Source organism: Aegilops tauschii, chromosome 1 (genome assembly GCF_002575655.3).
Source record: "Aegilops tauschii subsp. strangulata cultivar AL8/78 chromosome 1, Aet v6.0, whole genome shotgun sequence".
NCBI classification, from domain to species: domain Eukaryota; kingdom Viridiplantae; phylum Streptophyta; class Magnoliopsida; order Poales; family Poaceae; genus Aegilops; species Aegilops tauschii.
Window position 1 is genome coordinate 14,202,141 of NC_053035.3, and position 67,040 is coordinate 14,269,180.

Here is a 67,040-nt window from a genome sequence, read left to right on the forward strand (position 1 = left end):
TCCAGACATTGGTTTCTCAACACTGGTGATCAGCTCAATACCAATTTTCTTCTTCCAAGATTCACATAAAAAATTGTCTTCTTGGGTAGTGTAGTTTCCATTTCTTCCCTTTGGAGTTGCTTCAAGAAAACCCTCCTCTTCCATGTCAAGATGGGCTTCATCTTGCGTTTCATATTCTTAACAGACAAACTCTTGAGACGCAACATTTGTGTATTCCCAAAATGTTTGATCACTACATTATATACACGGGCATCACATCTCAATTGCATACATATACAATCTCATGACAAGGAATGAAAAAAATTGGAGTCCATTTTTATCTTTTTACGTTTCAGTCATTCCGTCAAAGATGTTGGGGGATGGCAGAGGCTATGGCAACCGGTGACAACCGCTCCACCACATGCGGTGGTGGGAAGTCAGGGGAAGAGGCCCTTGGCTATTCGGGAGTTGCTACTATCGTCATGGAAGGTTTCGATGGCGGCAGGGGGGGGGCAACCTTCTTCTTCTTGTTCCAGCTAGAAAGTCACTGCTGACGGATCCCGCACCAGCCTCTTCCTAGAAGTGGCGGTGGACGTGTGTGGCTTTGGGGAGCCTTGGTGGCAACTGTGTGATCGTAGCATCCCCACCAACCATGACGGGTGGACTGGCTTTAGCTTGTTGCCACCGTGGGTGGGAACCACGACAAGGACCACTGTGGGTCCAGCATTGAGTCCGGCGGGGATATCGGGGTGGCGTTCCATGGCGAATTGGTGGCCTACAGTTGGATCGGCTGGGGGCGGTGGGGCAATGGGAAACTTCCACGAGGCGGTTGGGAGTGCGCCGAACAATTTGGGTTTTTGCAGCTCCCGCACGGGTGTTGCAATATGCAACACTTTGGGCTACCCAATTTTTTTACATCACTATTTTGCATGTAGGGCATATGTTGGAGCATCATTTTTTACCCAAAGTGATGTAAATTGCAATCTTTTTTTTTTATCACGGTGACGTTTTTCATCGTTTATTGGAGATGCTCTTACGGCTTTTCGCTTCGTCTGGGTGATGTGGTCGGGATGCGTCTTGATGTGCTTTTCATGCAAGTACACCTTGCGAGAGGGGCGGTTGAGTCGATGGTGTCTACTGTCTGAGCTCATAGTCCCATTGCTTGTCGTTGTATATTCATACACAAGATTGGAAGCATTAGGGTGGACTCATTTGGCGACGACAGATTTGACACAACCATTGTTCTCAGGGGTGATGGTGTTGATGAAGACAACATCTGATGCTACCCCATGGACCCTGCTTGGTAGTATGTTGCCTCTGACGAGCATATGTACCTAGGGTAGGGTAATAGGCCTGACCTAGACAACCTATCCAAGGACATCACCTTAAGGACAAGGGTATTCAAAGGACAGCGGCATCCACTCGACTAGAAACATTCCACTCGGATAAGCTGGTGTCATTCGACCAATATGTATTCACTCGACCAGACGAGAAACCACTCGGAGAACAGAAGATCTAGAGTAACCTAGGATGGCAACGGTCGGACGTTCACTCTGTAGTCTTAATGATCATTTATGTATCTTTACTATTGGCGTTACCAGTAACGCCCTATCTTTATGTACATTGAATCCCTTGTAACGTGGGCTGGCTGGGGTCCTGGCGCACTCTATATAAGCCACCCCCACCACTGGCACAAGGGTTCGCACCCCCTGTAACTTCACGCATAATCCAATCGACCAAGCCTCCGGGCACCGAGACGTAGGGCTGTTACTTCCTCCGAGAAGGGCCTGAACTCGTAAACCTTGCGTGCACAACCTCATCGTAGCTAGGATCTTGCCTCCTCATACCTACCCCCATTCTACTGTCAGACTTAGAACCACGACAGCTTCCATTGTGCTGATGTAGTCAGAATAGGTCACGGAGAATCAATAGTAGACTGTAGCGTAGTACACTAGATAGTTGGGGTTATACCGCATACCGTTGGTAGTGCCCCCGACCTAATCATCTTCTCCCATGAAGAAGACATCAACGTTGACGTCGATGTTGTTTCCTTGATCCAATCCGATATCGTGAAGGTCCCCATGACCGGCGCCAAATATCTATGGTGTTTCGTAAAGTACCAGAACATTAGTACAATGACAACATGGATTTATATGACAGTGGGATGTAGCTTCAAGTTATTGAATGGACACACTCACCGCACGGACAAAAAACTAGGAAAACACCGACAACAGGGATCAAACCTGCGCCTAGCAGGTAAGCAACCACGCACACTACATAACCTCCAATGAAGTAAATTGTACGTGCATTCACCTTTATGAAAATACTACATCGTCTCAAATTACTCGTCGCAGAAATGGATAAAGTAATTTTGGGACGGAGGGAGTATATATAATAGCAATGAGAAAAATGCATCCTTAACATTTTATTTCCTCATGCGAATCATAAAAGGAAAAAAGGATTACTGGAGGGGAACATTCGCAGGGATAAAAAATGATGTATCTAAAACAAAAATACATCTACATACATCAATTTTCGCGACAAGTAATTCCAAATGAAGGGAATATATAATAGCAATGCGAAAAATACATCCTTAACAATTTTATTTTACATAAGAGGAACACTGGCAAGGAAAAAAGAAGGAGAAAAAACGTCGACAGCAGGGATCGAACCTGCGCGGGCGTAGACCAACAGATTTCAAGTCTGTCTCCTTAACCACTCGGACATATCGACCACTGTGTGCTAATTTGCTTCCCTGCCTTGATAAAAGTAGCACCTGTCAGTGACCAGATTTGTATGGTTCAGTTTTCAAGCCTTCACAGAAGGAGGACGTGTCATTCGTCTAGAATCATCAGTCAGGCGCTGAGATTTATTAGTTTTCAAATATTGTAGAGCGTGATTAGTGACGGATACACGATATTTTAGCACGTGCATTTCGTTTTTAGCGATTTTGCTTAAATTACAATGTTTTTACTTTCTCCGCCTGACCAAATGATGTGCACGGTTTCCATGTATCAACTAATTTGGGTCTTTTAGCATACTGAATTTCAGAGCAATTTAGAACTTTGCTCGATTACTTACTTTCCTTAGCACACATTAAAGGGATTCGTATCTTTGTAGCTTTGTTCGAGATACATTAATCCATCAGATCACTTGTTCTATGTATTTTGACAGGATACACGATATTTTAGCACGTGCATTTCATTTTTCGCGATTTTGCATATATTACAATGTTTTTACTTTCTCCGCCTGACCAAATGATGTGCACGGTTTCCATGTATCAACTAATTTGGGGCTCTTAGCATACTGAATTTCAGAGCAATTTAGAACTTTGCTCGATCACTTACTTTCCTTAGCACACATTAAGGGGATTCGTATCTTTGTAGCTTTGTTCGAGATACATTAATCCATCAGATCACTTGTTCTATGTATTTTGACAGGATACACGATATTTTAGCACGTGCATTTCATTTTTCGCGATTTTGCTTATATTACAATGTTTTTACTTTCTCCGCCTGACCAAACGATGTGCACGGTTTCCATGTGTCATCTAATTTGGGGCTCTTAGCAAGTTAGCATACTGAATTTCAGAGCAATTTAGAACTTTGCTCGATCACTTACTTTCCTTGGCACACATTAAGGGGATTCGTATCTTTGTAGCTTTTGTTTGAGTACACATTAATCCAGTAGATCCCTTACTGTATGGATTTCAGAGCATTACCTTTGAATAATAACCTTTTCTTCAGAGCACTACCTTTGAATTATAACTTTTTCTTCTGAAGAACAAATAACCTTTTGCTTCGCATACCTGGATGTAAATGAACGCTCGTTGATAAGTGATAACTATAAGACTCGGAAAAGGAAAGAAGTGCTCGTTCTTTTCACAAAGCTGCATTGCTAAATGTAAATGAATGTTCATTGATAACTGTATAAGACTAGGAAAAGGAAAAGAAGTGCCCGTTCTTTTCACAAAGCTGCATTGCCAAATGCAAACGAGTGCTCGTTGTCTCACTGATGACTATAGAGTCTAAAAGCAAATGTAGTGCCCATTCTTTTCACAAAGCCGCCAAGATACAAAATGGCTATTGGTTCATCTTCACAAGAAAAGAAAAAACCTTAAAACCTGAAGATTTCATTTGGCTCTAGGTCTCAATATATTTTATGACTTGGAAGATAAAAGAATACCTTATCATGTGGATTTCTTGTTTCCTTTCCCAAATGCTAATTAGGTCATCAAGAGGTCACAAAAATGGAGGGGAAACCTATTCAGATAGGCAGACACATAGCAACAGCCAACCATTGTCACAATAATGTTTTTCTTAAATTTCTTTCTTTTAATTGTAGTTATTTTATCAGTTCAGTGCCTATGTTTAAGAGTATAGGATCTTACTTTCCGGTCATTGCTCCCTACGGGAGGATGTACTATGTGAAAAAAAATGAATGTTAGGATGACATGCTGGTAAGCAGTACCAAATGGCAACGAACTTGGTGCGTGTATGTCTTCGACACAAAAAATTTCATGCCTTGAGTTTTGGTGTATATCTGAATCTGACACTTTCATTGCTTGTAGTCGTCGCCAGGTCATCAACGCACGTTACTTGTATGTTCTTTGTACTGCTTTGACAGTTGGTGAGCAAATCACAAGTTTTGTCGAAAAAAAAGAAGAAGAGTAGACTCTATGCTCTCGTAATTTATCAACTATGTTGTTTTGGCGTATTGCGACACTTTTCTTTTTCAAACTTTCACTTAAGGTACCATGTTCATAGTTGACCGAATGCATCGTTCACACAACAATCAAAATGTTCCTTGCTCCCACGAGAACCTGGCCCTTGATTCAGAACACTCTCGGTTCCTGTGATTTTGCACGACTCTTCATCACTCATAAGAGCAGAGCAATATCACCAGTATGATTCTTGACCGGTTGAGTTGACGATTTTCTTTCACTATCGGTACCATATCAAAAGCACATAAATGAGCTGCTCAGCATTACAGAAAAGAAAGGTTTCTCGTATGAAGCTGTATGAAGCTGTTATGTCCTCTTAGTTGGGGTAGGTCCCTCCTTCTCCTTATCTCGGACCAAAACTTCGGGAAGCAGGGTGATATCTTCTGTTTTCTTCCGTCCAGGATTATTTTTTAGACTTTAAAGTACTGTATCACGTGCATTACGAGATGTCGCTGTTTGTTGTGAATTTGTGACCCCTCGTGGCGTATCGTTGTCGTGACTGCATACTCAAATTTTCGACTCGCGTTCATCTAGGATTAAACATTGTAATAAAATAATAACGCAGCTGTTGTCACTTAAGGTACCATGTTCATAGTTGACCGAATGCATCGTTCACACAACAATCAAAATGTTCCTTGCTCCCACGAGAACCTGGCCCTTGATTCAGAACACTCTCGGTTCCTGTGATTTTGCACGACTCTTCATCACTCATAAGAGCAGAGCAATATCACCAGTATGATTCTTGACCGGTTGAGTTGACGATTTTCTTTCACTATCGGTACCATATCAAAAGCACATAAATGAGCTGCTCAGCATTACAGAAAAGAAAGGTTTCTCGTATGAAGCTGTATGAAGCTGTTATGTCCTCTTAGTTGGGGTAGGTCCCTCCTTCTCCTTATCTCGGACCAAAACTTCGGGAAGCAGGGTGATATCTTCTGTTTTCTTCCGTCCAGGATTATTTTTTAGACTTTAAAGTACTGTATCACGTGCATTACGAGATGTCGCTGTTTGTTGTGAATTTGTGACCCCTCGTGGCGTATCGTTGTCGTGACTGCATACTCAAATTTTCGACTCGCGTTCATCTAGGATTAAACATTGTAATAAAATAATAACGCAGCTGTTGTCACTTAAGGTACCATGTTCATAGTTGACCGAATGCATCGTTCACACAACAATCAAAATGTTCCTTGCTCCCACGAGAACCTGGCCCTTGATTCAGAACACTCTCGGTTCCTGTGATTTTGCACGACTCTTCATCACTCATAAGAGCAGAGCAATATCACCAGTATGATTCTTGACCGGTTGAGTTGACGATTTTCTTTCACTATCGGTACCATATCAAAAGCACATAAATGAGCTGCTCAGCATTACAGAAAAGAAAGGTTTCTCGTATGAAGCTGTATGAAGCTGTTATGTCCTCTTAGTTGGGGTAGGTCCCTCCTTCTCCTTATCTCGGACCAAAACTTCGGGAAGCAGGGTGATATCTTCTGTTTTCTTCCGTCCAGGATTATTTTTTAGACTTTAAAGTACTGTATCACGTGCATTACGAGATGTCGCTGTTTGTTGTGAATTTGTGACCCCTCGTGGCGTATCGTTGTCGTGACTGCATACTCAAATTTTCGACTCGCGTTCATCTAGGATTAAACATTGTAATAAAATAATAACGCAGCTGTTGTCACTTAAGGTACCATGTTCATAGTTGACCGAATGCATCGTTCACACAACAATCAAAATGTTCCTTGCTCCCACGAGAACCTGGCCCTTGATTCAGAACACTCTCGGTTCCTGTGATTTTGCACGACTCTTCATCACTCATAAGAGCAGAGCAATATCACCAGTATGATTCTTGACCGGTTGAGTTGACGATTTTCTTTCACTATCGGTACCATATCAAAAGCACATAAATGAGCTGCTCAGCATTACAGAAAAGAAAGGTTTCTCGTATGAAGCTGTATGAAGCTGTTATGTCCTCTTAGTTGGGGTAGGTCCCTCCTTCTCCTTATCTCGGACCAAAACTTCGGGAAGCAGGGTGATATCTTCTGTTTTCTTCCGTCCAGGATTATTTTTTACACTTTAAAGTAATGTATCACGTGCATTACGAGATGTCGCTGTTTGTTGTGAATTTGTGACCCCTCGTGGCGTATCGTTGTCGTGACTGCAAACTCAAATTTTCGACTCGCGTTCATCTAGGATTAAACATTGTAATAAAATAATAACGCAGCTGTTGTCACTTAAGGTACCATGTTCATAGTTGACCGAATGCATCGTTCACACAACAATCAAAATGTTCCTTGCTCCCACGAGAACCTGGCCCTTGATTCAGAACACTCTCGGTTCCTGTGATTTTGCACGACTCTTCATCACTCATAAGAGCAGAGCAATATCACCAGTATGATTCTTGACCGGTTGAGTTGACGATTTTCTTTCACTATCGGTACCATATCAAAAGCACATAAATGAGCTGCTCAGCATTACAGAAAAGAAAGGTTTCTCGTATGAAGCTGTATGAAGCTGTTATGTCCTCTTAGTTGGGGTAGGTCCCTCCTTCTCCTTATCTCGGACCAAAACTTCGGGAAGCAGGGTGATATCTTCTGTTTTCTTCCGTCCAGGATTATTTTTTAGACTTTAAAGTACTGTATCACGTGCATTACGAGATGTCGCTGTTTGTTGTGAATTTGTGACCCCTCGTGGCGTATCGTTGTCGTGACTGCATACTCAAATTTTCGACTCGCGTTCATCTAGGATTAAACATTGTAATAAAATAATAACGCAGCTGTTGTCACTTAAGGTACCATGTTCATAGTTGACCGAATGCATCGTTCACACAACAATCAAAATGTTCCTTGCTCCCACGAGAACCTGGCCCTTGATTCAGAACACTCTCGGTTCCTGTGATTTTGCACGACTCTTCATCACTCATAAGAGCAGAGCAATATCACCAGTATGATTCTTGACCGGTTGAGTTGACGATTTTCTTTCACTATCGGTACCGTATCAAAAGCACATAAATGAGCTGCTCAGCATTACAGAAAAGAAAGGTTTCTCGTATGAAGCTGTATGAAGCTGTTATGTCCTCTTAGTTGGGGTAGGTCCCTCCTTCTCCTTATCTCGGACCAAAACTTCGGGAAGCAGGGTGATATCTTCTGTTTTCTTCCGTCCAGGATTATTTTTTAGACTTTAAAGTACTGTATCACGTGCATTACGAGATGTCGCTGTTTGTTGTGAATTTGTGACCCCTCGTGGCGTATCGTTGTCGTGACTGCATACTCAAATTTTCGACTCGCGTTCATCTAGGATTAAACATTGTAATAAAATAATAACGCAGCTGTTGTCACTTAAGGTACCATGTTCATAGTTGACCGAATGCATCGTTCACACAACAATCAAAATGTTCCTTGCTCCCACGAGAACCTGGCCCTTGATTCAGAACACTCTCGGTTCCTGTGATTTTGCACGACTCTTCATCACTCATAAGAGCAGAGCAATATCACCAGTATGATTCTTGACCGGTTGAGTGGACGATTTTCTTTCACTATCGGTACCATATCAAAAGCACATAAATGAGCTGCTCAGCATTACAGAAAAGAAAGGTTTCTCGTATGAAGCTGTATGAAGCTGTTATGTCCTCTTAGTTGGGGTAGGTCCCTCCTTCTCCTTATCTCGGACCAAAACTTCGGGAAGCAGGGTGATATCTTCTGTTTTCTTCCGTCCAGGATTATTTTTTAGACTTTAAAGTACTGTATCACGTGCATTAAGAGATGTCGCTGTTTGTTGTGAATTTGTGACCCCTCGTGGCGTATCGTTGTCGTGACTGCATACTCAAATTTTCGACTCGCGTTCATCTAGGATTAAACATTGTAATAAAATAATAACGCAGCTGTTGTCACTTAAGGTACCATGTTCATAGTTGACCGAATGCATCGTTCACACAACAATCAAAATGTTCCTTGCTCCCACGAGAACCTGGCCCTTGATTCAGAACACTCTCGGTTCCTGTGATTTTGCACGACTCTTCATCACTCATAAGAGCAGAGCAATATCACCATTATGATTCTTGACCGGTTGAGTTGACGATTTTCTTTCACTATCGGTACCATATCAAAAGCACATAAATGAGCTGCTCAGCATTACAGAAAAGAAAGGTTTCTCGTATGAAGCTGTATGAAGCTGTTATGTCCTCTTAGTTGGGGTAGGTCCCTCCTTCTCCTTATCTCGGACCAAAACTTCGGGAAGCAGGGTGATATCTTCTGTTTTCTTCCGTCCAGGATTATTTTTTAGACTTTAAAGTACTGTATCACGTGCATTACGAGATGTCGCTGTTTGTTGTGAATTTGTGACCCCTCGTGGCGTATCGTTGTCGTGACTGCATACTCAAATTTTCGACTCGCGTTCATCTAGGATTAAACATTGTAATAAAATAATAACGCAGCTGTTGTCACTTAAGGTACCATGTTCATAGTTGACCGAATGCATCGTTCACACAACAATCAAAATGTTCCTTGCTCCCACGAGAACCTGGCCCTTGATTCAGAACACTCTCGGTTCCTGTGATTTTGCACGACTCTTCATCACTCATAAGAGCAGAGCAATATCACCAGTATGATTCTTGACCGGTTGAGTTGACGATTTTCTTTCACTATCGGTACCATATCAAAAGCACATAAATGAGCTGCTCAGCATTACAGAAAAGAAAGGTTTCTCGTATGAAGCTGTATGAAGCTGTTATGTCCTCTTAGTTGGGGTAGGTCCCTCCTTCTCCTTATCTCGGACCAAAACTTCGGGAAGCAGGGTGATATCTTCTGTTTTCTTCCGTCCAGGATTATTTTTTAGACTTTAAAGTACTGTATCACGTGCATTACGAGATGTCGCTGTTTGTTGTGAATTTGTGACCCCTCGTGGCGTATCGTTGTCGTGACTGCATACTCAAATTTTCGACTCGCGTTCATCTAGGATTAAACATTGTAATAAAATAATAACGCAGCTGTTGTCACTTAAGGTACCATGTTCATAGTTGACCGAATGCATCGTTCACACAACAATCAAAATGTTCCTTGCTCCCACGAGAACCTGGCCCTTGATTCAGAACACTCTCGGTTCCTGTGATTTTGCACGACTCTTCATCACTCATAAGAGCAGAGCAATATCACCATTATGATTCTTGACCGGTTGAGTTGACGATTTTCTTTCACTATCGGTACCATATCAAAAGCACATAAATGAGCTGCTCAGCATTACAGAAAAGAAAGGTTTCTCGTATGAAGCTGTATGAAGCTGTTATGTCCTCTTAGTTGGGGTAGGTCCCTCCTTCTCCTTATCTCGGACCAAAACTTCGGGAAGCAGGGTGATATCTTCTGTTTTCTTCCGTCCAGGATTATTTTTTAGACTTTAAAGTACTGTATCACGTGCATTACGAGATGTCGCTGTTTGTTGTGAATTTGTGACCCCTCGTGGCGTATCTTTGTCGTGACTGCATACTCAAATTTTCGACTCGCGTTCATCTAGGATTAAACATTGTAATAAAATAATAACGCAGCTGTTGTCACTTAAGGTACCATGTTCATAGTTGACCGAATGCATCGTTCACACAACAATCAAAATGTTCCTTGCTCCCACGAGAACCTGGCCCTTGATTCAGAACACTCTCGGTTCCTGTGATTTTGCACGACTCTTCATCACTCATAAGAGCAGAGCAATATCACCAGTATGATTCTTGACCGGTTGAGTTGACGATTTTCTTTCACTATCGGTACCGTATCAAAAGCACATAAATGAGCTGCTCAGCATTACAGAAAAGAAAGGTTTCTCGTATGAAGCTGTATGAAGCTGTTATGTCCTCTTAGTTGGGGTAGGTCCCTCCTTCTCCTTATCTCGGACCAAAACTTCGGGAAGCAGGGTGATATCTTCTGTTTTCTTCCGTCCAGGATTATTTTTTAGACTTTAAAGTACTGTATCACGTGCATTACGAGATGTCGCTGTTTGTTGTGAATTTGTGACCCCTCGTGGCGTACCGTTGTCGTGACTGCATACTCAAATTTTCGACTCGCGTTCATCTAGGATTAAACATTGTAATAAAATAATAACGCAGCTGTTGTCACTTAAGGTACCATGTTCATAGTTGACCGAATGCATCGTTCACACAACAATCAAAATGTTCCTTGCTCCCACGAGAACCTGGCCCTTGATTCAGAACACTCTCGGTTCCTGTGATTTTGCACGACTCTTCATCACTCATAAGAGCAGAGCAATATCACCAGTATGATTCTTGACCGGTTGAGTGGACGATTTTCTTTCACTATCGGTACCATATCAAAAGCACATAAATGAGCTGCTCAGCATTACAGAAAAGAAAGGTTTCTCGTATGAAGCTGTATGAAGCTGTTAGTTCCTCTTAGTTGGGGTAGATCCCTCCTTCTCCTTATCTCGGACCAAAACTTCGGGAAGCAGGGTGATATCTTCTGTTTTCTTCCGTCCAGGATTATTTTTTAGACTTTAAAGTACTGTATCACGTGCATTACGAGATGTCGCTGTTTGTTGTGAATTTGTGACCCCTCGTGGCGTATCGTTGTCGTGACTGCATACTCAAATTTTCGACTCGCGTTCATCTAGGATTAAACATTGTAATAAAATAATAACGCAGCTGTTGTCACTCAAGGTACCATGTTCATAGTTGACCGAATGCATCGTTCACACAACAATCAAAATGTTCCTTGCTCCCACGAGAACCTGGCCCTTGATTCAGAACACTCTCGGTTCCTGTGATTTTGCACGACTCTTCATCACTCATAAGAGCAGAGCAATATCACCAGTATGATTCTTGACCGGTTGAGTTGACGATTTTCTTTCACTATCGGTACCATATCAAAAGCACATAAATGAGCTGCTCAGCATTACAGAAAAGAAAGGTTTCTCGTATGAAGCTGTATGAAGCTGTTATGTCCTCTTAGTTGGGGTAGATCCCTCCTTCTCCTTATCTCGGACCAAAACTTCGGGAAGCAGGGTGAAATCTTCTGTTTTCTTCCGTGCAGGATTATTTTTTAGACTTTAAAGTACTGTATCACGTGCATTACGAGATGTCGCTGTTTGTTGTGAATTTGTGACCCCTCGTGGCGTATCGTTGTCGTGACTGCATACTCAAATTTTCGACTCGCGTTCATCTAGGATTAAACATTGTAATAAAATAATAACGCAGCTGTTGTCACTCAAGGTACCATGTTCATAGTTGACCGAATGCATCGTTCACACAACAATCAAAATGTTCCTTGCTCCCACGAGAACCTGGCCCTTGATTCAGAACACTCTCGGTTCCTGTGATTTTGCACGACTCTTCATCACTCATAAGAGCAGAGCAATATCACCAGTATGATTCTTGACCGGTTGAGTTGACGATTTTCTTTCACTATCGGTACCATATCAAAAGCACATAAATGAGCTGCTCAGCATTACAGAAAAGAAAGGTTTCTCGTATGAAGCTGTTATGTCCTCTTAGTTGGGGTAGGTCCCTCCTTCTCCTTATCTCGGACCAAAACTTCGGGAAGCAGGGTGATATCTTCTGTTTTCTTCCGTCCAGGATTATTTTTTAGACTTTAAAGTACTGTATCACGTGCATTACGAGATGTCGCTGTTTGTTGTGAATTTGTGACCCCTCGTGGCGTATCGTTGTCGTGACTGCATACTCAAATTTTCGACTCGCGTTCATCTAGGATTAAACATTGTAATAAAATAATAACGCAGCTGTTGTCACTCAAGGTACCATGTTCATAGTTGACCGAATGCATCGTTCACACAACAATCAAAATGTTCCTTGCTCCCACGAGAACCTGGCCCTTGATTCAGAACACTCTCGGTTCCTGTGATTTTGCACGACTCTTCATCACTCATAAGAGCAGAGCAATATCACCAGTATGATTCTTGACCGGTTGAGTTGACGATTTTCTTTCACTATCGGTACCATATCAAAAGCACATAAATGAGCTGCTCAGCATTACAGAAAAGAAAGGTTTCTCGTATGAAGCTGTTATGTCCTCTTAGTTGGGGTAGGTCCCTCCTTCTCCTTATCTCGGACCAAAACTTCGGGAAGCAGGGTGATATCTTCTGTTTTCTTCCGTCCAGGATTATTTTTTAGACTTTAAAGTACTGTATCACGTGCATTACGAGATGTCGCTGTTTGTTGTGAATTTGTGACCCCTCGTGGCGTATCGTTGTCGTGACTGCATACTCAAATTTTCGACTCGCGTTCATCTAGGATTAAACATTGTAATAAAATAATAACGCAGCTGTTGTCACTTAAGGTACCATGTTCATAGTTGACCGAATGCATCGTTCACACAACAATCAAAATGTTCCTTGCTCCCACGAGAACCTGGCCCTTGATTCAGAACACTCTCGGTTCCTGTGATTTTGCACGACTCTTCATCACTCATAAGAGCAGAGCAATATCACCAGTATGATTCTTGACCGGTTGAGTGGACGATTTTCTTTCACTATCGGTACCATATCAAAAGCACATAAATGAGCTGCTCAGCATTACAGAAAAGAAAGGTTTCTCGTATGAAGCTGTTATGTCCTCTTAGTTGGGGTAGGTCCCTCCTTCTCCTTATCTCGGACCAAAACTTCGGGAAGCAGGGTGATATCTTCTGTTTTCTTCCGTCCAGGATTATTTTTTAGACTTTAAAGTACTGTATCACGTGCATTACGAGATGTCGCTGTTTGTTGTGAATTTGTGACCCCTCGTGGCGTATCGTTGTCGTGACTGCATACTCAAATTTTCGACTCGCGTTCATCTAGGATTAAACATTGTAATAAAATAATAACGCAGCTGTTGTCACTTAAGGTACCATGTTCATAGTTGACCGAATGCATCGTTCACACAACAATCAAAATGTTCCTTGCTCCCACGAGAACCTGGCCCTTGATTCAGAACACTCTCGGTTCCTGTGATTTTGCACGACTCTTCATCACTCATAAGAGCAGAGCAATATCACCAGTATGATTCTTGACCGGTTGAGTGGACGATTTTCTTTCACTATCGGTACCATATCAAAAGCACATAAATGAGCTGCTCAGCATTACAGAAAAGAAAGGTTTCTCGTATGAAGCTGTATGAAGCTGTTATGTCCTCTTAGTTGGGGTAGGTCCCTCCTTCTCCTTATCTCGGACCAAAACTTCGGGAAGCAGGGTGATATCTTCTGTTTTCTTCCGTCCAGGATTATTTTTTAGACTTTAAAGTACTGTATCACGTGCATTACGAGATGTCGCTGTTTGTTGTGAATTTCTGACCCCTCGTGGTGTATCGTTGTCGTGACTGCATACTCAAATTTTCGACTCGCGTTCATCTAGGATTAAACATTGTAATAAACTAATAACGCAGCTGTTGTCACTCAAGGTACCATGTTCATAGTTGACCGAATGCATCGTTCACACAACAATCAAAATGTTCCTTGCTCCCACGAGAACCTGGCCCTTGATTCAGAACACTCTCGGTTCCTGTGATTTTGCACGACTCTTCATCACTCATAAGAGCAGAGCAATATCACCAGTATGATTCTTGACCGGTTGAGTTGACGATTTTCTTTCACTATCGGTACCATATCAAAAGCACATAAATGAGCTGCTCAGCATTACAGAAAAGAAAGGTTTCTCGTATGAAGCTGTTATGTCCTCTTAGTTGGGGTAGGTCCCTCCTTCTCCTTATCTCGGACCAAAACTTCGGGAAGCAGGGTGATATCTTCTGTTTTCTTCCGTCCAGGATTATTTTTTAGACTTTAAAGTACTGTATCACGTGCATTACGAGATGTCGCTGTTTGTTGTGAATTTGTGACCCCTCGTGGCGTATCGTTGTCGTGACTGCATACTCAAATTTTCGACTCGCGTTCATCTAGGATTAAACATTGTAATAAAATAATAACGCAGCTGTTGTCACTTAAGGTACCATGTTCATAGTTGACCGAATGCATCGTTCACACAACAATCAAAATGTTCCTTGCTCCCACGAGAACCTGGCCCTTGATTCAGAACACTCTCGGTTCCTGTGATTTTGCACGACTCTTCATCACTCATAAGAGCAGAGCAATATCACCAGTATGATTCTTGACCGGTTGAGTGGACGATTTTCTTTCACTATCGGTACCATATCAAAAGCACATAAATGAGCTGCTCAGCATTACAGAAAAGAAAGGTTTCTCGTATGAAGCTGTATGAAGCTGTTATGTCCTCTTAGTTGGGGTAGGTCCCTCCTTCTCCTTATCTCGGACCAAAACTTCGGGAAGCAGGGTGATATCTTCTGTTTTCTTCCGTCCAGGATTATTTTTTAGACTTTAAAGTACTGTATCACGTGCATTACGAGATGTCGCTGTTTGTTGTGAATTTGTGACCCCTCGTGGCGTCTCGTTGTCGTGACTGCATACTCAAATTTTCGACTCGCGTTCATCTAGGATTAAACATTGTAATAAAATAATAACGCAGCTGTTGTCACTCAAGGTACCATGTTCATAGTTGACCGAATGCATCGTTCACACAACAATCAAAATGTTCCTTGCTCCCACGAGAACCTGGCCCTTGATTCAGAACACTCTCGGTTCCTGTGATTTTGCACGACTCTTCATCACTCATAAGAGCAGAGCAATATCACCAGTATGATTCTTGACCGGTTGAGTTGACGATTTTCTTTCACTATCGGTACCATATCAAAAGCACATAAATGAGCTGCTCAACATTACAGAAAAGAAAGGTTTCTCGTATGAAGCTGTTATGTCCTCTTAGTTGGGGTAGGTCCCTCCTTCTCCTTATCTCGGACCAAAACTTCGGGAAGCAGGGTGATATCTTCTGTTTTCTTCCGTCCAGGATTATTTTTTAGACTTTAAAGTACTGTATCACGTGCATTACGAGATGTCGCTGTTTGTTGTGAATTTGTGACCCCTCGTGGCGTATCGTTGTCGTGACTGCATACTCAAATTTTCGACTCGCGTTCATCTAGGATTAAACATTGTAATAAAATAATAACGCAGCTGTTGTCACTCAAGGTACCATGTTCATAGTTGACCGAATGCATCGTTCACACAACAATCAAAATGTTCCTTGCTCCCACGAGAACCTGGCCCTTGATTCAGAACACTCTCGGTTCCTGTGATTTTGCACGACTCTTCATCACTCATAAGAGCAGAGCAATATCACCAGTATGATTCTTGACCGGTTGAGTTGACGATTTTCTTTCACTATCGGTACCATATCAAAAGCACATAAATGAGCTGCTCAGCATTACAGAAAAGAAAGGTTTCTCGTATGAAGCTGTTATGTCCTCTTAGTTGGGGTAGGTCCCTCCTTCTCCTTATCTCGGACCAAAACTTCGGGAAGCAGGGTGATATCTTCTGTTTTCTTCCGTCCAGGATTATTTTTTAGACTTTAAAGTACTGTATCACGTGCATTACGAGATGTCGCTGTTTGTTGTGAATTTGTGACCCCTCGTGGCGTATCGTTGTCGTGACTGCATACTCAAATTTTCGACTCGCGTTCATCTAGGATTAAACATTGTAATAAAATAATAACGCAGCTGTTGTCACTTAAGGTACCATGTTCATAGTTGACCGAATGCATCGTTCACACAACAATCAAAATGTTCCTTGCTCCCACGAGAACCTGGCCCTTGATTCAGAACACTCTCGGTTCCTGTGATTTTGCACGACTCTTCATCACTCATAAGAGCAGAGCAATATCACCAGTATGATTCTTGACCGGTTGAGTGGACGATTTTCTTTCACTATCGGTACCATATCAAAAGCACATAAATGAGCTGCTCAGCATTACAGAAAAGAAAGGTTTCTCGTATGAAGCTGTATGAAGCTGTTATGTCCTCTTAGTTGGGGTAGGTCCCTCCTTCTCCTTATCTCGGACCAAAACTTCGGGAAGCAGGGTGATATCTTCTGTTTTCTTCCGTCCAGGATTATTTTTTAGACTTTAAAGTACTGTATCACGTGCATTACGAGATGTCGCTGTTTGTTGTGAATTTGTGACCCCTCGTGGCGTATCGTTGTCGTGACTGCATACTCAAATTTTCGACTCGCGTTCATCTAGGATTAAACATTGTAATAAAATAATAACGCAGCTGTTGTCACTTAAGGTACCATGTTCATAGTTGACCGAATGCATCGTTCACACAACAATCAAAATGTTCCTTGCTCCCACGAGAACCTGGCCCTTGATTCAGAACACTCTCGGTTCCTGTGATTTTGCACGACTCTTCATCACTCATAAGAGCAGAGCAATATCACCAGTATGATTCTTGACCGGTTGAGTTGACGATTTTCTTTCACTATCGGTACCATATCAAAAGCACATAAATGAGCTGCTCAGCATTACAGAAAAGAAAGGTTTCTCGTATGAAGCTGTATGAAGCTGTTATGTCCTCTTAGTTGGGGTAGGTCCCTCCTTCTCCTTATCTCGGACCAAAACTTCGGGAAGCAGGGTGATATCTTCTGTTTTCTTCCGTCCAGGATTATTTTTTAGACTTTAAAGTACTGTATCACGTGCATTACGAGATGTCGCTGTTTGTTGTGAATTTGTGACCCCTCGTGGCGTCTCGTTGTCGTGACTGCATACTCAAATTTTCGACTCGCGTTCATCTAGGATTAAACATTGTAATAAAATAATAACGCAGCTGTTGTCACTCAAGGTACCATGTTCATAGTTGACCGAATGCATCGTTCACACAACAATCAAAATGTTCCTTGCTCCCACGAGAACCTGGCCCTTGATTCAGAACACTCTCGGTTCCTGTGATTTTGCACGACTCTTCATCACTCATAAGAGCAGAGCAATATCACCAGTATGATTCTTGACCGGTTGAGTGGACGATTTTCTTTCACTATCGGTACCATATCAAAAGCACATAAATGAGCTGCTCAGCATTACAGAAAAGAAAGGTTTCTCGTATGAAGCTGTATGAAGCTGTTATGTCCTCTTAGTTGGGGTAGGTCCCTCCTTCTCCTTATCTCGGACCAAAACTTCGGGAAGCAGGGTGATATCTTCTGTTTTCTTCCGTCCAGGATTATTTTTTAGACTTTAAAGTACTGTATCACGTGCATTACGAGATGTCGCTGTTTGTTGTGAATTTGTGACCCCTCGTGGCGTATCGTTGTCGTGACTGCATACTCAAATTTTCGACTCGCGTTCATCTAGGATTAAACATTGTAATAAAATAATAACGCAGCTGTTGTCACTTAAGGTACCATGTTCATAGTTGACCGAATGCATCGTTCACACAACAATCAAAATGTTCCTTGCTCCCACGAGAACCTGGCCCTTGATTCAGAACACTCTCGGTTCCTGTGATTTTGCACGACTCTTCATCACTCATAAGAGCAGAGCAATATCACCAGTATGATTCTTGACCGGTTGAGTTGACGATTTTCTTTCACTATCGGTACCATATCAAAAGCACATAAATGAGCTGCTCAGCATTACAGAAAAGAAAGGTTTCTCGTATGAAGCTGTATGAAGCTGTTATGTCCTCTTAGTTGGGGTAGGTCCCTCCTTCTCCTTATCTCGGACCAAAACTTCGGGAAGCAGGGTGATATCTTCTGTTTTCTTCCGTCCAGGATTATTTTTTAGACTTTAAAGTACTGTATCACGTGCATTACGAGATGTCGCTGTTTGTTGTGAATTTGTGACCCCTCGTGGCGTATCGTTGTCGTGACTGCATACTCAAATTTTCGACTCGCGTTCATCTAGGATTAAACATTGTAATAAAATAATATCGCAGCTGTTGTCACTTAAGGTACCATGTTCATAGTTGACCGAATGCATCGTTCACACAACAATCAAAATGTTCCTTGCTCCCACGAGAACCTGGCCCTTGATTCAGAACACTCTCGGTTCCTGTGATTTTGCACGACTCTTCATCACTCATAAGAGCAGAGCAATATCACCAGTATGATTCTTGACCGGTTGAGTTGACGATTTTCTTTCACTATCGGTACCATATCAAAAGCACATAAATGAGCTGCTCAGCATTACAGGAAAGAAAGGTTTCTCGTATGAAGCTGTATGAAGCTGTTATGTCCTCTTAGTTGGGGTAGGTCCCTCCTTCTCCTTATCTCGGACCAGAACTTCGGGAAGCAGGGTGATATCTTCTGTTTTCTTCCGTCCAGGATTATTTTTTAGACTTTAAAGTACTGTATCACGTGCATTACGAGATGTCGCTGTTTGTTGTGAATTTGTGACCCCTCGTGGCGTATCGTTGTCGTGACTGCATACTCAAATTTTCGACTCGCGTTCATCTAGGATTAAACATTGTAATAAAATAATAACGCAGCTGTTGTCACTTAAGGTACCATGTTCATAGTTAGACCGAATGCATCGTTCACACAACAATCAAAATGTTCCTTGCTCCCACGAGAACCTGGCCCTTGATTCAGAACACTCTCGGTTCCTGTGATTTTGCACGACTCTTCATCACTCATAAGAGCAGAGCAATATCACCAGTATGATTCTTGACCGGTTGAGTTGACGATTTTCTTTCACTATCGGTACCATATCAAAAGCACATAAATGAGCTGCTCAGCATTACAGAAAAGAAAGGTTTCTCGTATGAAGCTGTATGAAGCTGTTATGTCCTCTTAGTTGGGGTAGGTCCCTCCTTCTCCTTATCTCGGACCAGAACTTCGGGAAGCAGGGTGATATCTTCTGTTTTCTTCCGTCCAGGATTATTTTTTAGACTTTAAAGTACTGTATCACGTGCATTACGAGATGTCGCTGTTTGTTGTGAATTTGTGACCCCTCGTGGCGTATCGTTGTCGTGACTGCATACTCAAATTTTCGACTCGCGTTCATCTAGGATTAAACATTGTAATAAAATAATATCGCAGCTGTTGTCACTTAAGGTACCATGTTCATAGTTGACCGAATGCATCGTTCACACAACAATCAAAATGTTCCTTGCTCCCACGAGAACCTGGCCCTTGATTCAGAACACTCTCGGTTCCTGTGATTTTGCACGACTCTTCATCACTCATAAGAGCAGAGCAATATCACCAGTATGATTCTTGACCGGTTGAGTTGACGATTTTCTTTCACTATCGGTACCATATCAAAAGCACATAAATGAGCTGCTCAGCATTACAGGAAAGAAAGGTTTCTCGTATGAAGCTGTATGAAGCTGTTATGTCCTCTTAGTTGGGGTAGGTCCCTCCTTCTCCTTATCTCGGACCAGAACTTCGGGAAGCAGGGTGATATCTTCTGTTTTCTTCCGTCCAGGATTATTTTTTAGACTTTAAAGTACTGTATCACGTGCATTACGAGATGTCGCTGTTTGTTGTGAATTTGTGACCCCTCGTGGCGTATCGTTGTCGTGACTGCATACTCAAATTTTCGACTCGCGTTCATCTAGGATTAAACATTGTAATAAAATAATATCGCAGCTGTTGTCACTTAAGGTACCATGTTCATAGTTGACCGAATGCATCGTTCACACAACAATCAAAATGTTCCTTGCTCCCACGAGAACCTGGCCCTTGATTCAGAACACTCTCGGTTCCTGTGATTTTGCACGACTCTTCATCACTCATAAGAGCAGAGCAATATCACCAGTATGATTCTTGACCGGTTGAGTTGACGATTTTCTTTCACTATCGGTACCATATCAAAAGCACATAAATGAGCTGCTCAGCATTACAGGAAAGAAAGGTTTCTCGTATGAAGCTGTATGAAGCTGTTATGTCCTCTTAGTTGGGGTAGGTCCCTCCTTCTCCTTATCTCGGACCAGAACTTCGGGAAGCAGGGTGATATCTTCTGTTTTCTTCCGTCCAGGATTATTTTTTAGACTTTAAAGTACTGTATCACGTGCATTACGAGATGTCGCTGTTTGTTGTGAATTTGTGACCCCTCGTGGCGTATCGTTGTCGTGACTGCATACTCAAATTTTCGACTCGCGTTCATCTAGGATTAAACATTGTAATAAAATAATAACGCAGCTGTTGTCACTTAAGGTACCATGTTCATAGTTAGACCGAATGCATCGTTCACACAACAATCAAAATGTTCCTTGCTCCCACGAGAACCTGGCCCTTGATTCAGAACACTCTCGGTTCCTGTGATTTTGCACGACTCTTCATCACTCATAAGAGCAGAGCAATATCACCAGTATGATTCTTGACCGGTTGAGTTGACGATTTTCTTTCACTATCGGTACCATATCAAAAGCACATAAATGAGCTGCTCAGCATTACAGGAAAGAAAGGTTTCTCGTATGAAGCTGTATGAAGCTGTTATGTCCTCTTAGTTGGGGTAGGTCCCTCCTTCTCCTTATCTCGGACCAAAACTTCGGGAAGCAGGGTGATATCTTCTGTTTTCTTCCGTCCAGGATTATTTTTTAGACTTTAAAGTACTGTATCACGTGCATTACGAGATGTCGCTGTTTGTTGTGAATTTGTGACCCCTCGTGGCGTATCGTTGTCGTGACTGCATACTCAAATTTTCGACTCGCGTTCATCTAGGATTAAACATTGTAATAAAATAATATCGCAGCTGTTGTCACTTAAGGTACCATGTTCATAGTTGACCGAATGCATCGTTCACACAACAATCAAAATGTTCCTTGCTCCCACGAGAACCTGGCCCTTGATTCAGAACACTCTCGGTTCCTGTGATTTTGCACGACTCTTCATCACTCATAAGAGCAGAGCAATATCACCAGTATGATTCTTGACCGGTTGAGTTGACGATTTTCTTTCACTATCGGTACCATATCAAAAGCACATAAATGAGCTGCTCAGCATTACAGGAAAGAAAGGTTTCTCGTATGAAGCTGTATGAAGCTGTTATGTCCTCTTAGTTGGGGTAGGTCCCTCCTTCTCCTTATCTCGGACCAGAACTTCGGGAAGCAGGGTGATATCTTCTGTTTTCTTCCGTCCAGGATTATTTTTTAGACTTTAAAGTACTGTATCACGTGCATTACGAGATGTCGCTGTTTGTTGTGAATTTGTGACCCCTCGTGGCGTATCGTTGTCGTGACTGCATACTCAAATTTTCGACTCGCGTTCATCTAGGATTAAACATTGTAATAAAATAATATCGCAGCTGTTGTCACTTAAGGTACCATGTTCATAGTTGACCGAATGCATCGTTCACACAACAATCAAAATGTTCCTTGCTCCCACGAGAACCTGGCCCTTGATTCAGAACACTCTCGGTTCCTGTGATTTTGCACGACTCTTCATCACTCATAAGAGCAGAGCAATATCACCAGTATGATTCTTGACCGGTTGAGTTGACGATTTTCTTTCACTATCGGTACCATATCAAAAGCACATAAATGAGCTGCTCAGCATTACAGGAAAGAAAGGTTTCTCGTATGAAGCTGTATGAAGCTGTTATGTCCTCTTAGTTGGGGTAGGTCCCTCCTTCTCCTTATCTCGGACCAGAACTTCGGGAAGCAGGGTGATATCTTCTGTTTTCTTCCGTCCAGGATTATTTTTTAGACTTTAAAGTACTGTATCACGTGCATTACGAGATGTCGCTGTTTGTTGTGAATTTGTGACCCCTCGTGGCGTATCGTTGTCGTGACTGCATACTCAAATTTTCGACTCGCGTTCATCTAGGATTAAACATTGTAATAAAATAATAACGCAGCTGTTGTCACTTAAGGTACCATGTTCATAGTTAGACCGAATGCATCGTTCACACAACAATCAAAATGTTCCTTGCTCCCACGAGAACCTGGCCCTTGATTCGGAACACTCTCGGTTCCTGTGATTTTGCACGACTCTTCATCACTCATAAGAGCAGAGCAATATCACCAGTATGATTCTTGACCGGTTGAGTTGACGATTTTCTTTCACTATCGGTACCATATCAACAGCACATAAATGAGCTGCTCAGCATTACAGGAAAGAAAGGTTTCTCGTATGAAGCTGTATGAAGCTGTTATGTCCTCTTAGTTGGGGTAGGTCCCTCCTTCTCCTTATCTCGGACCAGAACTTCGGGAAGCAGGGTGATATCTTCTGTTTTCTTCCGTCCAGGATTATTTTTTAGACTTTAAAGTAATGTATCACGTGCATTACGAGATGTCGCTGTTTGTTGTGAATTTGTGACCCCTCGTGGCGTATCGTTGTCGTGACTGCATACTCAAATTTTCGACTCGCGTTCATCTAGCATTAAACATTGTAATAAAATAATATCGCAGCTGTTGTCACTTAAGGTACCATGTTCATAGTTGACCGAATGCATCGTTCACACAACAATCAAAATGTTCCTTGCTCCCACGAGAACCTGGCCCTTGATTCAGAACACTCTCGGTTCCTGTGATTTTGCACGACTCTTCATCACTCATAAGAGCAGAGCAATATCACCAGTATGATTCTTGACCGGTTGAGTTGACGATTTTCTTTCACTATCGGTACCATATCAAAAGCACATAAATGAGCTGCTCAGCATTACAGGAAAGAAAGGTTTCTCGTATGAAGCTGTATGAAGCTGTTATGTCCTCTTAGTTGGGGTAGGTCCCTCCTTCTCCTTATCTCGGACCAGAACTTCGGGAAGCAGGGTGATATCTTCTGTTTTCTTCCGTCCAGGATTATTTTTTAGACTTTAAAGTACTGTATCACGTGCATTACGAGATGTCGCTGTTTGTTGTGAATTTGTGACCCCTCGTGGCGTATCGTTGTCGTGACTGCATACTCAAATTTTCGACTCGCGTTCATCTAGGATTAAACATTGTAATAAAATAATATCGCAGCTGTTGTCACTTAAGGTACCATGTTCATAGTTGACCGAATGCATCGTTCACACAACAATCAAAATGTTCCTTGCTCCCACGAGAACCTGGCCCTTGATTCAGAACACTCTCGGTTCCTGTGATTTTGCACGACTCTTCATCACTCATAAGAGCAGAGCAATATCACCAGTATGATTCTTGACCGGTTGAGTTGACGATTTTCTTTCACTATCGGTACCATATCAAAAGCACATAAATGAGCTGCTCAGCATTACAGGAAAGAAAGGTTTCTCGTATGAAGCTGTATGAAGCTGTTATGTCCTCTTAGTTGGGGTAGGTCCCTCCTTCTCCTTATCTCGGACCAGAACTTCGGGAAGCAGGGTGATATCTTCTGTTTTCTTCCGTCCAGGATTATTTTTTAGACTTTAAAGTAATGTATCACGTGCATTACGAGATGTCGCTGTTTGTTGTGAATTTGTGACCCCTCGTGGCGTATCGTTGTCGTGACTGCATACTCAAATTTTCGACTCGCGTTCATCTAGGATTAAACATTGTAATAAAATAATAACGCAGCTGTTGTCACTTAAGGTACCATGTTCATAGTTGACCGAATGCATCGTTCACACAACAATCAAAATGTTCCTTGCTCCCACGAGAACCTGGCCCTTGATTCAGAACACTCTCGGTTCCTGTGATTTTGCACGACTCTTCATCACTCATAAGAGCAGAGCAATATCACCAGTATGATTCTTGACCGGTTGAGTTGACGATTTTCTTTCACTATCGGTACCATATCAACAGCACATAAATGAGCTGCTCAGCATTACAGGAAAGAAAGGTTTCTCGTATGAAGCTGTATGAAGCTGTTATGTCCTCTTAGTTGGGGTAGGTCCCTCCTTCTCCTTATCTCGGACCAAAACTTCGGGAAGCAGGGTGATATCTTCTGTTTTCTTCCGTCCAGGATTATTTTTTAGACTTTAAAGTAATGTATCACGTGCATTACGAGATGTCGCTGTTTGTTGTGAATTTGTGACCCCTCGTGGCGTATCGTTGTCGTGACTGCATACTCAAATTTTCGACTCGCGTTCATCTAGGATTAAACATTGTAATAAAATAATAACGCAGCTGTTGTCACTTGTCACTGAGACGCAGTTGGTGGTATAAGATTGGCACTCTCGGTTCCTGTGATTTTGCACGACTCTTCATCACTCATAAGAGCAGAGCAATATCACCAGTATGATTCTTGACCGGTTGAGTTGACGATTTTCTTTCACTATCGGTACCATATCAAAAGCACATAAATGAGCTGCTTAGCATTACAGGAAAGAAAGGTTTCTCGTATGAAGCTGTATGAAGCTGTTATGTCCTCTTAGTTGGGGTAGGTCCCTCCTTCTCCTTATCTCGGACCAAAACTTCGGGAAGCAGGGTGATATCTTCTGTTTTCTTCCGTCCAGGATTATTTTTTAGACTTTAAAGTACTGTATCACGTGCATTACGAGATGTCGCTGTTTGTTGTGAATTTGTGACCCCTCGTGGCGTATCGTTGTCGTGACTGCATACTCAAATTTTCGACTCGCGTTCATCTAGGATTAAACATTGTAATAAAATAATAACGCAGCTGTTGTCACTTAAGGTACCATGTTCATAGTTGACCGAATGCATCGTTCACACAACAATCAAAATGTTCCTTGCTCCCACGAGAACCTGGCCCTTGATTCAGAACACTCTCGGTTCCTGTGATTTTGCACGACTCTTCATCACTCATAAGAGCAGAGCAATATCACCAGTATGATTCTTGACCGGTTGAGTTGACGATTTTCTTTCACTATCGGTACCATATCAAAAGCACATAAATGAGCTGCTCAGCATTACAGGAAAGAAAGGTTTCTCGTATGAAGCTGTATGAAGCTGTTATGTCCTCTTAGTTGGGGTAGGTCCCTCCTTCTCCTTATCTCGGACCAAAACTTCGGGAAGCAGGGTGATATCTTCTGTTTTCTTCCGTCCAGGATTATTTTTTAGACTTTAAAGTAATGTATCACGTGCATTACGAGATGTCGCTGTTTGTTGTGAATTTGTGACCCCTCGTGGCGTATCGTTGTCGTGACTGCATACTCAAATTTTCGACTCGCGTTCATCTAGCATTAAACATTGTAATAAAATAATAACGCAGTTGTTGTCACTTGTCACTGAGACGCAGTTGGTGGTATAAGATTGGCACTCTCGGTTCCTGTGATTTTGCACGACTCTTCATCACTCATAAGAGCAGAGCAATATCACCAGTATGATTCTTGACCGGTTGAGTTGACGATTTTCTTTCACTATCGGTACCATATCAAAAGCACATAAATGAGTTGCTCAGCATTACAGGAAAGAAAGGTTTCTCGTATGAAGCTGTATGAAGCTGTTATGTCCTCTTAGTTGGGGTAGGTCCCTCCTTCTCCTTATCTCGGACCAAAACTTCGGGAAGCAGGTGATATCTTCTGTTTTCTTCCGTCCAGGATTATTTTTTAGACTTTAAAGTAATGGATCACGTGCATTACGAGATGTCGCTGTTTGTTGTGAATTTGTGACCCCTCGTGGCGTATCGTTGTCGTGACTGCATACTCAAATTTTCGACTCGCGTTCATCTAGGATTAAACATTGTAATAAAATAATAACGCAGCTGTTGTCACTTAAGGTACCATGTTCATAGTTGACCGAATGCATCGTTCACACAACAATCAAAATGTTCCTTGCTCCCACGAGAACCTGGCCCTTGATTCAGAACACTCTCGGTTCCTGTGATTTTGCACGACTCTTCATCACTCATAAGAGCAGAGCAATATCACCAGTATGATTCTTGACCGGTTGAGTTGACGATTTTCTTTCACTATCGGTACCATATCAAAAGCACATAAATGAGCTGCTCAGCATTACAGGAAAGAAAGGTTTCTCGTATGAAGCTGTATGAAGCTGTTATGTCCTCTTAGTTGGGGTAGGTCCCTCCTTCTCCTTATCTCGGACCAAAACTTCGGGAAGCAGGGTGATATCTTCTGTTTTCTTCCGTCCAGGATTATTTTTTAGACTTTAAAGTAATGTATCACGTGCATTACGAGATGTCGCTGTTTGTTGTGAATTTGTGACCCCTCGTGGCGTATCGTTGTCGTGACTGCATACTCAAATTTTCGACTCGCGTTCATCTAGGATTAAACATTGTAATAAAATAATAACGCAGCTGTTGTCACTTAAGGTACCATGTTCATAGTTGACCGAATGCATCGTTCACACAACAATCAAAATGTTCCTTGCTCCCACGAGAACCTGGCCCTTGATTCAGAACACTCTCGGTTCCTGTGATTTTGCACGACTCTTCATCACTCATAAGAGCAGAGCAATATCACCAGTATGATTCTTGACCGGTTGAGTTGACGATTTTCTTTCACTATCGGTACCATATCAAAAGCACATAAATGAGCTGCTCAGCATTACAGGAAAGAAAGGTTTCTCGTATGAAGCTGTATGAAGCTGTTATGTCCTCTTAGTTGGGGTAGGTCCCTCCTTCTCCTTATCTCGGACCAAAACTTCGGGAAGCAGGGTGATATCTTCTGTTTTCTTCCGTCCAGGATTATTTTTTAGACTTTAAAGTAATGTATCACGTGCATTACGAGATGTCGCTGTTTGTTGTGAATTTGTGACCCCTCGTGGCGTATCGTTGTCGTGACTGCATACTCAAATTTTCGACTCGCGTTCATCTAGGATTAAACATTGTAATAAAATAATAACGCAGCTGTTGTCACTTAAGGTACCATGTTCATAGTTGACCGAATGCATCGTTCACACAACAATCAAAATGTTCCTTGCTCCCACGAGAACCTGGCCCTTGATTCAGAACACTCTCGGTTCCTGTGATTTTGCACGACTCTTCATCACTCATAAGAGCAGAGCAATATCACCAGTATGATTCTTGACCGGTTGAGTTGACGATTTTCTTTCACTATCGGTACCATATCAAAAGCACATAAATGAGCTGCTCAGCATTACAGGAAAGAAAGGTTTCTCGTATGAAGCTGTATGAAGCTGTTATGTCCTCTTAGTTGGGGTAGGTCCCTCCTTCTCCTTATCTCGGACCAAAACTTCGGGAAGCAGGGTGATATCTTCTGTTTTCTTCCGTCCAGGATTATTTTTTAGACTTTAAAGTACTGTATCACGTGCATTACGAGATGTCGCTGTTTGTTGTGAATTTGTGACCCCTCGTGGCGTATCGTTGTCGTGACTGCATACTCAAATTTTCGACTCGCGTTCATCTAGCATTAAACATTGTAATAAAATAATAACGCAGCTGTTGTCACTTAAGGTACCATGTTCATAGTTGACCGAATGCATCGTTCACACAACAATCAAAATGTTCCTTGCTCCCACGAGAACCTGGCCCTTGATTCAGAACACTCTCGGTTCCTGTGATTTTGCACGACTCTTCATCACTCATAAGAGCAGAGCAATATCACCAGTATGATTCTTGACCGGTTGAGTTGACGATTTTCTTTCACTATCGGTACCATATCAAAAGCACATAAATGAGCTGCTCAGCATTACAGGAAAGAAAGGTTTCTCGTATGAAGCTGTATGAAGCTGTTATGTCCTCTTAGTTGGGGTAGGTCCCTCCTTCTCCTTATCTCGGACCAAAACTTCGGGAAGCAGGGTGATATCTTCTGTTTTCTTCCGTCCAGGATTATTTTTTAGACTTTAAAGTACTGTATCACGTGCATTACGAGATGTCGCTGTTTGTTGTGAATTTGTGACCCCTCGTGGCGTATCGTTGTCGTGACTGCATACTCAAATTTTCGACTCGCGTTCATCTAGCATTAAACATTGTAATAAAATAATAACGCAGCTGTTGTCACTTAAGGTACCATGTTCATAGTTGACCCAATGCATCGTTCACACAACAATCAAAATGTTCCTTGCTCCCACGAGAACCTGGCCCTTGATTCAGAACACTCTCGGTTCCTGTGATTTTGCACGACTCTTCATCACTCATAAGAGCAGAGCAATATCACCAGTATGATTCTTGACCGGTTGAGTTGACGATTTTCTTTCACTATCGGTACCATATCAAAAGCACATAAATGAGCTGCTCAGCATTACAGGAAAGAAAGGTTTCTCGTATGAAGCTGTATGAAGCTGTTATGTCCTCTTAGTTGGGGTAGGTCCCTCCTTCTCCTTATCTCGGACCAAAACTTCGGGAAGCAGGGTGATATCTTCTGTTTTCTTCCGTCCAGGATTATTTTTTAGACTTTAAAGTAATGTATCACGTGCATTACGAGATGTCGCTGTTTGTTGTGAATTTGTGACCCCTCGTGGCGTATCGTTGTCGTGACTGCATACTCAAATTTTCGACTCGCGTTCATCTAGGATTAAACATTGTAATAAAATAATAACGCAGCTGTTGTCACTTAAGGTACCATGTTCATAGTTGACCGAATGCATCGTTCACACAACAATCAAAATGTTCCTTGCTCCCACGAGAACCTGGCCCTTGATTCAGAACACTCTCGGTTCCTGTGATTTTGCACGACTCTTCATCACTCATAAGAGCAGAGCAATATCACCAGTATGATTCTTGACCGGTTGAGTTGACGATTTTCTTTCACTATCGGTACCATATCAAAAGCACATAAATGAGCTGCTCAGCATTACAGGAAAGAAAGGTTTCTCGTATGAAGCTGTATGAAGCTGTTATGTCCTCTTAGTTGGGGTAGGTCCCTCCTTCTCCTTATCTCGGACCAAAACTTCGGGAAGCAGGGTGATATCTTCTGTTTTCTTCCGTCCAGGATTATTTTTTAGACTTTAAAGTAATGTATCACGTGCATTACGAGATGTCGCTGTTTGTTGTGAATTTGTGACCCCTCGTGGCGTATCGTTGTCGTGACTGCATACTCAAATTTTCGACTCGCGTTCATCTAGGATTAAACATTGTAATAAAATAATAACGCAGCTGTTGTCACTTAAGGTACCATGTTCATAGTTGACCGAATGCATCGTTCACACAACAATCAAAATGTTCCTTGCTCCCACGAGAACCTGGCCCTTGATTCAGAACACTCTCGGTTCCTGTGATTTTGCACGACTCTTCATCACTCATAAGAGCAGAGCAATATCACCAGTATGATTCTTGACCGGTTGAGTTGACGATTTTCTTTCACTATCGGTACCATATCAAAAGCACATAAATGAGCTGCTCAGCATTACAGGAAAGAAAGGTTTCTCGTATGAAGCTGTATGAAGCTGTTATGTCCTCTTAGTTGGGGTAGGTCCCTCCTTCTCCTTATCTCGGACCAAAACTTCGGGAAGCAGGGTGATATCTTCTGTTTTCTTCCGTCCAGGATTATTTTTTAGACTTTAAAGTACTGTATCACGTGCATTACGAGATGTCGCTGTTTGTTGTGAATTTGTGACCCCTCGTGGCGTATCGTTGTCGTGACTGCATACTCAAATTTTCGACTCGCGTTCATCTAGCATTAAACATTGTAATAAAATAATAACGCAGCTGTTGTCACTTAAGGTACCATGTTCATAGTTGACCGAATGCATCGTTCACACAACAATCAAAATGTTCCTTGCTCCCACGAGAACCTGGCCCTTGATTCAGAACACTCTCGGTTCCTGTGATTTTGCACGACTCTTCATCACTCATAAGAGCAGAGCAATATCACCAGTATGATTCTTGACCGGTTGAGTTGACGATTTTCTTTCACTATCGGTACCATATCAAAAGCACATAAATGAGCTGCTCAGCATTACAGGAAAGAAAGGTTTCTCGTATGAAGCTGTATGAAGCTGTTATGTCCTCTTAGTTGGGGTAGGTCCCTCCTTCTCCTTATCTCGGACCAAAACTTCGGGAAGCAGGGTGATATCTTCTGTTTTCTTCCGTCCAGGATTATTTTTTAGACTTTAAAGTACTGTATCACGTGCATTACGAGATGTCGCTGTTTGTTGTGAATTTGTGACCCCTCGTGGCGTATCGTTGTCGTGACTGCATACTCAAATTTTCGACTCGCGTTCATCTAGCATTAAACATTGTAATAAAATAATAACGCAGCTGTTGTCACTTAAGGTACCATGTTCATAGTTGACCCAATGCATCGTTCACACAACAATCAAAATGTTCCTTGCTCCCACGAGAACCTGGCCCTTGATTCAGAACACTCTCGGTTCCTGTGATTTTGCACGACTCTTCATCACTCATAAGAGCAGAGCAATATCACCAGTATGATTCTTGACCGGTTGAGTTGACGATTTTCTTTCACTATCGGTACCATATCAAAAGCACATAAATGAGCTGCTCAGCATTACAGGAAAGAAAGGTTTCTCGTATGAAGCTGTATGAAGCTGTTATGTCCTCTTAGTTGGGGTAGGTCCCTCCTTCTCCTTATCTCGGACCAAAACTTCGGGAAGCAGGGTGATATCTTCTGTTTTCTTCCGTCCAGGATTATTTTTTAGACTTTAAAGTAATGTATCACGTGCATTACGAGATGTCGCTGTTTGTTGTGAATTTGTGACCCCTCGTGGCGTATCGTTGTCGTGACTGCATACTCAAATTTTCGACTCGCGTTCATCTAGGATTAAACATTGTAATAAAATAATAACGCAGCTGTTGTCACTTAAGGTACCATGTTCATAGTTGACCGAATGCATCGTTCACACAACAATCAAAATGTTCCTTGCTCCCACGAGAACCTGGCCCTTGATTCAGAACACTCTCGGTTCCTGTGATTTTGCACGACTCTTCATCACTCATAAGAGCAGAGCAATATCACCAGTATGATTCTTGACCGGTTGAGTTGACGATTTTCTTTCACTATCGGTACCATATCAAAAGCACATAAATGAGCTGCTCAGCATTACAGGAAAGAAAGGTTTCTCGTATGAAGCTGTATGAAGCTGTTATGTCCTCTTAGTTGGGGTAGGTCCCTCCTTCTCCTTATCTCGGACCAAAACTTCGGGAAGCAGGGTGATATCTTCTGTTTTCTTCCGTCCAGGATTATTTTTTAGACTTTAAAGTAATGTATCACGTGCATTACGAGATGTCGCTGTTTGTTGTGAATTTGTGACCCCTCGTGGCGTATCGTTGTCGTGACTGCATACTCAAATTTTCGACTCGCGTTCATCTAGGATTAAACATTGTAATAAAATAATAACGTTCCTGTTGTCACTTAAGGTACCATGTTCATAGTTGACCGAATGCATCGTTCACACAACAATCAAAATGTTCCTTGCTCCCACGAGAACCTGGCCCTTGATTCAGAACACTCTCGGTTCCTGTGATTTTGCACGACTCTTCATCACTCATAAGAGCAGAGCAATATCACCAGTATGATTCTTGACCGGTTGAGTTGACGATTTTCTTTCACTATCGGTACCATATCAAAAGCACATAAATGAGCTGCTCAGCATTACAGGAAAGAAAGGTTTCTCGTATGAAGCTGTATGAAGCTGTTATGTCCTCTTAGTTGGGGTAGGTCCCTCCTTCTCCTTATCTCGGACCAAAACTTCGGGAAGCAGGGTGATATCTTCTGTTTTCTTCCGTCCAGGATTATTTTTTAGACTTTAAAGTACTGTATCACGTGCATTACGAGATGTCGCTGTTTGTTGTGAATTTGTGACCCCTCGTGGCGTATCGTTGTCGTGACTGCATACTCAAATTTTCGACTCGCGTTCATCTAGCATTAAACATTGTAATAAAATAATAACGCAGCTGTTGTCACTTAAGGTACCATGTTCATAGTTGACCGAATGCATCGTTCACACAACAATCAAAATGTTCCTTGCTCCCACGAGAACCTGGCCCTTGATTCAGAACACTCTCGGTTCCTGTGATTTTGCACGACTCTTCATCACTCATAAGAGCAGAGCAATATCACCAGTATGATTCTTGACCGGTTGAGTTGACGATTTTCTTTCACTATCGGTACCATATCAAAAGCACATAAATGAGCTGCTCAGCATTACAGGAAAGAAAGGTTTCTCGTATGAAGCTGTATGAAGCTGTTATGTCCTCTTAGTTGGGGTAGGTCCCTCCTTCTCCTTATCTCGGACCAAAACTTCGGGAAGCAGGGTGATATCTTCTGTTTTCTTCCGTCCAGGATTATTTTTTAGACTTTAAAGTACTGTATCACGTGCATTACGAGATGTCGCTGTTTGTTGTGAATTTGTGACCCCTCGTGGCGTATCGTTGTCGTGACTGCATACTCAAATTTTCGACTCGCGTTCATCTAGCATTAAACATTGTAATAAAATAATAACGCAGCTGTTGTCACTTAAGGTACCATGTTCATAGTTGACCGAATGCATCGTTCACACAACAATCAAAATGTTCCTTGCTCCCACGAGAACCTGGCCCTTGATTCAGAACACTCTCGGTTCCTGTGATTTTGCACGACTCTTCATCACTCATAAGAGCAGAGCAATATCACCAGTATGATTCTTGACCGGTTGAGTTGACGATTTTCTTTCACTATCGGTACCATATCAAAAGCACATAAATGAGCTGCTCAGCATTACAGGAAAGAAAGGTTTCTCGTATGAAGCTGTATGAAGCTGTTATGTCCTCTTAGTTGGGGTAGGTCCCTCCTTCTCCTTATCTCGGACCAAAACTTCGGGAAGCAGGGTGATATCTTCTGTTTTCTTCCGTCCAGGATTATTTTTTAGACTTTAAAGTACTGTATCACGTGCATTACGAGATGTCGCTGTTTGTTGTGAATTTGTGACCCCTCGTGGCGTATCGTTGTCGTGACTGCATACTCAAATTTTCGACTCGCGTTCATCTAGCATTAAACATTGTAATAAAATAATAACGCAGCTGTTGTCACTTAAGGTACCATGTTCATAGTTGACCGAATGCATCGTTCACACAACAATCAAAATGTTCCTTGCTCCCACGAGAACCTGGCCCTTGATTCAGAACACTCTCGGTTCCTGTGATTTTGCACGACTCTTCATCACTCATAAGAGCAGAGCAATATCACCAGTATGATTCTTGACCGGTTGAGTTGACGATTTTCTTTCACTATCGGTACCATATCAAAAGCACATAAATGAGCTGCTCAGCATTACAGGAAAGAAAGGTTTCTCGTATGAAGCTGTATGAAGCTGTTATGTCCTCTTAGTTGGGGTAGGTCCCTCCTTCTCCTTATCTCGGACCAAAACTTCGGGAAGCAGGGTGATATCTTCTGTTTTCTTCCGTCCAGGATTATTTTTTAGACTTTAAAGTAATGTATCACGTGCATTACGAGATGTCGCTGTTTGTTGTGAATTTGTGACCCCTCGTGGCGTATCGTTGTCGTGACTGCATACTCAAATTTTCGACTCGCGTTCATCTAGCATTAAACATTGTAATAAAATAATAACGCAGCTGTTGTCACTTAAGGTACCATGTTCATAGTTGACCGAATGCATCGTTCACACAACAATCAAAATGTTCCTTGCTCCCACGAGAACCTGGCCCTTGATTCAGAACACTCTCGGTTCCTGTGATTTTGCACGACTCTTCATCACTCATAAGAGCAGAGCAATATCACCAGTATGATTCTTGACCGGTTGAGTTGACGATTTTCTTTCACTATCGGTACCATATCAAAAGCACATAAATGAGCTGCTCAGCATTACAGGAAAGAAAGGTTTCTCGTATGAAGCTGTATGAAGCTGTTATGTCCTCTTAGTTGGGGTAGGTCCCTCCTTCTCCTTATCTCGGACCAAAACTTCGGGAAGCAGGGTGATATCTTCTGTTTTCTTCCGTCCAGGATTATTTTTTAGACTTTAAAGTAATGTATCACGTGCATTACGAGATGTCGCTGTTTGTTGTGAATTTGTGACCCCTCGTGGCGTATCGTTGTCGTGACTGCATACTCAAATTTTCGACTCGCGTTCATCTAGCATTAAACATTGTAATAAAATAATAACGCAGCTGTTGTCACTTAAGGTACCATGTTCATAGTTGACCGAATGCATCGTTCACACAACAATCAAAATGTTCCTTGCTCCCACGAGAACCTGGCCCTTGATTCAGAACACTCTCGGTTCCTGTGATTTTGCACGACTCTTCATCACTCATAAGAGCAGAGCAATATCACCAGTATGATTCTTGACCGGTTGAGTTGACGATTTTCTTTCACTATCGGTACCATATCAAAAGCACATAAATGAGCTGCTCAGCATTACAGGAAAGAAAGGTTTCTCGTATGAAGCTGTATGAAGCTGTTATGTCCTCTTAGTTGGGGTAGGTCCCTCCTTCTCCTTATCTCGGACCAAAACTTCGGGAAGCAGGGTGATATCTTCTGTTTTCTTCCGTCCAGGATTATTTTTTAGACTTTAAAGTAATGTATCACGTGCATTACGAGATGTCGCTGTTTGTTGTGAATTTGTGACCCCTCGTGGCGTATCGTTGTCGTGACTGCATACTCAAATTTTCGACTCGCGTTCATCTAGCATTAAACATTGTAATAAAATAATAACGCAGCTGTTGTCACTTAAGGTACCATGTTCATAGTTGACCGAATGCATCGTTCACACAACAATCAAAATGTTCCTTGCTCCCACGAGAACCTGGCCCTTGATTCAGAACACTCTCGGTTCCTGTGATTTTGCACGACTCTTCATCACTCATAAGAGCAGAGCAATATCACCAGTATGATTCTTGACCGGTTGAGTTGACGATTTTCTTTCACTATCGGTACCATATCAAAAGCACATAAATGAGCTGCTCAGCATTACAGGAAAGAAAGGTTTCTCGTATGAAGCTGTATGAAGCTGTTATGTCCTCTTAGTTGGGGTAGGTCCCTCCTTCTCCTTATCTCGGACCAAAACTTCGGGAAGCAGGGTGATATCTTCTGTTTTCTTCCGTCCAGGATTATTTTTTAGACTTTAAAGTAATGTATCACGTGCATTACGAGATGTCGCTGTTTGTTGTGAATTTGTGACCCCTCGTGGCGTATCGTTGTCGTGACTGCATACTCAAATTTTCGACTCGCGTTCATCTAGCATTAAACATTGTAATAAAATAATAACGCAGCTGTTGTCACTTAAGGTACCATGTTCATAGTTGACCGAATGCATCGTTCACACAACAATCAAAATGTTCCTTGCTCCCACGAGAACCTGGCCCTTGATTCAGAACACTCTCGGTTCCTGTGATTTTGCACGACTCTTCATCACTCATAAGAGCAGAGCAATATCACCAGTATGATTCTTGACCGGTTGAGTTGACGATTTTCTTTCACTATCGGTACCATATCAAAAGCACATAAATGAGCTGCTCAGCATTACAGGAAAGAAAGGTTTCTCGTATGAAGCTGTATGAAGCTGTTATGTCCTCTTAGTTGGGGTAGGTCCCTCCTTCTCCTTATCTCGGACCAAAACTTCGGGAAGCAGGGTGATATCTTCTGTTTTCTTCCGTCCAGGATTATTTTTTAGACTTTAAAGTAATGTATCACGTGCATTACGAGATGTCGCTGTTTGTTGTGAATTTGTGACCCCTCGTGGCGTATCGTTGTCGTGACTGCATACTCAAATTTTCGACTCGCGTTCATCTAGGATTAAACATTGTAATAAAATAATAACGCAGCTGTTGTCACTGAGACGCAGTTGGTGGTATAAGATTGGCACCGATAGCATGCTCTGGTCTTCTATCAAACCTTGAGAGGAAAAAAAGATTACTGGAGGGGGAAGACTGGTTATAAAAAGGATGGAAAAAATAATCATAGAAAGCGTCGACAGCAGGGATCGAGGAGGGGATGATTGATGTTCTAAAAGAAAAGGGATCACTCCAGTCTCGAGGGGAAGGCTGACAAGAAAAACGAAGATAAAAATGGAAAGAGGTAAAAAAAACTGGGAGAAGAAAAAACGTCGACAGCAGGGATCGAACCTGCGCGGGCGTAGCCCAACAGATTTCAAGTCTGTCTCCTTAACCACTCGGACATATCGACCACTGTGTGCTATTTTCCTTCAGGTACTGTAAAGACGGCATTTGTCAGTGACCAGATTTGCATGGACCAACTTTTAGCTCGTCAGGGAAGCAGCACGCGTCCTTCATCTAGAATCATCAGTTCTGTTTATTTATCATTATTATTATCGGGGGTTGAGAGTTTTGGGTTTAGAATAACGCGGCACGTGCATTGGCGATGGAGATGTGTTGGTAGCGTTATTGTTGTGGACCTGTCGAGTGTCCACCGTTGCCGTGCATCAACCACTCGTCCGTGTCCCGCTGTCCCGGTCCGATATGGATGGATTCCACGCAACGGAACAAAGAATAGTCCTAGTCCTTGATGGATCGTGGCCTGGATGTATTCCACGTGATGAAACAATAACAGCAGTAATACTACAAAATCATTTTTCGCGGTCAGATTTAGGCAGCATTTTTCATTTCATTTCACCTCACCTCGAACACAGTATCTGGGAGGGTAATACTGATACTGACATACAAGGGGTGAATTATAGACATTTTGCTTGAGCAAAAACAAACAAATCGGAGAGTGGATTTGCTGATCCGAGCTCGTTTGCTTATTCAGAAGAGAAAAAAAAGTATGTTGTAAACCTTTTAAAAAATCTGGAATAACATGCCATGTATGCATATTGGTATATACCATGTTCGTTCAAATTACGCCTTTTGTAGTCAATCGATTTTGAATTCTTTTCAACAAACTTTACACGCGGCCAGGTAGTGCCCCTTTCATCTTCAAAGGTAGATCCACAAATATTGAGGCGCATAGTCTCGCTAAGCACGCTTTCGGTCTGGATTTTGGACGCCACTTGTGGCTTATAAACCCACCAGACATTCATTGTATCCCTATGAGCTTATTTGAATAATAAAGTGTGTTTAGGCTAAAAAAAAGTTATTTTGGATTTGTCTAGAAATTTACATGCGGATGTGTATCTAAACACATTTTATACATTCGTATTTAGATAAATCTAAAACAATGGGACAGAATTAATACTACCGTTTTCCTGCCTCCGTCTCTTCCATAACCGTAACATTTACAAAAAATCCCAGTGTGTTGCAAACTGTTATTGACAAGGGTCCCAGGGGTATGCATGCATGCATGCATACATACATACATATGATTCTGGGCCACGAAATGGACTGCCCCACCGTGACAGCGACATCCAAGGACCCTTCTAGTCGACGGACGTTGCCGCGGCAAAACCGTGTCCCGTTTGGCCACTCTGCCTGTGAGATATCCGCGCAATCCGGCCAGGTAGCCGGCGTATATGCACGCAGCAAGCCGGGAAATGCCAATGGAGGCCGAGCTCCACGGAGCTTGGTATTTTAAAAGAAATAAATCAAAAGTCATATTAAAAGTTTCCTGAAAATTCAGAAAAAATCCCACAGAAACTTCTATGATTCCCACACGTACGTGCGAAAAAATTATTTGATGATTTGTAGGCTGCACAAAAGAAAAACAGTGTTCTGGCCCAGCAACAAAAAGAATTTCAGCCCATTTTAGAAATACGTTTTTGTCTTTTCTCCTGTACGTCATGTGTGAAAGTATATGGTTATGAATTGTTACACATGCGCAATACACGTGTGTGAGTGTGTACAAAAATTTTCAAAAAATTTCATTCTATGAAAATTCGTATTTTAAAAATGAGCTCTGTGGATCTCGGCCTCCAAAAGCCCTCACTCCGCTAGGAAGCGTATCTCCGGTGGATGACAGGTGAGGTCAGGGCCGCATGCTCCCGGCTGGGCGAAAAATATACTCCTTCTGTTCCATAAGTGCGTATATATAATTTTAAAAGCTACACTTCACAAATTTCAACCAAGTTTATGGAGAAAGGTATTTTTATCTATGATATCAAATATATAAAATATAAAACTACTTATTATGAATGTAATAAGACATGCTTGCCATTCTAAATGTAAATATTGTTCTTTAAAAATTTGGTCAAATTATAAAAAATTACATGCACTACATTATGAAACGGAGGGAGTAGATAGATTCATTAAAATCATGAACGATGGAGCATGATGTATATTATTTTTAGTTTCATGAGAAGGCTTCTTTGTTATCATAGCATAATGGCATAATAAAGAACACGGAAAATAACAAAAATTAAATCCATGTCTGTAGACCACCTAGCGACGACTACAAGCACTGGAACTAGCCCAAGGCGCGCCGCCGTCATCGCCCCTCGTCACCGAAACCGAACAAGCCTTTTTGTAGTAGATAGTAGGAAAGTCATTGTGCTAAGTCCCCAAACGACCAGCGCACCAGAACAACAACCGCCGCCGATGAAGAGGAGCGTAGATCGAAAGAATCCAACCTATAGACACATTAACACAGACGAATGAAAATCGGATCCACGTGGATCCACCGAAGACAAACACATCTCGGATCCCATGAGGTCCACCGTATTAGAAAACATCTTACCGTGCTCTTTTTCCGCGGACCGAAAATCATAACGCCCTTAGATTTTTCATTCTTGACTTCACACTAGTCATTTGTACGTTGTCTGAACTTTGACTTAACGCAAGTTTATTCTGGAGACAACACAAGCGCATCCAGAGGCCGAAGACGGAGGCAACACGATGAGCGGTAGCGAGGAGCGTTAGCCCCCGCGAGGCCGAGCCAGGACCATGCAGGAGGGTGCACTGGCTCATCATAAAAAATTTGATGTCTGGAGAGGTTTAGGCCCAGTTCCCCAGATCCTGGCAAAAGAACTGGGCCTTAAAGGTATGATTTGAGGTGGCAACAACACAACGATTTGGGTGTAATATGGACGCGAATTAATTTTCTACATGATATCAACGTGCATTATACGTACACATTATACCCCCCGCTGCTAAGTCGACCGATCCATTGGTATGTTACGTAGGCGCCGATCCGATGGGATCGATGGGACCGATTCGCACGTAGGCGCCGCCCGCCCCCTCCACGTGGTGGGTGGGTGGTGGACTGGTGGGCCTGGCCGACTCTGCTCGCCGTGGCGAAACCGCGTGTCCTGCCCGGCACGCACAGCACAGCTTGGCCATAGCTCAGCCCAGGTGACCGTTGCGCTCCGCAATCCATCCATCCCGATCGATATCTTCTTCCCCTCCTCTCTCGTCTCTCTTCACTTTCCCATCGGGAAAACCTCCTCCGTCTCCCTCCGCCCCTTTTAGACGGAACGGAAGCAAGCAGAGTTCCATCCAGATAGATAGATAGATATACTACTAGTGGTGGTGGCACCGGCAGCAGAGTTTGAGCCGAAGCAGAGCATCGAATCCGGGCGCGGCTGCTCGCGGACGCAACCGCCCGCCGGCAAGCAATCTGCCCCGCCACGCCAGGCCAGGCCAGGGGAAGAGACCAAGGAAGGCTGCGGGGGAAGCAAGGAAGCAGCACCACCACAGATACCAGCAGCTCCTGCTTTTTTTGGGGGGAAAAGGAACAGGCCGCCGCCGCCGGCCGCGAGGGAGATCCACGGCCCAGGTCCGCTCCTCCCCCTTCTTCTTCCTCCACCTGCTTGCTTGCTTGCTTGCTTCTTCTCCCCTCCTCCGCTCTCTCTTGCTTGGATGGATGGGATGGTAGGGCTGGAGCGCTTTCGGCGCCGCCGCCGACCAACTGTTCGTCCGATTGCCCACAAGGGACACGTACCGGTAGGTATTCGCTCCCCAGCCGCCGCAGATCCTGTGCCGCGCAACCAAAAGAGCCAATCGTTTCTCGTCCACCCCGCCCGGTAGCTGCTCGCTCCAGTTCCGCGCAGCAAATTTGGATGTTTCGTCATCTGGTACCTGCTCGCTCCAGTTCCGCGCGGCAAATTTGGAGGTCTCGTCTCGTCATCCCCCCCGCATGATTCCAGGCTCCGCGCATCATCAACAATTCATCGTCCTGTCCGCATTGCTGGAACAAGAGGAGCCAAAACAAATACGATATATTTTTTATAGTCTTTTTGTTCGCGAAATCTTAGCCGCTAAGCAACGCCGCTGGCCAGAATTATTTCCCCTTCTCCATGCGTCTACCACCACCATCTTCCATTATTATTCTCGCCAAAATCTAGACAGAAACAGGACCAAAAAAAACCCTCTTCTTCCCCCCCCCCCCCCCCCCCCCCCCCGCCCCGCTCCACCAGCACCACGTATTTTATTCCCACCTGATACGCTGCCAATAGTATATATATAGAGTGGCAAATAATAATAGTACAACTTTTCCGCTGCCGTTGCTGTCATGCAAGTCGGCAACGGACCCCTCAAGCCTCTCGCTTTCCGGGGTCAAACACACCACGCTCCGACGATTCCGGGTGGCCGGCGGGACGGCTGATACGCAAACAGCTTTGATTTAATTCACACGCCCCACAAGATAGATACTTTGATTGATCGACACAGCTTTCGATTCCGTTGCCGGTTCCTTTCCGTGCACCAGCGCCACCAGCTTGCTATCTAGTACTGTATCATCATTGGGGGTTGCTTTGCTGCCACTTGTGCTTTGCTTGCTGCTTGAACATGTGGCAGCGAGCGCCCGCCCGTTTGTCCGCCCAAATTAGTGGCCGGCATTTGTCGTCCATTCGGGCACCGAATTCTTGCGCAGTCATGCTGTGCTGGCAACTATACGGTGATGTAGATGTACAACTAAATCAGTGGACCAGACCAGAACACAATCGGTTTCATACATTTGTGGCACAATTTTATCTTCTCACAAGTGGCTAGCTATGACATTATTGCATCATATGGTTGGTTTCAGTCATTCTAACATCATACGGTCCACATGTGCAGGCCGTCTTCTCTGCCAAGCTAAGTCATCTGAAGGACAGCCATGGCTACGATCAAAGACATTGGCGTCGGGGCGGCGTTCAACATAGTGACCGCCACCATCTTCCTGCTGATATTCGCCTTCCTGCGGCTACAGCCCATCAACGACAGGATCTACTTCCCGAAATGGTACCTCAAGGGAATGCGGGACAGCCCCTCCTCCGCCGGCGCCGCCGTGACCAAGTATGTCAACCTGAACGTGCGGTCGTACCTGAAGTTCTTGAGCTGGATGCCGGCTGCTCTCAAGATGCCCGAGGAGGAGTTGATCGAGCACGCGGGCCTCGATTCCGTTGTCTATCTACGGATATACCTCACGGGGTACGTTGCTGCAGCTTTGCGCTCTTGGTGGATCTTTGCAGCCGCTCGTCTTTGTTGTTTATTCTTACTTGGTTATGATGTGATTCTTTTTGGTGCCAGCAATTTTTTTATCATTCTCAGTCTCTTAAGGCATAAACCTGGAGCATAACTACCAAATTTAGTGCTGTTTAGGTGCATGTTGCATGGGAATGATGTCTACAGGTTGCCAAATTTTACTGCTCTGCCTGTGTTGTTACTTACACTTCCAAGTCTATTAATGGGGTCACACATATCATGTGGGTTTTAATAAGCAGGTCCATTTCTGTTATACAAACATGTTTTTCCTTATTATTTTTAATTACAAAAATGGTTTAGCACTGTATTTGGAACATCAGATGGGCATATGTACATTATATTATTTATCCATTTTGCGCATAACATCCTGCATGTCAAGTAGCCCAATCTTTCGATGCCTATATGCTGACGAACTTTTAACTAATCATTTGCAGACTGAAGATATTTCTCCCGATTACGATTCTTGCTTTTGCTGTTCTGGTCCCTGTGAACTGGACCAATGATACGCTAGATGATTTGAAGGTAGTCCACAGTGATATTGACAACCTTTCAATATCCAACATACCTTATGGATCAAAGAGGTGAGCAACGGGATATGTAGCAGAAATAGTTTATTTATGTTGATTATGAAAATGCTTTGCTGATTTGTTTCATAGAAGCTGTAGATATTCAATAGTGGCGCTGGCTTGCCACAAGTAATATCTATATATGCATACAGCTTGCACCGTAGGCACATGAGTTTCTTATAGTTGCAGGATTCTTAGTGTTTATTTGGGTGAGCAATGCACCATTCTTGTGTCATTTTAGTAAGGTGCAAGCACTCTGTACAGGCTTAGCATTTAGCAACTGCCCGTCAAAAAAATAAATAAATCAAGTTATAGGAAGTTGTTCTGCTCAAAAGCATGTTGTTGCATATCAGCCACGCAACATAAATCTCCCACCCATAATTGTTAGAGGTTCTTTCATTCTTGTATGTTCATGATTATGCTCATGCTTCCATTTTTTGTGCAGGTTTATTGCTCACTTGGTTATGGCCTATGTATTTACGTTTTGGACCTGCTATGTACTTAAGAATGAGTATGAAAGAGTCGCGACTATGAGGTTGCGCTTTCTTGCTTCAGAGAAACGCCGACCGGATCAGTTCACTGTATGTATACCCATTTACCTATACTCTTCCTATTTAGTAGATTGGGATGTTTAGGGTGCTGTATGTAAGTTTGGATAACTCAAAAGGCGCTGGCAGACTAGCAAATTGTGGGGCTATAAGGATCACACACTGGATTTTTCTTCTTTGTTATTGTGTAACTTGATAAACATATTAATATTCCTATTATTTCAAAACTAGATTGTATAACTTGATAACTATTTAAATATTCCTATTATTTTAAAATTTGAAAGCAAATTCTGGAGCAGATTTTTCTGGCAAATTGTTGGTATAAAGCACCTTTGTGACTGCAACTTATACATGAGCTCAGTTTAGATCCCTTTTCTAGAAAAAAGAATGCTGCATACAGCAATAATCTCAGTAGAATGATCTTATCTAGATTAATGGTTCTCTGATTATTCTTTTGATTCTGAGTCATCAATGTATTTTTATTGTAGGTTCTTGTACGGAACATACCACCAGATCCCGATGAATCAGTTAGCGAGCTTGTGGAACATTTCTTCCTTGTCAATCATCCCGATCATTATCTGAAGCATCAGGTAATCACTAAATTTTGGAACATCTCCCATTTGAAGAATCATCTGCAAATCCAAATGTAAGGAAGTGTGCAGTGCAAAGCAATTATCAGGTTACTGATATGCTATAGCACGACATGTATGATGATATTTGGGTTCACAATTTGTTGTTTAGCTACTTAGTTAAAATAATAACTATGATTTTCCTTAAACTAATTATTGTGTTTAAGCCTTATATTGCATTTCTTTCTTGCTGAATACCTCTTCAGATGATTTATGTAGGGGACTAATCTTTTATGTCTTGTTGCTCAATAGACAGTTTACAATGCAAATAAACTTGCTGATCTGGTTGAAAAGAAGAAGAAAATGCGGAATTGGCTTGATTACTACCAAAACAAGCTTGAGCGAAAATCCAAAAGGCCAACAACTAAGGTTGGTCTGCAAATATAGTTACCCATTCATTGCTTTTTTATTGTATTCAGGGTCTGTTTTGTAATTCCTTTGCCTATCTTTGTACCTAAATTACAGACTGGCTTTCTTGGATGTTTTGGTTCTGAAGTGGATGCTATTGATCACTGCAAATCAGAGATCGAGAAGATAGGAACGGAAGTAAGTTACAAAATATGTATTCATGTAACCTTTGTACTATTCGTCTATGCATGCTGTCATTTTGACTAGATATTTAATCTTTCTTTGTTCTTTTTAAGTGTTAGGTTATCTATTGTTTACAGCTAACTGTCAGAACACAGAGTCTAATACATGACAATACACAGGAAGCTGAAGAGCGTAAGAAGGTCATGAAGGATCCCAAGTCAATTATGCCAGCATCCTTTGTTTCTTTCCGTTCACGGTGGGGTGCAGCTGTTTGTGCTCAGACACAACAGACCAGCAACCCAACCCTTTGGCTGACTGAATGGGCTCCAGAACCTCGTGATGTGTACTGGAGTAATCTATCTATTCCCTTTGTTTCCCTCACAGTCAGGAGGTTGATAATTGGCGTGGCCTTTTTCTTCCTCAACTTCTTCTATGTCATTCCAATAGCATTCGTGCAGACTCTTGCAAATCTTGAAGGCATAGAGAAGGCACTACCATTTCTAAAACCTTTAATTGAATCGTAAGTCTACTTTCACAATGTTTATTACTCCCCAGTTTCGTGGCGTCTCCATAGATTTTCCGTCATTGCTGTAGAATCAGTGTGAAAGTTTATTGTTGAGATGTCATATATATTGATGTCCTCCTGATTTCTGCTTGCCAACTATTTTCCAGACCTCCCATTAAATCATTCATCCAAGGGTTTCTTCCTGGACTAGCTCTGAAGATCTTCCTCATAGTGCTTCCAACTATACTGATGTACATGTCACAGTTTGAAGGACTAATATCACAGTCATCACTAGAGCGAAGAACTGCATCCAAGTATTTTATATTCTTGTTCTTCAATGTATTTTTGGGGAGCATCGTTACAGGATCTGCTTTGGAGCAGCTTGATACCTACCTTCATGCGTCAGCTAATGAGTATGTCCCTTACAGACACATTTACCAATTATGCACTTAGAGTAAAAGGTGTATAAATAGCACATCATTTATAAGTTTGCCGCAACATGTAGCTCATATGTGGTTGGTCAGTTGCATTTTATCTTATCTTTCCTAAGCATGACGTTGCATTTTCCGGTGATGATATTTTTTACTTCACCTTATTATGGGAGGGGAGTCCTGAACAGATTTAGCAGTGTCAGTGATAACTTTGTGGGCTGCGCATCATGATATATTAATTTTTTGGAAGAAAAATGTCCGCCTTCTTGGCTTTAATGGTACCACGACGGAATGGGGGTCTCCCGCTATGGAAAAAAAAACTATGGTTTTGCATTTGGTTACAGTTTGTGAACCCTGACCTGGCCTAGCTTCTTTTGACTTATGGAGAACTCATGTCTTAGAAACAAACATCAATTACGCTTAATGCATGATACATATTAGAATTCTCATTAACTTTCTCTAAATTAGACCCAACACATATAGTTTCTTGACATTGGCAAAGAAATTAGGTCAGTTGTGGTACCCAGCGGTAAAAGCTGGCTGGAACATCACTGTATGTAGTGACCTGTGCTAGGTGCTGCTGATGCTTTTTTACTTAACATACCAGTTATTGTTGGTATTTTTTGTTTGTGTTCGATATTGCGCACTGATCTTCAGTGTTACACTTTTTTATCATGCATCTGAAAATCTGTTCTTCACATTCCTAAATTGAATGGTGATCGCTATCTCCAGTGAGTCTAAATTGCCTCTTTTGCAGCATACCAAGGATCATTGGTGTAGCCATACCAATGAAGGCAACATTTTTCATAACATACGTAATGGTTGATGGTTGGGCTGGTGTATCTCTTGAAATATTGAGAATAAGGGCATTTGTACTATACCACCTGAAAAACTTTTTCTTGGTCAAGACGGAGAAGGACAGAGAAGAGGCAATGGATCCGGGCAGTATCTGTTTCTACTGGTCCGAGCCTCGAATACAGCTATATTTCTTGCTTGGTCTTGTGTATGCTGCAGTGACACCGCTCTTGCTACCTTTCATACTGGTATTCTTTGCGCTGGGATACGTTGTCTACCGCCACCAGGTAAAGAGCTCTTGCTACTACTTCCGAGATTTTTGGTGTTTTGATGATGGTCGAATATGATGAACCTCTGAATGTTTGGTTTCCTTACTTGATCCTACATTGTTTCAGATCATAAATGTCTACCATCAGCGGTACGAGAGTGGGGCGCAGTTCTGGCCCAACGTGCATCTACGCATAATCGTAGCCTTGATTGCATCGCAGCTGCTTCTCCTTGGGCTCTTAAGTACAAAAGGTTTGGAGGAGGCGACGCCAGTTCTCCTCGTTCTTCCCATATTAACCTTTTGGTTCCACAAGTACTGCACGCACCGGTACAAACCCGCGTTTGTGAGGAACCCGCTGCAGGTAACGTTTACACATAATCTCTCTTCGCCATCGGATTGATTTCTCCTTGTCCTCTTCGGTGCTGAGAGTCTGAAGATGTGCCGTGGTTTGCGCAGGAGGCGATGAGGAAGGACACGCTGGAGCACGCGAGGGAGCCCAACTTCGACCTCAAGTCGTACCTGGCGGACTCGTACCTGCACCCGGTGTTCAAGAGCGACGACGTCGACAAGTTCTACGTCGCCGAGGACCCCGGCGCGGAGGAGGTGATCGTGGCGACCAAGCGGCAGTCGAGGAGGACCACGCCCGTGCAGAGCAAGTATGACGGCTCCGACAGGCTATCCGTGCCGGACTCCATACCCGAAAGGTAGCACCTGGCTGGCCAGCCATGGGAGGAGTGCTATTGGTTCTTTAGGCTGTTAGCGTGTACAGAGAGAGACAGAGAGGGGGGAATGGAATTCTGCTTGATGAGATGTCACACGGCTGGGGATGTTGATTGCACTTGCAAACTTGCAATGCACACGGCACACCAGTACACCTGTTTTTCCACTAGTATCTGAACCGAATACGATCCAGAGATGCGCATTGCAGTGAGGATTGGTTTGGCGTTCACAACCGTATAGTATTATTGTGAATTGGAGAAGTTTGTGACCACTTTCATCTGTCCTATTAGAGTTTTAAAATACTAGTAAGCGTGCATGTGCAACGCACGTATATGCATTTATATGTCGGGGCGACGACCTAGAAACAATACCGGTTGAGTGTGCAAGGCGTGTTGGAGCAGTGGACGTCGAAGCGATGGCCCCAATAGCTTGGCATATAAAATGCTTCTCTTCAATTTAAAATTTGAATACACATATCTTATAGTTCCAATTCACATGTAGTTACTTGTGTTGCAATCCTACATGTGCAACAATTTGGAGAGATCAAATGACGATGGGATCTACTTGTTTGCAAACATAATTAAATAAGCATCTAATTAATTACATTCATCTTCAGGCTTTATTCTATTCTCCTATCCCCCTCTGTTTACCTGCTCACCATAATTCCCTTCGCTTCTAATCTCATCTACTTGTTGGGTTAGCCCTAGGAAATCACACATGCTATTGACAAGCATTCAAACGTTTCAACAAATATCTGTATTATAAGCATTCAAGCATTACAAAATAGTACAGTGGGGTATATCGAACATAACAGTGAACATTTTCATGCCCTGGTGATCTGATACTTTTATTTATGCTACTGTTTTACTACAATTCAAATAGGATCTGAAGGCATTAGGCATTACACAAAAACACAGAGAACTGCTATAATTTACAACAGGCTTTTGGTTTCTGGAACCATTTCATGCCCAAGTGATCTGATCCTTGTACTTTTGCTACAATGATACAGTGATACAAGTAGAATATGAAGGCATTAGGCATTACAACAAAAGGAACAGAGCTGCTATATTTACAACATGCTTTGTATTATTTTATATGGGAAAATTTTGTTTTTGCCACTCTAGATTTTGTCAATTTTTCTTATGCCACTCTAGATTTTGACATCTCGCTTTTGCCACTCTTAGTTTGTGACAATTATCACAATTGCCATTCTGTTAGGTCAATGGATGTTTTGACCAAACGGAGCAGGGAAAAGACCATATTGCCCTATGTTATTTGTTTTGCTTTTGACACTCCAGTTCTCGCCAAATATTGCTTTTGCCACTAGAGTAACATCTAATGTTACACAGTATTTTAGCATGACCTATTTGAAAATCTGACATCACACATCTTATGTTAAAAAGTTTGGCATGACCTATTTGGAAATATGACATCATAGATAATTACACAATATTTTCACACAAGTCTTGACAGTAATGGCATCATTACCAGCAACATAGTTCATAATATCAGGAAATTAGTTCATAGGAGTACACATCCATCATCTAAACTTAACAGCAAGGTTCACATGTAGTTGCATCAACTACACAACAAGGTTCATATGTAGTTGCATCAACTACACTGCAAGGTTCACAAATGCATACTGACCACCCAAAAGCAACATGTAGCTGCATCAACTAAACAACAAGGTTCACATATGCATATGGACTACCCAAAAGCAAGGCCTTTACAAGTCTACATAGTACAATGCAATAGCAAAACAACAGGGTTCACATATATGCATTGTGCTCTAGAAAGTAGCAATTCATCTCACATTTTTGGCACATGAGTGCAATCAAGCTTCTTTTTCTCTTAGTAGTATGCAACTTTGGACAAAGTGCAAGAAATGGCTACTATATTCAGCATGCAAATTCCCTTGGGTTCTGTGATTATTGTTATAATTGCTATGAACAATATGTATAATGTCATAACATATGTAGCTAGTTCAGAAAATAAATACAGAATAGTGGCAGGTTTGCATTGTTTGAGTAAGCCAACCACCATAGTATCTACAAGCGGCTCAATCAAACAAGACTATCGCAGTCCACTACACTGCTAAACAGAGCCTGAATGCACACAATTATCTCAATTCTAATCACAAATTACAGCAATTTTGGACATAGAGCAGTCACACAATTAAGCACAAAAGCAATCACACAATTAAGCTACAAAGGGAACATCAACAAGTTGAGGAAGCAGGAAGAACTTGCCCGTAAGAGAGAGGAACGAGCAGATGGGCCACTCCTACCGCCATGGCTGAAGTCGCGGCTCCCTCCATCCCGTGGGAGAGCGTTGCCTAGGGAGGCTGGAGAAGAGCGTTGCGAGGGGAGGCTGGAGAAGGAATCTCAGAGGATTCGCAGAGGGGAGTCGGGGTCGGAGACCTAGGTGGCGACGACAGGAACCCTAGATGGTGGCGGCCATTGGAGGCGGGGGTCGGGAAGGCGGCGCCGGGGAGGTCGGAGGGGGGCTTCTGGGACGTCGGAACCTTAGGTGGCGGCGGGCGCTAGAACCCTGGGTGGCGGTGGCAGGAACCCTAGGTGGTGGCGGCCATTGGAGGCAGGCGTCGAGGAGGCTAGAGAGGTCGTCTGGGAGGCCAGAGGGGGCGTCACCTTGCAGTGACCGGCGGGACGGGGACGCGGCGGTCGGAGGGCTGGGTGGCGGCGGCTACTGGAGCCGCGTGTGGCGATGGGGTCGGGTGCGGTGATGGGGTCGGGTGCGTTTTGTGTGTGGCTGTTATTTTTAGAAGAAATTGGGTTAGCTTAATTAGGACATGTTTGGGTCACTTCCAAAGTGGGCCCACAAGTCAGTAGGGGCAACCATAGTCTTTTTAGGAAATACTGACAGCACATTGTCTGGTCAACTTGCTAGGATAAACGGTCAACTCATGGATGCCTAACAAAATGGCATTTGTGATATATTGTCAACATTTAAGAGTGGCAAAAGCAAAATGTCGAAATCTAGAGTGGCATAAGGAAAATTGGCAAAATCTAGACGCAAAAACAAAGATTCCCCCTTCTTATATACTATAGTGAACATTTTCATGGCCTGGTGATCTGATACTTCTATTTCCTCTATAGTTTTACTGCGATTCAAATAGGATCTGAAGGCATTAGACATTACAAAAAAGACAGAGAATTGCAATAATGTACAACATGTTTTTGGTTTCTGGAACCATTTCATTCCCAAGTGATCTGATGCTTATACTTTCGAAGGCATTAGCAATTACAACAAAAAGGACAAAGCTGCTATAATTTACAACATGCTTTGTATGATCTCATTTCACTCCCGAAGCTGGGAGCAGAGAACAACAAAAAACAAGAGCTGAGAAAAAGTACAAGTATTCAAAGGAATAAACGAACATTGTTTACAAGTATAGTAGTTTCAGAGCTCAAATCATATATTAAAGTGCCTTCGGCCTCTGGTTAAAACACATAAAACATGCAATGCATTAGTCCAAGTACAACATCTCAACTGCTTCTCAAATAAAAAGACAAGGTATAGAGGACGGGGCGTTCACCCGTTGGCTGGGCAGCTGGGGTTGCTGTCAGCCCACCCGAGTTCGAGTCCTGACTCGGACACACGGTGCTCATGGAGTTTCTCCTATAAAAAAATGCCAACGAGGATTAGCCCATGGGTTGGTCTCATTTTTTTAAAAAGACAAGGTATACAAAGAAAAATAATATCCGCCAAGCACATATACCTATATAATATGTTGCTTCATGATAAGCATGTCCCTTTCGTAAAGAATAATATGCAGCAAGCACACTTGTATAATCTAATTATGAACAAGCAAGATCGGAAGTTGGATGAGAAAATGTTAGCTTCTGGTAGATGACTTGTTGTAGCGACTGCAGCAGAAAGAATCACTTAATCTCTGAATCCCTATAAATGGAAGATGAACTCTCTTGCATTAAAGTTGGTGAAGAAAAAGAAACAAAGAAGGGTTTAGAATGCTGTAGGAAGAATCACTTAGTATCTGAATAACTGAAATGACAGAGGAAATCTATTGCATTAAGTTGGTGAGGAAAAAGAAACAAAGAAGAGTTTACTCACTTTGAGTCGTAGATGAAGAGTGCAGAACATGCAAGCAGTATTAAGTTCACTCGTCAGGGATTGCCAGCCAGATAACAATTACCAAGTCAACCGATCTCTAATTTCGTAAGCTAGTTCTGCTAGGCATCGATCGATCATCGCCATCTCCTCAACCGTCACGTCAAACACCAAGTTGGCCTTCGTCATCCAGTAGTGGTGATCTCTAGTGCACAATTCAGATATACCTACCGGGTATCTGACTGATATACTCACATGCGAGTAAGGCTCCCAGATAACATGATCCTCATGCAAATGATCGAACTGATGAAGGACGGATAACAACTCCTCACTTGGTCATGCGTAAACTGCCTCTGCACATGGAAACATACAAACATTAGTAATACTTTTGCACATAAAGAAAGAAAGAATGAAATGAATTGTTGCACAATAGAGTTGTACCTCTACGTGACCAAACAAATCCTATAGTAGGAAAGTCGCCGAGATCTAGCCCGTAAATCCCTGCCATGTCCGCATGCCCATAAGGTATCTCCATGGAGACGCATGGTCGTCCAATAGGGAATCTCTCATATGACCATAGTTGCAACAACAGTGAAAATCCAAGCAAAGCTGATTTATTTGCCTTTCGAGTGCAAGCGTTGCACAAGCCTTTGTACGTAGCTGCTAACAAGGCAGAACCGAAACTCCTCTGCACGATGTCCCCAGGGCAACGAGCATCTATCTCTCGTGCAATACCGATGAAGCGTGCATGGACAGTGGTCACATGGTTCTCCGTGAACATCGTCTTGCTGAACAACTAGTGAATATACGCCTTTAGGCACCCATCAATCTGTGGCTCTGAGAACTGAACAGCCGGCCATCCTAACTGGACAATATGCATAGAAACCAAATAATTGTATCAACTAGTAATGAAAACTAAGTAAACACGATATGTGGAGTGTAGCGAGACGATTACCTAAAACTGGCCCAACCTTGAGAAAAGAGGCCCGTGAGGATCCTCGTCCAAGTCCTTAGCAGCCAGAAAAACAACTATGAAACGTTTGTGCATCTCTGCTAGCCAGACAACTGATGCCTATAAAGGACCTATGGTAGCACCCGCCAAAAGGAGTCCCAACAAGTAGGACACATCCTATAGAGTAGGAGCCATCTCTCCCGAAGGAAAGTGAAACATATGGGTCTCATGTCTCCATCTATCTACTAGGCATCTCTTCGTCTATTACTCTGGCAATTTCACACGAATTTTGGAGAAATCAAGGCACACAAATTAAAGAGATCAAAGGTTGGATCAACTTTGTGCAAATGATCCGGGATAAAAAGTTTCGCATCACAGTTATTGTACCAAGACATCCCTGATGAAAAGGAAAATGCATGCTCGTTACTTATGGAGAAAGAAGCATCCTGATTTCTTGTACCAAGATTTTTCTTTCTTTTTTGCCATGATCTTGTACCATGAATTGTGCATGAGATATCTGGTGGGAAATTCGATGATGCTCTTGCATAAGCATGAGATCTCTACATGCATTTTTCATAAGGAAAAATGTAACTGGGTTATTTTTATGGAATGTAACATATTTATTGAATGGATGAAATTTTCTTGCAAAACAGAGTGAAATAAAAAACATATCGTTTCTAATGTGAGAGCATCTCTAACCATCTTAGCTAGGTTTAGATCATCGTGGCCCTACCCGGTGGGAGATGACCACGTCATTAGCCACCAAATTCGCTAGGATCCTGCGGGAATTAGATCCGTAATCCGTTGAATCTGAGTGAGGTTCCTCATGAGGAATGGCATCCCGAGTGCCTTTTGATTGTTCCACGAAATTGTACAGAGAAAGATCCTGGCGGATTCTTGGATCCGACTTTTCGTAGCCCGGATCTTTTAGTACAAGTTTGTCTGGAAAAGTTTAGTGTCACTCAAAATCTTCTATCGTAAGAGGGTGACTAGTGATCCGGTCAAGCATCTATCATGGAATCCAAGTGACAAACTTGACGTTTGGACTGATTTTCTCAGGAAATGCCAATCATTATCCCGGGAGAACACCAACTTTTATCAACTCCAGATCCAAACCCGTGATTCGATGCTTTGGAACCTAGTAAAAGGCCAAAACAGAGCCATCGAATCCACCCTTTAACAAATGTTCCCAAGTGGAGCAATTCACACGCTTGGTGTGCGGCTATCGCTGATTTTGTATGGTGTGAGTGATCTCGTAGTTTTTCTTGCATTTTTATGCGATCAATATGTCATAAGATGCCCCGTGTTAGAACAAGATTTCTATCCCTTTGGATTACCTTTTCTGATGTCGTCTCTGAGTGCATCAGAGGAAATTCTTTGCATTTCCCAAAAGAATTCACGCAGTCTGATCGGGATTTGACGGGACGATTATGAAGAAGACTTTTTGATTCCCATCCTCAAATCGTGCGGACTGTAGGCGTAGTGAAGGGTGCTGATGGCGCCTTGATTAGGGTTCCCACTAACTTCACTTGCTAAAACTACTACTGCCCTGAGCGCCGTTGATATGAATGATGAACGGACGGGATCTCGCGTCGCTTGTGGCCTCCCTGCTATAAATAAAAGGAAGAATGGGTGAATCGGAAAATTCTCATTCCATTCCCAAATCTCCTCACCAAAACCGCCGCCGCACCCATCTCCTTCACCCGCTGCACTTCTCATCCTCCGCCGCCGCCATGGTCGGGGAAAAGACTCGCGAATTAGAGTTGAAGAAGATTAAGAAGATGAGGAGGGGTTCACCGTCATTCACGCCTCCGCCCTCCTGGATCCACGGTGGCCGGCCGCCGTCCACGACAACCGAAGATACAGTCCGGACATCAGGTCAAAATAGGGATGGAGGTTGCCGGCTGCCGACAACCTCCATCCCAAGTCGGCGCACTGTCGGAGAAGATGAAGTATCAGAGGATGAAACTGATGAAGATGACGAGGACGAAAGCGACAATGAAGTGGAGTATTTTCCCTCCCCAGATGCCATTCGGGAGGGTCGGACCAAGAGGAACCAGGATCCGGCTGGAGTCTCACCAACTACTCGGGCGACCAAGCGTGCCCGAGTGGAAGCAGAGCAACAAGCATCTCCTCCTCCAGCCAAACGAAAAGGATCATTTAAAGTCATAACTCAAAAACCTCGGAAGGCTGCCGCTCTGCCAAGGATGTGGAAACCAATGCCTGATGTTGCAAAGTAAGTATGCGAAATATAATCCTTAATCTAAGCATTGAAAAAAATTCTTTATCTTCTATTTATGTTTGCAGGGTTGTCCCTTCTCCAAGCTTCACCAACCAAGCAACTGAAAATACTAAGAATATATCCAAGGGGACGCTTGACACTGGTGTTGTGTCTACGAAAGGTATAACACTTTTTTAATATATCATCCGAGCAAACAAGCGAACCACCTTATGCTAACGAGAGTGTCACTTTTTAGTCGCTAGAGAAGTGAACCCTACTGTAGAGCTTGGCTCGGGCCACGAGCAAGCTCGCAATTCAGAGGAAATACCTCCAAGCCCGAGTCAAAGCTCAATCCCCATGGATACTGCTCCTGATAAATCTCCAAGTCCACCAGAGATTCAGTCGGGTGGGTCGATTCAGACACCGACTGCACCGGAGCCAATAAGCCCAAGTACAATGGCAGTGAAATCTCCTCGTCGGAATGAAACTCCATCCATTTCATCTACATCTTTCTCGCTGGCACGGTCCCTAGAGGACAAAGTGGGCGCAGGCAAGGAAGCCATGCTACAGGCCGAGCAGATGGAGACTCAGTTGAAGGAGTTGCTCATATCGAATGAAACCCTGAAGACCAACATCCGAGTAAGTAATCGAGTAAGTGTCATTTGTTTTTGTTAGGATGACCTCTCTTTAGTTAGATTTTCGAATCTAATGGAATTCCCAGAAATTTTCTACCAGTGGGGGCGCGATCAGTGCACACACTAGTTGTAGCCCTAGAGACTTCAATTGATTGCTAGCAATCGGTTGGAGTGTGAAGTAGAGATCACTCATAACTTCATAGAACAAGATTATATATTAGATCCATGACTTCTCTCAATCTGTAGGGTCCGAGTCGATTGATTTTGAATTTCTTCCAGTGAAGCACGATCAGTGCACACGCTGGGTGTAGCCTCCAAGACTCGAACCGAGTGGATTGACTTTGATATTCTTCCATGGGGGCACGATCAGTGCACTCAGTGGGTGTAGCCCCCGAGATCCTAATCGATTGATAACAATTGGTTGGAGTCTCAAGGACCAATAAGTCTTAACTTCATAGACCTAGATTGTACTTTAGATCCATGGCTTCACTCGGCCTGTGGACGAACCAAGTGGATTAATTGTTACCTTATGAAGACTAAGTTAAACCTTGTATAAGTTTAATCTTGTGCAGAAAACTTGTGAACTTGGAGCCAAATACTTAGGTTTACAGAAGGAGTTGGAGAAGGTACGCCAAGAGCTTGATGAAGAACAAGCCAAGACCATTCGGCTTGAAAAGGAGAAAATTGCTATGGAAGGTAATCTTTGCAATCTGAATGATCTTGAGCTTTGCCAATTAATTGATTTGAAATGAAGTTGATCCTAATCAGATGTGTATGCTGGAAATATCCTACTGAACAAATGATTGTGGAACTGTTTTTGCAGAATCCGTGAAGAAAACCCTGGAAGAGAAAGACACTTCTCTTGCCAAAGCCAGGGCGGAAGCTGATGCCATGACCAAGAAAGCCGATGATAGGTTGGAGGAGCTCCAAGAGGCCAGAGAGATGAATGATAACTACCTGAAGGCGGCGGAGGACATGAAGAAGCAAATCGAAGCTCTAAAAGCATCTGAGTCTGAATGGCATACCAAATATGTGAAAAGGTTTGATCTTGTAGAAATGACCAAAATGAAGTATGAAAAGGATATTGGCGAGCTCAAGAAAGGAATGTCCGACACCGAAACCTTCTTGGTGGGCCAGCTAGACGAGGTTAAGCAGAGGCTTGAGGGTAAGCATTTACTCTCTTCTCGAGTGGAATTCGCAATACTAAATCCATGGACTAATCTTTCCTTTTCTGACTGTTTTGTTTCTTTGTTATGCAGTGTTTTGTCCCGATCCGATCATGGAGGATCATAAAGTGCAGAAGGAGCTGGAGAAGGTACGCCAAGAGCTTGATGAAGAGCAAGCCAAGACAATTTGGCGTGAAAATGAGAAAACTGTTATGGAAGGTAATCTTACAATCTGCATGATCTTGAGCTTTGCCTATTAACTGATTTGAAACAAAGTTGATCCTAATCATATGCATATGCTCAAAATATCCTATTGACCAAATGATTGTGGAACTATTTTTGCAGAATTCATGAAGAAAACCCTGGAAGAGAAAAACACTGCTCTTGCCAAAGCCAGGGAGGAAGCTGATGCTATGACCAAGAAAGCCGACGATAGGTTGGAGGAGCTCCAAGAGGTCAGAGAGATGAACGATAACTACTTGAAGGCGGCGGAGGACATGAAGAAGCAAATCGAAGCTCTAAAAGCATCTGAGTCTGAATGGCATACCAAATATGTGAAAAGGTCTGATCTTGCAGAAATGACCAAAATGAAGTATGAAAAGGATCTTGGCGAGCTCAAGCAAGGAATGTCCGACACCGAAACCTTCTTGGTGGGCCAGCTAGATGAGGTTAAGCAGAGGCTTGAGGGTAAGCATTTACTCTCTTATCGAGTGGAATTCACAATACTAAATCCATGGACTAATCTTTCCTTTTTTGACTGGTTTGTTTCTCTGTTATGCAGTGTTTTGTCCTGATCCGATCATGGAGGATCATAAAGTGCAGAAGGAGCTTGAAGCATATGGTATCGACATCAAAGAAACTCCTTGGGCATCCACTCAGGTTGCTGAGGCTGTAATCCGACTAGGAGAACGAGCAGAAGCAGCAAAAAGCGTCATAGCCCAAGTGAGAAAATCCATGAAGGGCATCAATGCAACTCTGCATCCTGGAGAAGAGGTCGATGAAGCTCTACCCATTTGTTTACAACAACTTGAGCAAGTGCCTGACCGAGTATCGAGGTGTAAGAAATCTGCTGCTCGCTGTGGAGCTAATGTAGCTCTAGCTCTCACCCGGGTTCACTTCCCCGAGATAAATGAAGCGAAGTTGCAGAACATCGGCGTGGGGAATCCGGAGGGTGATAACTTTGAAGACCACATGAAAACTTTCATCGGAACCGCAAATCAGATTGCTCCCCTCATCGTCCTGGACCTGTCTGTTGAGCCAGCTAGCGTGCCAGACACCTCGGAGGAGGAGCTCGTACAAGAAGAAGAGAAAAACAAGTGAGAAGTTTGAAGTATTAAATTTGCCTCGGAATGCAGAGTGAAACTGTAAAAACTTTAAGTCCGACTGAGCAGCGAGGCTGTGAACCTTTTAATTACTTTGCTTAAGTACTTGCAATTGGATCAAGTTTTAAGTTGTTATTTTGACTTGTTTTTCTTTTATTCTTGCACAATTAGTTCTTGAGCCGATTGGATTTCTTTGGTGAATTTCTTTTAGCCAACCTAGTAGACGAGCTATGACTAAGTTGGAGATACAAAGTTCGTCCTGCATATCCAATGGGCTTACTCAAACTTTCTTGGTAAGAAAGACATAAGAACAAACAAGGGATTTGCACCCACTGGGTATAGCCAAAGAGGAGACACCCGTAGCTTTTGAGTTATGTCAAAACTAAGTGAACTGGAATCGGATCAAGATGTGAATCCTCAAGCGAGCGTAGCATCCGAGCGTGGCGTAACTGGCGGACAGTGCAGTCCTCGAACGTAGCTTAGCCCTCGAGTGTGGTACAATGTCCAAGCACGTTCGTTGGCATGTGAAGACAGGCACTCAGGCCTTTCCTTCATTCCCCTTGACTCCTTGACCATTCTGAATGAATTCAAGCACGTTCGCTTACAATGTCCAAGCATACTCGAGGAGTAATAGATCCTTCTTTTATTGCATATTACACTGTATGAATTCTATTTCAGCACTAGTTAGTTTATCGGTATCAGTTTCCTTGTGCGACGGAGGAGGGAGGCCGAGGGTACTTGACGCAGAAGGCGCAGCTGCACCCCAAGGCGGCGCACGCGCCCAACCCGCCGTACTGCCTCCGGCACTCCGCCTCGCAGTTCCGGGGCTCACACGCCTCGCCCCGCCCGATCACCGTCCCCGAGCAGTCCGCCGCCGGCACCACGACGCCGTCACCTTCTGCCGCAGACGCCGTGCGTCGTGTACCACCTGATGATAGCAGCATGAGGGCTAGGGAGGCCAGGAGCAGGGCCTGTGTGGTCTTCATGCTAATAATCCCCCCGGATGCAGATTGTTTCCTTTTCTTCTCTCTTTTTGAGATGGATGCAGATTGCTGCTGCTGTGGCGAAGGACAAGGTACGTTTATATAGTGGAGGTGCCATTACTAATTGCTTTGATTTTTTGGATAGATAACTATTCATCAGCATCAACATCTATAAAGTGTAGACAAGAGAAAACATGTAGATGATCTACAGGAAATCTTGCAGCAGAGTGCACGATCATCTGATTACATATTTACGCGTGCAACCGATAGAAACACAGTACATGCATTTTTATTTTGAGAATCAAAGCAGAGTACATGCATGTGTGTCATGTCTCTGTACATGCATGGGGCGTATTGGGCATGGTGGACATGGATTGCTGGCACTGATTGTAGACTACCAACACATGTCCATCGCCAGCCAATGCATGTGCCTGATAAATAAATAAACAAAAACTCATGATTCTAGATGAACGACACGTATCCTTCCATGACAAGTTGAAAAATTGATCCACACAAATCTGTGTCACTGACAGGTATGGATGCTATAGATGAAAGCAGGAAGAAATTCAAACAGAGAATGTCGATATGTCCGAGTGGTTAAGGAGACAGACTTGAAATCTGTTGGGCTACGCCCGCGCAGGTTCGATCCCTGCTGTCGACGTTTTTTCTTCTCCCAGTTTTTTTTACCTCTTTCCATTTTTATCTTCGTTTTTCTTGTCAGCCTTCCCCTCGAGACTGGAGTGATCCCTTTTCTTTTAGATCATCAATCATCCCCTCCTCTAATATTCCAAGTGTTGGAATATAAACCATTGCTCTCTTCTCTCTTCCCGTCAGCAACTATGGCGTTCGCGGGCGTTTGAGGGTCAGATTTGTCCACACCCATGAAATCCACGAGAACGTTTATTCCACTCATGAACATTGGCACATGCACATACGCAGGGACGTACATCGGCACATGCATGCATGCTGTGGCGCGTGATACACGAGGAAACACACTGATAGGCGGGACAAGATTTCGTGATGGCTAACACGTACGGCTGCTACAGTAGACGGCAGCATGCCACGCGATTCAGGGCTCGATCGACTAGTAGCTAGGTACTCAAGGAACCATAGCTAAAATTTGGCACACCACGTGCAGATCAGTGTAAGGAAGCCTGGCCTACCACGCACTCCCTCCCTCCTAAAATAAGCGTCTTTTTTTTTTGCGGGGATAAAATAAGCGTCTTAGCTTCATACTAACTATATTACACTTATTTTAGGACAGATGGAGTACTATTTAATCATGGATACTTTTGTACAACAAGGTCATCAGTTCTCGTGTCACTTCAAATGGGGGCCAAAAGAAAAGAAAATCATTCAAAGTCCTACTTCATGTAATTAATTATTCTACTAGTATACTGTATATAGAAAAACTAAAGGAAGTCCCAGATATTCAATTCGTTGGCTAGACTCATCTGCACCCGGTAAACAGTAAATTCAAAAAAAAATGATTTTTGGCAAGTTCCAATGCCGGGGTGTTCGTGCCAAATTTCAGCTTGTTCAAATATCTGAGGAGTTCATGGCAAAGAAGACAAAATCGATCAAAATAGTATGTGAACATTGATTTTTACAACCCCAAAATTTGTCTTTTTTGTTGAGAGCTACTGAAATGTCCGAACTACACAAAATTTGGCACGGATTTCACACACATGAGCATCTAGCGTCGCAAAACGGTTCGGTTTTTTTGAAATCTTGTACTATTTTAAATGAATTTACTGTTCACCTCTGGTGCAGATGCGCCCGAGAGCCAAAACGCCACGTCCGTCCCACACACACACACAATACAAAGTTTAGTACTCCCTCCGTCCGAAAAATCTTGTCCCAAGCTTGTCTTTCAAATAGATGTATCTAGCACTAACTTGTTGCTAGATACATCAATTTGAGGGACAAGCTTTTTCGGACGGAGGGAGTATGTAGCACTCCCTGAGACAACTAACGCCATCATTTAACCGACACCCAACAGAACAGGGAAAAAAACTTAGCCTTTTTAGAGTATTTTCGAAGATTTGCATCTAACGTTTTTCATCTCTCTCTAGCCCTTTGACAAATTAAAATGCAATACATATAGGTTCATAAACCAACAACTTCATCACAATCTAGATGTTTAGAGTGAGTCATCCAAGAAGAACCCTAGACAATCTCACATTAAATGTTGGTTGATACTACCATGAGACGTGCTTTGCTCAAAACCAAAAAGGAGAGGAAACCATGATACCCATCCATTGTACATATAAAGTTAGTGAAAAATATAGAATTCTCCTTGAAACCAAGTGTTGGTAGCGCCACTACAATATCATCTTTGACAAACTGGTGGCATAGCTTGCCACATAAGGTACTACCACCACCATGGGATTACCATCAAACTCCACACTTAAAAGTTTTGCGGGTGAAAAAAAATTGGGGGTGCTTGAAAGATTATAAAGCAGCTCCTAATATTAGTTTAAAAAATAGGCCTGCAATAGTGTTTTCCTACAAAGCAAAGATCGGAAAAGAGCCCAGGAAAATTACTCTCACAACTTCACAACTTACTTTGGACTCGACAATAGATCATTTGAGCCAAAGTGTAGAGAATGGACCATAACAAAAAAAGAATCACCACTTATTTTAAATCGAACTCTGAAGACATCCGAAATGGACAATCTTAAAACCAATACCCATCGACCATGTAGAGCCCTTGGACGGGATGCAGAAGCCTCGGAGCAGCGAGGTAGAACCCTCAGGTGTGAAGCGGAACCCTTAGAGCGGTGAGGTAGATCCCTCGAAGTCGTCCCAAATTTTGTAGGCATATGCTTGAGGGTATGACTCATAACTCCAGCAAAAATCTCTTCAATTGGAGGTTGATTGATTGGTTGCCCGGAGGCTAAGATGATCTTGGCTCAAATTTGTTTCACACAGATCCTATTCAATGGAAGCGGCGGCGTCTCGATCGATCGCGACCTCAGCTACGAGATGTTTTTGAGCATGTCCGCCCCAAGCTAGCACGCTAGACTTGTGTTTTCTGCGAGAAACTGGCGACTCGGCATCACTCATGGGTGTCATCACTCGGACTCACCAGGCCAGTGGTCCGTCGGACTGGATTCCTATAGCGCGTACAGTCACATAGTATTCACATCCTTTTTTGAAAGCCTGAAACACAATTTCTGAAAGTTAGAAAACAGAAAAAAAAATTCCAAAAGAGCAAAGCACGGGGAAGGGAAAGCTTTCCCAAAACAGGTTCTGCTAGTTAAACCCGTGCAAATGCCGGGTCGGGCCAGGTTTTAGGCCGGGCTTGTAAAAGCCTGACCTCCCTTTCTCAAGCCCAAGCCTGGCCTTAAGCCCAAAATACACTCTATTTTCAAGTCCGAGCCCGGCTCAAAACCAAGCCCGAAGCCCGAAAGACCGATTCAAACGCTGTTTTCTAGTGTACACACATGCAAGCCTGACCCGAAGCCCGGAAGCCCGGCCCAAAATACAAAAAACGAGAAGCCCAAGCCCGGCCCAAACTACCTTCCTGGTTGCAAAACAAGGCCCGAGCCCGACCCAGGTTTTTGGGGCCGGGCTGTCCATGCCCAGGTCTAAATCTAATGCTAGTGTGCGACAAAGATTGAACACCATCGTGTTAGGATGGATGCTACTATATATATATGCAAGCAACAGCTCTTAGCCTCATACGAGTCCCAAGAAATCTTGATCGCGAGTGAGCCAATGGGCAGCATCGAGCACATGGAAGCTGCCGGCACTGTCCGGATCGTATCCCGACGCATGGTCCGGCCGTCGAGCGGTGGCGGCACGCCGTCGGAGGTCATCCACCTAACGCCATGGGACCTCCGCCTCCTGACCATAGACCACATCCAGAAGGGCATCCTCCTGCCCAAGGCCCCCGTCGGCGGCAAGCGCCTCGTAGACGCCCTCGCGTCCTCCTTGGCGCGCGCCCTGGACCGGTACTGCCACTTTGCCGGCCGGCTCGCCGTCGAGGAGCTGGGCGACGGGACAGTCACCGTCGCTCTGCGCTGCACAGGGGATGGCGCCGAGCTCGTCCACGCGGCGGCGCCAAGCGTGGCCGTCACGGACCTCGTCGGCTCGGTGTACACCCCGTCGCCGGTGGTCTGGGACTTGTTCTCGCTGAACGGTGTGCTTGACGCGGACGCGGCCATCGAGTCTCTCCCCGTGCTGTCTGCGCAGGTCACTGAGCTCGCCGACGGCGTCTTCGTCGCCGTGTCCATGAACCACTCCGTCGGCGACGGCACCTCCTTCTGGGAGTTCTTCAACGCATGGTCGGAGATCCACCGAGGCGACGTTAATGGCAACGGCCTAAACAAGATGAATATGGTCTCGACGCCCTCGCCGGTGCTCGCGAGGTGGTTCGTCGAGACGAGCCCGATGCCGATCCCATTGCCGTTCAGCAAGCTGCGGCACGTCCTGCGGCGGTTCGAGCTCCCGCCGGTGCGCGAAGGCTTCTTCACCTTCTCCGCCGCGAGCGTGAAGAAGCTCAAGGCGAGGGCGAACGCCGAGATGGCGGGCGTCGCCACCGCGCCCATCTCGTCGCTGCAGGCCCTGCTCGCGCACCTCTGGCGGGCAGTGTGCCGAGCCCGGCGCCTCGCACCGGGGCAGGAGACGTTCTACGCCGTCATCATCGGGTGCCGGGGGCGCGTGCGCGGCATCCCGCCGGGCTACGTGGGCAACGCCGTGGTGCCCGGCAGGGCGGTCTGCGCGGCCGGCGAGGTCCTGGAGAAAGGGCTGGGCTGGACGGCGTGGCAGCTGAACCGCGCCGTGGCGTCGTTCGACGAGGCGGCGCTGAGGGGGTTCCTGGAACGCTGGGTCCGGGAACCGAGGTTCTCGTTCACCGGGGACCTGTCGTCGGCGGCGGGGGGCGCGGGGCTGGAGACCGGGAGCTCGCCGCGGTTCGACGTGTTCGGGAACGACTTCGGGTGGGGACGGCCGGTGGGCGTGCGGAGCGGCCTCGGCGACAAGACGGACGGGAAGGCGACGGTGTTCGAGGGGCCGGAGCGGGGAGGGAGCATGTCGCTGGAGGTGTGCCTGGCGCCGGACGCGCTGGAGAGGCTGGTCGCGGACCACGAGTTCATGGACGTCGTGACCCTTCCCGCGCGCGTGTGACCCTTCCAGCTGATGAGGGATTGCTCGACTTGCGGTGTAGTGTCGCGTGTGCGTATGCATGGCCATGTCATCACGTCAAAACATCCTCTCGTGTATCCTCTACGAGTATTTTTCTCCATGGCCATGCAGCTGCACGATTTATTTAGAATCACAAGAACTTCTAGCTAAGGCGTGTGCCACACCATTTACTTATCTTGGACAATGGAGTAAATTGCACAAAACCATCACTTTAAAGGTTAGCTTTGCGAAAATCACTACAGTACATTTTTTTTGCAGAAAACACCATGTCTTCGGTAATCTTTTTGCAGAAGACACTGATCGGCGGATTGGGCTCAGTTAAGCTTGTTTATGACAGGTGGGGGCCGCTAGTCAGGCTGAGGTGGCAACACTTAACATTTTACGTGTAACGGCGACAATTGGTAACGATAACATCATGAGTGAGACTGTGGGGTCCACCTGTCATTGAAACAAAAGAAGAAGAAAAATTCAGTTCATCTTATCACTGTACCCCCAAATCGCCCCAAATCTCAGTTCACCAAGCCGCCGCCGCCCGTCCCACCGCCGGCCGAGGCAAAGTCCGCCGTCGCCGGCGCTGTGCCCAGGTGCACGCAAAGGTCGTTGCCCGTCTGTTCGTGGCAGGGGCTGCCGTCGCCCGTCCTAACCCAGGCCGTGGCAGGGGCTGTCGTCGCCCGTCCCGACCCCGGCCGAGGCAGGCGCCGCCGTCGCCCTTGCCGCACCGAGGGGGGAGCAGAGGATGCCGCCCGTCCCGCCCCCGGCCGAGGGGCGGCCTTCCGCCACGCGCCGAGGACATCGTCGCCTTTGCCGCACCGAGGGGAAAGCAGAGGACGCCGCCCGTCCCGCCCCCGGCTGAGGAGCGCCCTTCCGCCACGTGCCGAGGACGCCGTGCGCGCACTCCAGGACGATTGCATCGATGGGGTCGCCTACCTCATCCAGGTCCCGCTGGTGCTCGCGGCCGTCGCTCGTGACAGAGGAGCAGGAATCCGAGATGCAGAGGGGGCTGCGGCTCGATTCTTGCTGGATCCAACGCGAGAGCTGGTTAATTGCGACGAATTTCGTGGAGCTCAGGGCCATGGCGATGGGCGGCGGCGGCGCTCCTGCATGCTGCTCTACTGGTTCGAGGGAGGGAGAGAGAGAAACTAGGATGAAATGCTGACAAGTGGGCCCATGTCCAGCAAAAGGACGGTTCAACGTAACGGTGTTAGAAATTGATGCCACATCAGCCTGACTAGTGGGCCCCATCTGTCATAAACGTGCTCAGTCAAGGCAAATACGCCGATCAGTGTTATTTGCAAAAAAAACGATAGACACGGTGTTTTCTGCAAAAAATGTAACGTAGTGTTTTCTGTAGACCTAACCTTCAAAGTGGTGGTTTTGTGCAATTTACTCTGGACAATGTGTGAATGATACTGATGCAAATCCGGCAGCTACCTGAAAGTAGTTGCGTAGCCAGCCAATGGTCCTGCCGGGCAAACTGTGGTGCTACAGTGTTCAACAGTGACGAATAGTCGGTTACTATGTCTACAGTCAACAAAGGATATTGCTGGCACACTCCGGGCCATGGCCCTTGTTACCTTGGGCCTTTCGGCAATCAGCGAGGATCACTGAATATGGGCTCCAGATCTCTGTATCACCATTACGGGCGTGTTTGGTTGCTTTCTCGTTGTAACCTGGCCAGCTCAGTCGGACTCAACGGAGGCTGGTTGAGGAAATACGGGCGAAAAACTAACATCTGCATATTGTTTGGTTGCTCGCATCTAGTCTTTTTGCATTAGGGGAACAATTTTGGGTTAGCGTTTGGTTTCCCGCATTGGCTAAGATCATGCAACTACACGGTGTTTGGTTGTATACACGAGATATGATTAAGAGCTAACACATGCACTTAACACACATACTATGCCTTGCGACTACGATGGACGGTGACCGCGGCCCGACCGCGGCCCCGAGGCGAACTAGTTGCTAGCGTTGCCGCCATGGAGAAAGTCCGTGCAGAGGAGCGCTCAGGCATAGGATGGGGGAGGAGAAATGAAGTGTGTGTCGGACGATGACGACTGCAGTGGATAGTGGCCGTGGCTCGGTGTCCGACACAACGAGCACGTAGTCATGCGCGAGCGACCTGACAGCGGCGCGGCGAACTAGATGCTAGCCTCGTAGCCGTAGAGAATGTCCGCACGGAGACAAAGGATAGAGGAGGAGAAATGCAGTGCTTGCGCCATGGCAGTTTCAGTGCGGTAAGACGAGAGAGAGGAGGCCGAGATGACCGATGCCAGAAATGACTCCAGTGTAATAGGACGCGGGCAAGGAGGTCAAGAGAAATGGCGCCGGCGTGAGAGGCACGAATAGGAGGGCTCTGAGGCAAAGAACAAAGGAGAAAAAATACAGTGTGCGTGCCATGGCGGTATCAGTGCAGTAGGATCATGGAGAGAAGGCCGAGATGAACAACAGCGACGATGACGCCATTGCAGGAAGACGCAAAAGAGGAGATCGAGAGAAACCATGCCAGCCTAGAGAAATGATTAAGTAGTGTCTTAAATCATACCACACATATGCATATGTACAATCAGGAGGATCTTCTCGTTTACGATCATCGAAACAGAAAACTTGCATCATGAATGTCATGTGGAACTGCGAGATTAGGCTACTGGCCAAAGAAAATTTCCAACTGTCGATCGTGCGCGACGAATTTGACAATTATTTTTTCCAAAATAGCTCCAAACATAAACACAAAATTGAGAAACTTAGTGGAGGATGAAACTACAAACCGATCACAAAAATGGAACCGTAACCACTACACCATGACAAAACTTAGGGGGTCACTTTATCTGCCGGGAAAACTAGCTAGTAGAGGCAGAATAACTGCCGGGAATGCCTTTTGCCGGCAATTGGAAACTGCCCTGGAAAGTCCCGTCGGGAAAGACAATTCCCGGCACTTGCTAGAAATCCCGGTAGTTACTTTGACCTGCATGGCAGCTTTGCCGGCAGTTAGCACAATTCCCGGCACATAGATTTTTACCGGCAGGCTGACAATGCGGGGCAGTTAGAACAATTCCCGGCAATCGATGTGCTCTTAATCAAGTACACTGCCAACACACAAATCCCCTTCCAGTTCAACCGATATCACTTCTCTCCACTCAATTTTGTACAGTAATTAAAGTTGCATGAACTGCGACATATCATGTCTGCATACATACATTGGTATACACCTTGTAGGTTCATAAGTCCAGTACATCACATGCAAAAGGACAACAATCCATCCTGTGTACATACATACATAGACATACATTTGTAGGTTCATATGTCCAGTACGTAATAACTAGATATATACCATCTGGTTTTAGTTAGAGACCGATCCATCCCAGAGTGCTACTCCATCAGATAGATACTAAAATGTTCATAACTTCTTTAGATGCTACAAATAGATCCTTTAGGTCACAGAACGCACATCTACGAACTTGTGAGTGCAAGAGTAGTATACTAGTGACCTGAAAAAGGAAGCAAACCATTTACAGCATCTCACAAGTATTTAAGTTCGAGACTGCATTTTGACAACCACCTGAAAGCAAGAGATAGTCAGAATTATATTACTCCCTCCGATCCATATTAATTAACGCTGGGTCAGTTCAAAGTTAATTAGTAGAGAGTACAACAGTTATTCCCCGGAAAATTATACGGACACGAGGACCATCTACACATGCCAAACATGTTTTATGAACAACAGTTAATCCTTGACGTGTCCCAGGATAGCATGCACATACCAATCATATCAGTCACCAAACCTTCACCTTGAGCAAATACACAAAAGAAAGCAAGCAGCACATCCACGCAAGGAAGCCAATTTTCTGCGAGGCCACACAACTCGTCGAGTCCTAAAATGCACTGATGCATCTTCACATCAAAAAATCCAGCTACTTGTGAGCCTAATCAAATGACCAGCTCTATTATTTCCATGATACTGGCTGAAATGTCAGATATACTAGCAAGGAAATCATTTACTTG

At 43.9% G+C, this 67,040-nt stretch overlaps 3 protein-coding genes and 3 non-coding genes across 6 annotated transcripts; 4 read left to right on the top strand and 2 right to left on the bottom strand.

Annotated features, from left to right (window-relative positions):
• Positions 1-2,630: 2,630 nt before the first annotated feature.
• Positions 2,631-2,712, bottom strand: TRNAS-UGA (transfer RNA serine (anticodon UGA)). The gene has a single exon. It is a non-coding gene; the product is annotated as a tRNA-Ser (tRNA).
• Positions 2,713-36,282: 33,570 nt separating this feature from the next.
• Positions 36,283-36,364, bottom strand: TRNAS-UGA (transfer RNA serine (anticodon UGA)). Its single transcript has one exon. It is a non-coding gene; the product is annotated as a tRNA-Ser (tRNA).
• A 3,013-nt stretch (positions 36,365-39,377) lies between these two features.
• On the top strand, positions 39,378-46,796 carry LOC109781624 (CSC1-like protein At3g21620). Its single transcript, XM_020340212.4, has 12 exons — positions 39,378-39,844; positions 41,125-41,478; positions 41,967-42,113; positions 42,544-42,679; positions 43,135-43,236; positions 43,528-43,644; positions 43,741-43,821; positions 43,986-44,326; positions 44,479-44,724; positions 45,500-45,824; positions 45,933-46,166; positions 46,262-46,796. Exons 2-12 carry the CDS (start codon positions 41,165-41,167, stop codon positions 46,511-46,513), a joined length of 2,295 nt encoding a protein of 764 aa, XP_020195801.1. The 5' UTR covers positions 39,378-39,844; positions 41,125-41,164; the 3' UTR covers positions 46,514-46,796.
• A 6,446-nt stretch (positions 46,797-53,242) lies between these two features.
• LOC109781621 (uncharacterized) lies at positions 53,243-57,045 on the top strand. The gene is made up of 8 exons (XM_040395903.3): positions 53,243-53,802; positions 53,874-53,968; positions 54,044-54,426; positions 54,995-55,118; positions 55,246-55,587; positions 55,682-55,807; positions 55,934-56,275; positions 56,370-57,045. The coding sequence occupies exons 1-8, from the start codon at positions 53,300-53,302 to the stop codon at positions 56,906-56,908; spliced, it is 2,454 nt and encodes an 817-aa protein (XP_040251837.2). The 5' UTR covers positions 53,243-53,299; the 3' UTR covers positions 56,909-57,045.
• A 1,427-nt stretch (positions 57,046-58,472) lies between these two features.
• TRNAS-UGA (transfer RNA serine (anticodon UGA)) lies at positions 58,473-58,554 on the top strand. The gene has a single exon. It is a non-coding gene; the product is annotated as a tRNA-Ser (tRNA).
• Positions 58,555-61,405: 2,851 nt separating this feature from the next.
• Positions 61,406-63,218, top strand: LOC109781623 (uncharacterized acetyltransferase At3g50280-like). Its single transcript, XM_020340211.2, has one exon. It carries the CDS (start codon positions 61,536-61,538, stop codon positions 63,024-63,026), a length of 1,491 nt encoding a protein of 496 aa, XP_020195800.2. The 5' UTR covers positions 61,406-61,535; the 3' UTR covers positions 63,027-63,218.
• Positions 63,219-67,040: the final 3,822 nt, after the last annotated feature.

Bases quoted from the DNA above. Each gene is read 5' to 3' on its own strand.
- LOC109781624 (XM_020340212.4), top strand. From the start codon at position 41,165: ATGGCTACGATCAAAGACATTGGCGTCGGGGCGGCGTTCAACATAGTG. The intron at 42,114-42,543 runs GTGAGCAACGGG...TTTTTTGTGCAG, and splicing joins ATACCTTATGGATCAAAGAG to GTTTATTGCTCACTTGGTTA. The intron at 42,680-43,134 runs GTATGTATACCC...TTTTTATTGTAG, and splicing joins GCCGACCGGATCAGTTCACT to GTTCTTGTACGGAACATACC.
- LOC109781621 (XM_040395903.3), top strand. From the start codon at position 53,300: ATGGTCGGGGAAAAGACTCGCGAATTAGAGTTGAAGAAGATTAAGAAG. The intron at 53,803-53,873 runs GTAAGTATGCGA...TTATGTTTGCAG, and splicing joins CCAATGCCTGATGTTGCAAA to GGTTGTCCCTTCTCCAAGCT. The intron at 54,427-54,994 runs GTAAGTAATCGA...AATCTTGTGCAG, and splicing joins CCCTGAAGACCAACATCCGA to AAAACTTGTGAACTTGGAGC.
- LOC109781623 (XM_020340211.2), top strand. From the start codon at position 61,536: ATGGATGCTACTATATATATATGCAAGCAACAGCTCTTAGCCTCATAC.